The sequence below is a fragment of the Sphaeramia orbicularis genome, chromosome 13 (genome assembly GCF_902148855.1).
Source record: "Sphaeramia orbicularis chromosome 13, fSphaOr1.1, whole genome shotgun sequence".
NCBI lineage: Eukaryota > Metazoa > Chordata > Actinopteri > Kurtiformes > Apogonidae > Sphaeramia > Sphaeramia orbicularis.
This window is the reverse complement of record NC_043969.1, coordinates 852,287-924,375: the sequence shown is the minus strand read 5'-3', so window position 1 is coordinate 924,375 and position 72,089 is coordinate 852,287. Positions and strand designations below refer to the sequence as shown.

The following is a 72,089-nucleotide window of genomic DNA, read 5'->3' as shown; positions in this document are numbered from 1 at the left end:
TTCACAACCACAGTTTGTCTGTGATGGATTGTGATTGTCTCTGTCAACGCACCATATATCTTTTATTAGCAAGTTTTTTTTGTTTTTTTTTTATCAATTACGAGAAATTTCAGGCGACTCCATTTGAATTCCAGGCGACCCCATGGCTGAAAAACACTGGATTAATCATATATGAGCATAATCACATCACACTGCCTCACTGGAAAAAGGAATAGCAGTGAATATGGAGAGAGAGTGTAAGCGATGTATATGGCAGATTCTAATAAGGCAGTGTTTTTCAACCTTGGGGTCGGGACCCCATGTGGGGTCACCTGGAATTCAAATGGGGTCGCCTGAAATTTCTCGTAATTGATTAAAAAAAAAAAAAAAAAACTTATGGTGAGTTATAAGAGACAATCACAATCCATAACAGACATGACAAACTCTGAAACTGCAGCACTGTGGTTCTGTTTATCTGTCAAATGTTCACTGTGGCCAGTTTCAGATGCTGCAGCTCTTTCATAATTCATAGTTTCAGTTCTTGTTTGTTCAGTATTAATTGTCCTCCTTGTAAATCACAGCTGGACTGACTGGACAGATCCTGACCAAGGAAAATCAAATTCTCACTTTGTGCAGTAATCTACACCTGGATTTACTGCCTCTGTCCACAGTAATATACATTATATAGACTAAATGTTGTCTAAAATTCATGTTTATTTGCAACATAGCAGAGCAAACTATTACAGGATCAAAATCAAAGTAATTTTATTGATTAAAAAAAGTCTCCATTTTGAATTTCTGGGGTCGCCAAAAATTTGAGACGTTAAAATGGGGTCACGAGCGAAAAAAGGTTGGAACCACTGTAATAAGGTGAGTGTGGAAATGAGCATTTTTAAGTTTAGAGGAAAAAAAAAAGCCTCAAGTTTAAGGGGAAAAAAGCCGCTTAAATGTGAATAGGGGACTGGAAAGTTCTCAGTCAGTGTAGTTCAAGTCAGACCCCTACTGACAGTCCCAGCCTCAGCGTATGTGTGTGGTTACAAGAAATGAATGTGCCTGCAGTGTTGCATGTGTGCTTATGGTTACACATATTTATGTATAATGTGCTTTTGAATGTATTACAGTGGAGTGTGGTTTTGTTTATGCCTGCCTGTTAGCCTGTTTGTACACCTCTGTGAATATGTTTGCCCTGCCACAAACTCCAAGTAGCTCAAATGAATCTTGCTTTACTGCTATCAACGCAGGGCAACCTCATTCACAAGTCAAACACATGCTGTATATATACACACACGCACCACAATAATAATAAAAATAATAAATTGACACAGGTCTGAGATGGTGTCCAAGGAATCTCATCTCCCCATAAATTATAGTCGTAAACTTTTGCCGCCACACAGCCTAATTAATTCTCATGCCGTTACACAAAAGGAAATGTCGAGTGACAAATGGGCACAGGACTTGAAAGCTGCCAGGTCTGCAAAACATTTTCCACTCCAATTTATAAGCAATTTTACTGTAAATCATCAACCAGAACTGGCTACATTGGGAAACGGGACATGGTAAGTGAAGTGATGAGGGAGTGAAAAGAGAGACAGAGTGAGCAGAAAGTGACAGGACAAAAGACAGAGGAACGCAAATATTCAGTACCATGTTAAGCATATTTTAGTGAATTATGTTTCAGGAATATTATATATAATATGTAATATATAGGAAAAAGGATGTGTGATATTGTTATACTATTATTGTTATTGTTGTTGTTTTTATTATGATTATGATTATTATTCATACAAAATAATAACTGCTATATAATGATTATAAAGAAAAGAAATTGGGGGTAGGAGTACATAAGTGTTTACTTCTTCCTACTCCTTTTTGAGAATGTATAATTTCATTTGTTTTATTATTATTATTATTATTATTATTATTATTATTATTATTTACTATTACTATTATTATTTATTTATTATTTTTTTAAAATTTATTTATTCATTTATTTAGTTGTTTGTTTGCTTATCAATCATTTATGTACCAGTACTTATATTTCCTTGGTTGATTTTTGTTTTGATTTCACTGTCTACGTATTCGAAATAAAGAATTCATTCATTCATTCATTCATTTGTTTATGTTTATGTCTATGTTTATGTTTATGTTTATGCATTTGGCAGACGCTTTTTTCCAAAGCGACTTACAATGGAAAACCAATTAAATCACTCAAACAATCAAATTTATTTATATAGCGCCAGATCACAAAAAAGTTATCTCATGACACTATATATAGAGTTGGTCAAAACCAGACTCTAAGCCAAAATTACAGAAACCCAACAGAATCATTCAGTCATTCATTCATTAAATAACTGCTGCATGGGCCATAATATTTACCAGGTGTATGTGGTGACATAAATATGACTAGAGTGACTTTGTGAAGACAGGCACTGTTTCTTACATTCCTGACTGACGAATATAGTACATAATATGGTATAAAATATCAGTAAAATAGTTATATAGTATTGAATTGTGTGATGGTTAATGCAGAGTTAGAAAAATAACTGAAAGTGGAAAGAACTGAATCAAATATAAACCAGTATAATCCATTATGGTCTGTTGAAACAATAATCCAGGGAAAGGTCTGAATGCATCATCATTTCTAAATTAAAGGAACAATATGTGGAATTATAAGAGAAAAATGAATTTGATAGAGAAAAAGAAAAATATTCTTGATATAGAACAGCGGTAAAATTGCTGTTTTCTTGTCGTCAGTAGTGTGTGTGTCTGTTGCATGTGTTTACATTATGTCCCATTAGTTATACTGTATGCTCCCAGTTAAACTTCCACTGTTATAAGCACTGGTCTTTACTGGTGCCCAGAGTCAGGACTAAACACTGAAGGTGAAGCTGCGTTTCAGTTCTATGAGCTAAACTCTGACAGTGTTTCAGTCCAGGCTGAAAACGGTTCTGTTCATCTGCACAGAACCACTGACAGGGTTCTACCTGACCTCTGCTCTTTTACTTTATTTGAACCTTTTCATGCATGAATTATGAGAATGTTAATCAAGATTTTTTTCTTCATTCCTCTTTAGGCATTCAAAAAACAATGAGATTATTCATTTATTTTTTGAATGAAGCTATTTTTCATGGAGATGCAAAAATGTGCGTTTAATTTTTAAAGCAACGAAATGTGTATTTACTGATAAACTGTGTGAAAACTATGAAGTAAAAACATTTAATGCTGCTAATTTGATGTTTTCTCGCATTTTAACATACACTACAAATAAAAAGTTATGGATATTTAAAATTTTTGGGGCTATTCTTACAACGCTTTTTACTTTTTGTGTGTGAATTGAATTGAAACACATTTTTTTAATGACCAGACATAGATTTATTTACAAATGGCAAAAATGACAACAACAAAAAAAAGACCCCCAAAAAAAAGAAATATCCTTAACTTTTTGTTTGTAGTGAACTCCACTACTAGTCACTTCATGGAGATAATATGCCAAAAAAATAAACTTTTGTTGTGAATTACAGTCTAACGACAGTAACAAGGAATTGATTTACACTCAAACATGTTAGATCAGGTTTATGTTAGATCAGCCAAGTTACAGTAATGTTATCAGTTACAGTGTATAGTGTATTGTGTTGGCTGATATGAAACTAAAAGAACAAAATCCATGAATATACAAGAGAACATCAGTGGAATAACTGTCCACTGGAGTGACCACTATGCATGAAAGGGTTAATTGATTATTATGTATGTTTTACTGATAATGTTTTAATTGTAATTGTGTGTTTTTATTTAACCTTTCTCTTTTCTATTTTTGTAAAGCACTGTGAATTACCCTGTGTATGAATTATGCTATACTAATAAATCTGCCTTTACCTTTAACCTGGTGCTTTATTATGTGGATCAGTCAGTGCTTGGAAACTGTCTGTCTGTCAGTCTGTCTGTCTGTCAGTCTGTCTGTCTGTCAGTCTGTCTGTCTGTCTGTCTGTCTGTCTGTCTGTCAGTCTGTCAGTCTGTCTGTCTGTCAGTCTGTCTGTCTGTCTGTCTGTCTGTCTGTCTGTCAGTCTGTCTGTCAGTCTGTCTGTCAGTCTGTCTGTCAGTCTGTCAGTCTGTCTGTCTGTCAGTCTGTCTGTCAGTCTGTCAGTCTGTCTGTCTGTCTGTCTGTCAGTCTGTCAGTCTGTCAGTCTGTCTGTCTGTCAGTCTGTCTGTCTGTCTGTCAGTCTGTCTGTCAGTCTGTCTGTCAGTCTGTCAGTCTGTCTGTCTGTCAGTCTGTCTGTCTGTCAGTCTGTCAGTCTGTCTGTCTTTCTGTCTGTCTGTCAGTCTGTCTGTCTGTCTGTCAGTCTGTCAGTCTGTCAGTCTGTCTGTCTGTCAGTCTGTCTGTCAGTCTGTCAGTCTGTCTGTCAGTCTGTCAGTCTGTCTGTCTTTCTGTCTGTCTGTCAGTCTGTCAGTCTGTCTGTCTGTCTGTCAGTCTGTCAGTCTGTCAGTCTGTCTGTCAGTCTGTCAGTCTGTCAGTCTGTCTGTCTGTCAGTCTGTCTGTCTGTCTGTCTGTCTGTCAGTCTGTCTGTCAGTCTGTCTGTCAGTCTGTCTGTCTGTCTGTCTGTCTGTCAGTCTGTCTGTCTGTCTGTCTGTCTGGTTTAGGAGCTACATGTTAGATCTCTTTGCCTGCATAACTATTGTCTCCTGCATATGTCTATGTCCACACTACATGTACGATGTAAATGTGCCAGAGGAAGTACTGACTTCCAAAACATGAAATGAACTTGATGTGAATATATGAAATCAATTGTGTTATTAATCATATGCATTAATAGCATTAATATATGAAATTAATAGTGTTAGAAATAAATCCACAGAGGTGTGATTGCATCTTGTCAGTAATTAGTACTGATCAGTTATTGTTAAACTTAGAATACAAAACACATGTCATTTTATGAAGTATTTAAATGTTTATTAAGTATTTAAATTGGTATCAATGACAACAAGGTTATAATTGAGGTAAACTGACCATTTATGCACACATACTTTGCCCAGATAAAGTTAAATGTTCACTGCTGAATAGTATTGGAAAGTCATCGATTGTACTTAAAGGGCTCATATTTGTCTAAACCCACTTTTTTGAACCCTCCAGGTGCTGCAAAACTATCTTTATAATCATTTGGGCAAAAATCAAGTAGGTTTCTACTACTGTTTTAATTCCGTTTTGATTTGTTATGTCTATAATTAGTTACGTCACAACATTTGCACATATATTTCACTGAGTACGCCATAATTGTTTGTCGTCATCAGCGATTGTAGTCAAAGACTGAAAATATGTCCAAACTTGGAGCCCATGACCTAAAATATTCAGTTTTGGTTGAATGGGAAAGAGCAGCACCTGGAGGGGGCGGGGCCTGAAATGGCTCATTTGCATTTAACCCTTTCATGCATGAATTATGAGAACCTCAGTTGAGATTTTTGTGTTTTTTAGTGGTTTTATTCCTCTTAGGCATGAAAAAACCAATGCGATTAAGATTTTTCATAGAGTTACAAAAATGTCCAGTCAGCTGGACACCATGCGTTTAATTTTTAAAGCAAAGAACCATGTTTTTAAAACCATCATCAGAAAATGATATATACTGTGTGAAAACTATGCAATAAAAACATTTTTAATGCAGCTAATCTGATGTTTTCTCACATTTAACATACTCTAATACTAGTTATTACTCACTTCATGGAGATAATATGCAAAATAAATAAATAAATAAACTTTTTGTTTAGGAAAACTGTTAATTACAGTCTTTTAACAATTAGCAATTGATTTACATTCAAACATGTTAATGCAGATCAGGTTTATCAAGAACAGCACAGTTTCAGTAATGATATGAATTGAAACCCATGAATATACAAGAGAACAGCTGCAGAATAACTGTCCACTGTAGTGACCAGTGTGCATGAAAGGGTTAAAGGGCCAGCGCTCCAAACCACCTTTCTGGTGTCATTACACAGAAATAGGGTTGAAGATGGACCTGTGGAGTTGAATGAATGAAGAATTCAGAGCCAAGCAGAACATTTACAGTTTATGGAGACCACAAGGAAATGTGGGAAAAGGAAGAATTCCACTTAAAAAAGCAATATATCACTCCTTAAAAGTAAATGATAATTTTTTATCAATATAACAACGTTAGAAATTACATCTAAGGCAGGGCTGTCAAACTCATTTTAGTTCAGTTCCACATTCAGCCTAATCTGATCTAAAGTGGGCCGGACCAGTCAAATAATATAAATAATAGGATAAGAACTGATCAGTAATGTCAACTCCAAAGTTTTTTTCTCTGTTTTTGAGTGAAAAAAGTCAAATTCCGTAATGAAAATGTTTACATCTACGAACCGCACCTGAACATAACATTAACAAATATGAACCTGGAAATTCTTAAGAAAAATAAGCGCAATTTGAACAATATTACACCTTAGTTTATCATTTATACATATGCATTACAACTTACAGATCACAGTGGATCTACACATACACAAAACATTTAGTAACAGGCAGAATATTGGTACAATTCCACAGACTTCTCTTAAGAAATTTCAGGTTTTTCACATTTTTTGTAAAAGGCTTGTCTGTAAATGTAAATATTTTTGTGTAATATTCCTTTTTTTTTTACACAACAAAGAGAAAAATTTGTAGTTTTCATTATTATTTATAGGTTATTATGATAGTATTTTACTGCTCTGACTCACTTGAGACTGAATTGACCTAAAATGATTCTAACATCCTTAACTGTTAATATTGTCACAGTAATTTCTGCATTTCACAAATTCATCCCAGGGGCCAGATTGGACCCTTTGGCGGGCCAGTTTTGGCCCCTGGGCCGCATGTTTGACACCTGTGATCTAAGGACACATATTGAATGAAATTAATGTTGAAAAGAACCAAAGCTGCCAGAATGTAGGATGTGTTGTTGGAGTAAACACTGTAACCACAAGAAGAAGGTACACTGCATGTCTGGTATGTTGTGATAGGCTCTGGTTCCCATTAGGTTTAAAACACGGGCTTAAATGAACTGGCAACATGTCCAGGGTGTACCCCGCCTTCACCCAAAATGTAGGCTCCAGTGACCCCATGACCCTGTCAAGGATAAAGTAGTTCAGAAAATGAATGAATGATGGAAAATGTGGGTTTTTTTCATTTGAATGGTTGCCACATATTGTATCTGTATCTGGAAAAAATACATGCTTTGAAGAAAAGTCCACATATCTGGTCAGAAAGAAATACACATCTTGTTAAACATTACGGAAAAAGATATCGACTGGCTTTAGGATACGCATAAATATTGAAAACCTGGCCTGAGAGGGTGATGGAGGCAGTGGAAAACTTTGAAAAAAGTTTAATCAGAGTACATGTAAGGTTGAACAGGTGCAGGAACAGGTATTTTTGTAGCCATGTAAACCAGTTTATTCTTCTTCTTTGGAAAAAGGCCAAACCTGGAATATTTTGTGTTTGGAAATGGAACCAGTGATTGACAATTACAGCTGCGTCAAATATCCTCTTTGTGCCACCTTTTCAAATGGGTGCAGGCAGCCCTATCAATATGTGTTCTCGGCTAAAGCATTCCTTGGTTGTATGTTGGAGTGTGATGGAGAGCACCTCCTAATGCTGCGCGAAAGCTCACTTTGACTCCGCATTGATCAACACTCTGGGCTGATTGGGGCCAATGCAAATAACAAGGAAATGATGGACAGCGACTGGACTGCCTTAGCCTGGTTTGGAGGAATTAGCCTGCATTCCTCCAGCCACACAAAGACCCTTTATCAATGTCTGAGGACCACGGGCCAATTTGAATGTGACTGAGGCACTCAGTGGACATGACAGTGACGAAGGAGGCCCATTCCGAGCCATGGTTCAATGACTCATTATAGAGGAGGCTACAAGCCCTGTTTTCTGCATTTGATACAGACCAGGCCTTTAAAAGCACTAATTGGAGTGTAAATGTGTCCTTTCGCTTGCATCGGTTTTGTTTGCTCTTATCTTGTTACTGGAATGAGCTGGTGTCAGATCAGTCATTAATCTCAGGTTTACGCTTACAATATATATTCAGAAAATAACACAAGAAATGGGGTTAAATGGCAAACTGAGCTCAGTGTGTACAACAGCCTTTCTTTTCTTTTCTTTTATTTCTTCTTTCTTTGCAGGGCTTCAGAGGGGACTTCAACTCACAGGTTAAGAAAGCATGATGATGATGATGATGATGATGATGATGATGATGATGATGATGATTTAGTGACAAAAACATTTGGAAGGGACTCTTTAACTGTAACAGTTACATTTATATGAACACTAATTATACACAATTGTTTGAACATGTGATACTCTGAATTCAATCAATCAAACTGTATTTATAAAGCGCCACAGCAGAACAAAAATCATCCCATGACATTTTACATTTAGAGCTGGTCTGAACCAGACTAACAACTGACAACCCAGTTCAGAGGTTCTTGGAGGATACTATGGACCTTTTTCTCCACAGAGTATTTTCTGATTTAGACATATGAGATATGCTCTGATTATTCTGGTTTTACAAAGACTCTGACATGTCCAGTATGTTGTGCATTAGGAATATGCATCTCATTTGTTTTATTACAGTTGCTGTATTTACATGAATTAAAAATAATAACAAGTGAAAGTTTGATTTTAATGAAAATTTATTTTATGTGTGTTTTCATATTCTGGTTTGGAGAAAAGACACAATAAAAAATAATAATAATAATATCACCAGAAGGTGGCGCAACAAAGATAGATAGATAGATAGATAGATAGATAGATAGATAGATAGATAGATAGATAGATAGATAGATAGATAGATAGATAGATAGATAGATAGATAGATAGATAGATAGATAGATAGATAGATAGATAGATACTTTATTAATCCCGAGGGAAATTCAAGAGTTAAGTAATGTAATGTAATATATGTAATGTAATATAAGTTCAAGTTACATTACATATGACTGCGATAAACAGAGTAGAAGAAGTAGAGCCTCTGTTGATGTTTTTCCATCTAAGTGTCTGTGATGTCTGTTTCCATGGGTATAACAGTGTCTCCTCATCAGACCACATGACCTGTTAAACCAAACCTGTTTCCATGCTTTATCAGAATATGTACAGACACAAGAAACGCCAGTCAGTCAGCTGATCAGTCATTTGAGTTAAAAGATGTTTGTTTCATCATAATTTATTCTACAAACATGCTTCAGCTTCCATTATGTGCATTTACTTTTTTGAGCAAAATCGTTAAAAAACAAACCCTCCTCAGTCTCTTCAGTTCTCTTCTATTTTAAATCCTAGTGCACACAGTAGAACGTAAACAAAAACAAGAGTTGAATATTAACTCAATGTCGAATATTAAGTAATAAGCCATGTAAACAGGTTATTAGGAATTTTGTCTTATTTGGAAAAAGTGCAAAAAATGAATATTTTCTTGTATGTGAACATGAGCCAGTGGTACCATGGACACATGTAACTACATACTTTAAAGGTGCAGGAGACTTTCATCACCAGTTTTTCATCAGATCTGTCCATCCTCAGTCATATCCTCAGTATCATGAATCTGTTCGTCTGTCTGTCATTACTCAGCTGAATCTCTTGCATTATGCTGAACAGTTTCTTAGTTCCATCCACCAGAAACAAACCATGTGTTTACAACCAGAGCTGGGAGGGTACTCGGGCATCTGAGGAATTTTGTCATGACGTCCATTGTGGGAAACAGAGGTTTGCACAGTGACAAGAGCATGGAAACAGCAGGAGCTCCCTTCCCTCTATGCATATTCCTTCAGCCGTTTCCACATTTCAGCCGTTTCCGCATCGTGTTTGCTTCATCCATTTAATATCACACGGTTGCACTGCCGCTGCCGCTGTCAGGTGGCTTCGCAAACCTCCGTTTCCCACCATGCATGTCGCAACAAAATTCTTCAGATGCCCAGTTCCCTCCCGGCTCTGTTTGTAAACACATGGTTTGTTTCTGGTGGATGGAACTAAGAAACTGTTCACTGTAATTTAAGAGATTCAGCTGAGGAATGACAGACAGACTTACAGGTTCGTGATACTGAGGATATGACTGAGGTTTGACAGATCTGAGGAAAAACTGGTCACGAAAGTCTCCCGCACTTTTAAGGATGGGGTAGGAGATCCAGGAAAAATGGTTTGAGTAAGCTACATTCTGAAAATAGACAATTCAAAAGTCCTAACCCCTTTCCTCAGACTTCCCCCTGAAGCCACGCCTCCAGAGTACCGGAATGTGCAATGCTGGTTCCTGAGGGTTGACGAGCGCTGCCAGGATCAGTTCACTGTAATCTGTACAACAGCCCCAACTCACACCTATCTGGCTAACGTTAAATTAAGTCAAATCAAATCAAATTGTATTTATATAGCACCAAATCATAAAAGTTATCTCATGACACTTTACATATGGAGCTGATCGAAACCAGACTCTAAGCCAATTACATTACAAACGTTACATTTCCTAGTGTTTTATGTTAGTGAGTAAACAGCTTCCTGGTGAACTTTCCATCCTAATACAGCTAATACAGCCAAGCTCTGGCTCTGGCTTCGTTTCCTGAACAAGTGCTCCAAACCTCTGAGAACGGGGGGGGTGACAGATGGCAGTTGAGTTTGAGTTTCAATCATTTCGATGGGCCGGTTAAAATGATTGGAAGGTGTTTTTTTTTTTTTTTTTGTTAGAGCATTTAATTAATTGGTTGCAATCGTGGTGTGAAGGGGATTTTAAGTAACATAGTAAAAACTGCTCCAGGAAAACATCTACCCTTTCTTTAAATGACTGCAGTTCTTCAGTATCAGTTTGAGGCACTTTCTCTGTTACAACAAACATCAACTTTATCCCAGAGGAAAATGTTTGTATGTTAAATATTTGCACACTTTAGTTACTTTTCACATTGCACTTTTCATCCCTTTCTTGTCCAGTGAAAATCATGTTGATTTAGAATATTTGTGATATGAGTGAAGAGTTGGGCATTTTTGAGAACTCGTGGTTCTCAGAGGACAAGGATGATTTTACTGAATACAATGCAATGATACACACACAAAAAAATATTAATATAAACTTAACACCCCCCCCCCCAAAAAAAAAAAAAAAAAAAAAATCCAAAAACAAAAGAAAATCCATAGATTGACTACACTGTGATGTAGAGGATGAAGTGGAAATCTAGGAGCAGAGCCTGATCCAGACCATGATTACACTAGAGTGGTGCACTCCATGCATAATGGCTGTAATTGAAATAAACAGTGACCAAACACACTCCTGCCAAACAGCCTACTATCCTTCAATCAAATGGAATCTCATCTGGAGTGAAGTGTTTGCATTAGATTATTCATGTTCCGTCCTGAATGGGCAGGTGACCTCACGTGCTGTCGTCTTAACTTTAATATGTTGAATGGGTGCATTCGGTGTACAGGTGGGTTTCACATTGATGCCATCCTCATGTTGTAGCTGCACATTTTTTCCATAATTGCTACTGCAGGAGGACGACGCACGTGTGATCTCAGAGAGAATTGAACTGTCAACCATATCAATACATTCACTACCAGAACCCAAAAACATTTCTGTGCACGACCGAGGGACACTGAAGTGGAACAGTGACCATTTGTCTCCACGGCCTCCCCTCGCTTTTAATTTTAATGAATTATTTTCTGTGAAATTTCTGCAGCCTATCTACTCCATTATAAACTTTGGCAAGGGTAAAATAAGGGAATTGGCGTCTAATTAATTATTTCCAGCTTTTGTTTCTAATTAAATGCATGGTTAGTCTATTCTGCAAAGGTGGGTGTGTCGCCACAATGCTGTTTTACCAGGGCAGACACACTTGGTGAGCCCACTTCTGACTGTCACACCCACGCATCTACAAGAAACATGATGCTGAGCGGAAGAACAAAGGAAAGTTTGCAAAGTAGAGAAAGTTCTACTCAAGTGAAATCCACAGAAAAACACTACAGATATTTGTCGTTTAATAAAGTGTATCGAGCAGGAATGGGAGCCCAGTGTTTGCCAGCTAGTGCATGTTTACACGTCACAGTTTCCACGCAGCCTTCTCAGCTGAATGATATGAAATTTGTTTGTGCATATCATTGTTCCTGCAGAGCTTTGGACCTCGGGAACACAGCGGTAAACTTATATGAGACATACCATGAGCGGAGAAAAGGGACCCTAAACCATGTCCTATCTTCTAACTATGATTAATGACTGCCAACTGTCATGCATGCATCAAGAACAGAGCCATACATCATGCAATAACTACAGCTGGCAAATACTGACAAGTACACTGAAGCTGTGCCACACTGTAGACCTAGAGCTGCCTTCAGTGTTCAAGCTATTTTGATTTAATATTCAAGTACATGTGTTGAAAAAATATTCAATATGTACAGTTTTTGCAAAATCGTAATGTGTGCATGAACAAATGGACACACATATACACACACACACACACACACACACACCTCTATTCTTGTGTAATCCGTCATCTTGCCTATGGTTTTAATTCCTGTTAACTGCATGGTTGCATGCCGCTGCATCGTTCATTCTAATGGAATTGAATAACAGAGCTGCTTGGCTGCACTTGCACAGGCGTGTTTTAATTGGAATGAATGTTTTTTTTTTTTTAACTGAAAAATATTCAGGCCAATTTTTCTCTGTTTAAAGACAATGTGTGTCTGTAAAAAATAAAAAAATAGGCATATTGACAGCTTTGTATATTCAATATGAAGTGATGTATTCATCATCAAATAAGACATTGACTTGCCAACACTGTTTAAGGTGCTGGCATAATCTGATATTTATATAGTACCAGTAAGCTCATTAGTTAGTACATAATTCACTGTTAGTCACATGACTAAAGGTAAGAATGTCTTTTTTTAGCGCTGAGTTTTTGGGCAAAATACAGTTTTAGAAAAGCTTTTATTTCTGTGATTTCACAGGGTTTTTGTTTTAAATTTTGTTTTATTGGTGTTGAACTGTTTTATTTTACTGTAAGATATTTAATTTAAGAAAAGTGCTGGTTAAATAAGAATGATTATATGATTATATTACGCAGCACATACAGCAATTTTATTACTTGTGATATTTTAAAAAGTTGTGCAGTACAAAAAAATAACTAAAAAAGTCAATAGTTATGTTTCCTCACATGGGCTTGTAAACATCATTGCAAAGGAGAAATACAACTCCTTATCAAATAACACCAGAACAGAATATGTCATCTATCATTCAGACGATGATACTTTTAAACCACTTGAAATCAGAAAAGTTCAATACTTTATTGAAGAATCCTCAAGATCGATCCATAACTTTACTCCTCGTACTGAAACCCACGTGACAGTCTCTGTCCTTTTAGGACAAATATGTCTGTCAGTTCAGATTTGCTTTCTCTTGTATTGATCATATACTTTATTTGTGCTTTTCAGAATTTCCCTTTTTCTCTCATTAATCTTGCTAGACAGACAGACAGACAGTAAAAAATAAAATACAAAAATAAAAAATAAATACATGAACAAACACACTATATTTACCTAGAAAAGCACTCGGAAAGTGCAGACCTCCGCCAAGGTGGATCAGTCAGTCCCCCCCCCATCACCACCAAAATTTAATCATTTGTTCCCTGTGCCAGTATCAACAGTTCCTGAAAATTTCATAAAAATCCATCCATAACTTTTTGAGTTATCTTGCTAACAGACAGACAGACAGACAGACAGACAGACAGACAAACCCAGATGAAAACATAACCTCTGCCGTTACACTTGGCGGAGGTAATAAATTAGAACTAAGTCCAAACAGAACTGGGTGAGAAATCTGGATTATTTAACAATAAGGTGCAATAATAACCTGTAATGTACAAGTCAAATGTACCTTTCCAATAGGATGAAGGGGCATAAATAACAGTAAAATACATAATGAAAATGTGGTTTAAGACTGGGTTTAGACATCAGCCAGAGACTGATTGATTGATTGATTGATTGATTTTATTTTTCATTTTTTTATTAAACATTTATTTAACCAGGAGAAAAGATCTCATTGAGATTAAGAACCTGTTTTCTAAGGGAGTCCTGGCCAAGAGGCAGCATGAAATACAACATACAGTTACAACAAACAGTAATGTACAGCACAAGTCAGACTATGAAAAACACGTGCAAGTCACTGAGTTCGTCTGTAGCACTTTGAGTTTGGATTTACAAGCATTTAAGGAGATCAGTTCAGTCAGTTTCCAGTCTTTCTGGAACATATTCCATGTGCGAGGAGCAGAGTAGACAAATGCCCTTTGACCAGCTCTGTACGGCTGAATGACACAAAAACGAACAAATGCTCATTTGATTGCAGACAATAAGAATCTTGTTATTTAACTACACTGTAAAAAAAAAAAAATCTGTAATTTAACAGAATTTTCACTGTTTATTTGATAGATCTTTCCTGTATTTTTAAGAGACAGGATATATATCAATGAAATGACACAAACAGACTGTGATTTTACACATCAAATGTAAAATAACAAGAAAAAACTCTAACTGTGAATAACCATAAAATTTGCATTTTTTAAAAGAAAATTTTTCTTTTTCACAGAAAAATACAGTTAAAATACATTTGCAAGTGTATCATAATTTCACAAATAGCTATTTTCTATTTATGAGATTAAACTCTTAATTTAAAGTTTAATACTGTAAAAAAATAAATAAATAAAAAAATAAAATGAGATAAAATTACAAACAATTAACGGTAACAGAAGTATTAGTTCTGTCAGTTTAACCAGACTTGTTTGTTAATTGACAAATATGTTGTGTAATTACAGGAGGTTTCACAACAAAAATGTTGAATAAATGTATTTTTGTGAATGTATAACATGTATAAGCACTGATAAACTGTCCAAATACAGTTTTTATCAGTGGTTTGGAAAACTGAGTCTCACTGAAAATTATATCTATCTATCTATCTATCTATCTATCTATCTATCTATCTATCTATCTATCTATCTATCTATCTATCTCTATATAGATAGACAGATACATAGATAGATAGATAGATAGATAGATAGATAGATAGATATAGGCAATTGGATTGTTTCAATACATGAAAATATTCTGTATTAAACATTAAAAAGTCAAAAAAAATATGCAAAATCTCATGTAAAGTTAGGGCAAAAAACTATTTTAATTATGGAAAATTACCATACTTTTATGAGATGGTTATTTTCCGTTATTTGACAGTATTTTTTCAGCACCCCTGCTGCCGGAATATTACCGTTTTTTTTTTTTTTTTTTTTTTTAACAGTGTACAGATATAAGAAGGTAATAGTCCAAATATGAGAAGAGTTTATGAGTTTATTGCAAAGACAAATTCTAAGCTAAGCTTTAACAGTTAAGCTATTGTATCTTTCTAAACACTATTCTATCTCCAAACTGCTTTGATCACTGCTGTCAGGTGGACCTAGTCTGAATATAACATGTGGCGTATAAATGATAATCATTAACATTTAGGGAATTTTCTTTTGATCTGCAGCAGATGTCAGATAAATACAACCAAATACAACAAAAGGATAGACGTTAACAACAAAGCGCTTCATTAAAACATCAAATTTAGGACAATTCAGAACAAAATAAATACAAATTTAAAAAATAAAATGCAAGGATTTATTGACCAGACATGTACTTTTACTAACTGTATTTTGCGATTACACAATGACGTAAAATTCACACTCATGCCTTTGTTCATTCTTATCTAAAACTTAACACAAATAACAGCTTGTGAAAACATCAGCCTCCATAAAGAGTACACTTTCATATGGTAAGTAACAAACCATGTTGAAGTTTACTAGAACAGAAGGAGATGATCTTACACACACACATACATACATATGACAGTAAATTAAAAGATTAGGCATAAACGAATAAGTAAATGTCTAGTTTTACCTCTTACCTCTAAGAAATAACCTCAGTGTTCATTCTTTAGTCCAGTGTTTTTCAACGTTAGGGTCGGGACCCCACATGGGGTCGCTTGGAATTCAAATGGGGTCGCCTGAAATTTCTCGTAATTGATAAAAATATCCATCCATTCTCTTCCGCTTATCCAGGGCCGGGTCGCGGGGGTAACAGTCTAAGCAGGGATGCCCAGACTTCTCTCTCCCCAGACTCCTCCTCCAGCTCTTCCGGGGGGATCCCGAGGCGTTCCCAGGCCAGCCGAGAGACATAGTCTCTCCAGCGTGTCCCTGGGTCTTCCCCGAGGTCTCCTCCCGGTGGGACATGCCCGGAACACCTCCCCAGGGAGGCGTCCAGGAGGCATCCGAAACAGATGCCCGAGCCACCTCAGCTGGCCCCTCTCGACGCGGAGGAGCAGCGGCTCTACTCCGAGCTCCTCCCTGGTGACTGAGCTCCTCCCCCTATCCCTAAGGGTGCACCCAGCCACCCGACGGAGGAAACTCATTTCGACCGCTTGTATCCGGGATCTTGTCCTTTCGGTCATGGCCCAAAGCTCATGACCATAGGTGAGGGTAGGAACGTAGATTGACCGGTAAATCGAGAGCTTCGCCTCTCGGCTCAGCTCCTTCTGAACCACAACCGACCGGTACAGCGACTGCGTCACTGCAGACGCTGCACCGATCCGTCTGTCAATCTCACGCTCCATCCTTCCCTCACTCGTGAACAAGACCCCGAGATACTTAAACTCCTCCACTTGGGGCAAAGACTCCCCACCGACCCGGAGAGGGCAAACCACCTTTTTCCGGTCGAGAACCATGGCCTCGGATTTGGACGTGCTGATCCTCATCCCGCTCGCTTCACACTCGGCTGCAAACCGCCCCAGTGCACGCTGAAGGTCCAGGTTCGATGAGGCCAACAGGACAACATCATCTGCAAAAAGCAGAGATGAAATCCTGTGGTCCCCAAACCGGACCCCCTCCGGCCCCTGGCTGCGCCTAGAAATTCTGTCCATAAAAATTATGAACAGAACCGGTGCCAAAGGGCAGCCCTGCCGGAGTCCAACATGCACCTGGAACAGGTCTGACTTACTGCCGGCAATGCGAACCAGGCTCCTGCTTCGGTCATACAAGGACCGGACTGCCCCTTAGCAAAGGGCCCCGGACCCCATACTCTCGAAGCACCCCCCACAAGATACCACGAGGGACACGGTCGAACACCTTCTCCAGATCCACAAAACACATGTGGACTGGTTGGGCGAACTCCCATGAACCCTCGAGCACCCGATGGAGAGTATAGAGCTGGTCCAGCGTTCCACGACCAGGACGAAAACCGCATTGTTCCTCCTGGATCCGAGGTTCGACTATCGGTCGGATCCTCCTCTCCAGTACCCTGGAATAGACTTTCCCCGGGAGGCTGAGGAGTGTGATCCCCCTATAGTTGGAGCACATCCTCCGGTCCCCTTTCTTAAAAAGGGGAACCACCACCCCGGTCTGCCAATCCAGAGGTACTGTCCCCGATTGCCATGCGATGTTACAGAGACGTGTCAACCAAGACAGTCCCTGCACATCCAGAGACTTAAGGTACTCAGGGTGAATCTCATCCACCCCCGGTGCCCTGCCACCGAGGAGTTTGCCAACCACCTCGGTGACTTCAGCTTGGGTGATGGACGAGTCCACCTCTGAGACCTCAGCCTCTGCTTCTTCTATGGAAGATGTGGCAGTGGGATTGAGGAGATCCTCAAAGTATTCCTTCCACCGCCCGACAACATCCCCAGTCGAGGTCAGCAGCTCCCCACTTCCACTGTAAACAGTGTTGGTGGCGCACTGCTTTCTACTCCTGAGGCGCCGGATGGTTTGCCAGAATTTCCTCGAGGCCGACCGATAGTCCTCCTCCATGGCCTCCCCAAACTCCACCCAGACCCGAGTTTTTGCCTCCACAACCGCCTGGGCTGCAGCACGCTTGGCCTTCCGGTACCCATCAGCTGCCTCGGGAGTCCCGCGGGCCAACAAGGCCCGATAAGACTCCTTCTTCAGCTTGATGGCATCCCTTACTTCCGGGGTCCACCACCGGGTTCGGGGATTGCCGCCACGACAGGCACCGGAGACCTTGCGACCACAGCTCCGAGCAGCCGCTTCGACAATGGAGGTGGAGAAAAATGGTCCACTCGGACTCAATGTCCCCAGCGCCTCCCCCGGGATCTGGAAGAAGCTCTCCCGGAGGTGGGAGTTGAAGACCACACTGACATCGGGTTCTGCCAGACGTTCCCAACAGACCCTCACAACACGTTTGGGCCTGCCGAGTCGGTCCGGTTTCCTCCTTCGCCAGCGGATCCAACTCACCACCAGGTGGTGATCGGTTGACAGCTCTGCCCCTCTCTTCACCCGAGTGTCCAAAACACGCGGCCGGAGGTCTGATGATACGACAATGAAGTCGATCATCGACCTCCGGCCTAGGGTGTCCTGGTGCCAAGTGCATTTATGGACATCCCTGTGTTGGAACATGGTGTTTGTTATGGACAAACTGTGACTAGCACAGAAGTCCAATAACAGAACACCACTCGGGTTGAGATCAGGGAGGCCGTTCCTCCCCATCACCCCCCTCCAGGTCTCACTGTCATTGCCCACGTGGGCATTGAAGTCACCCAGGAGAACAATGGAGTCCCCAGTTGGAGCACCATCCAGCACCCCTCCCAGAGACTCCAAGAAGGCCGGGTACTCTGCACTGCCGTTCGGCCCGTAGGCCGAAACAACAGTGAGGCACCTGTCCCTGACCCGAAGGCGTAGGGACGCGACCCTCTTGTTCACTGGGGTGAACTCCAACACATGGCGGCTGAGCTGAGGGGCTATGAGTAAGCCCACACCAGCCCGCCGCCTCTCACCGCGGGCAACGCCAGAGAAGTGGAGAGTCCAGCCCCTTTCGAGGGGTTGGGTTCCAGAGCCCAAGCTATGTGTGGAGGTGAGTCCGACTATATCTAGACGGTATCTCTCAACCTCCCTCACAAGCTCTGGCTCCTTCCCCCCCAGCGAAGTGACATTCCATGTCCCAAGAGCTAGACTCCGTGTCCGGGGATCGGGTTGTCGGGCTCCCTGCCTTCGACTGTCACCCAATCCACACTGCACCTGGATAAAAATTTGAAAATTGATTGAAAAAAAATTGATAAAAATAAATAAATAAATAAATAAATAAATAAATAAAATAAAAACTTACTAATGAAAAATCTATGGTGAGTTGAGAAAGACAATCCCAGTCCATAACAGACAAACTGTGGCTGTGAAACTGCAGCTCTGTAGTTCTGTTTCTGTGTCACATGTTCACTGTGGTCAGTTTCAGATGCTGCAGCTCTTTCATAATTCATAGTTTCAGTTCTTGTTTGTTCAGTATTAATTGTCCTCCTTGTAAATCACAGCTGGACTGACTGGACAGATCCTGACCCTTTGTGCAGTAATCTACACCTGGATTTACTGCCTCTGTCCATAATAATAGACATTATATAGACTAAATGATCCTCTACAATTAATGTTTATTTGCAACATAGTATAGTATCAAAATCAAATTAATTTTAGCAAAAAAAAAAAAGTCTCCATTTTAATGTCTGGGGTCGGCAAAAATTTGTGATGTTAAAATGGAGTCATGAGCCAAAAAAGGCTGAAAACCACTGATATTGTAAATGTTTTATATTTTCTATCTTTTTTATTTTTCTATTGTGTTTGAGGCATATTGTCTTGTGTTGCTATATATTTGAATTCCCCCCTCAATAAAAGGATCAATAAAGTATATCTTATCTTATGTATGAGTTTTTAACTGATTTTATTTTCTTAAAATTATTCCTAAGCACATTTGAACCATGTTTTCTATTTTTGCAGGAAGAAAGTTCTTGTAGTTTAAGCTATCTGTTAAAAAGTACATTTAAAACGGAAGAAAATACATTTATAATGAAGCAACGTTTTTTTTTTTTTTTTTGTTTGTTTTTTTTATAACCTCTTGGAGACCCAGCAATGCATTTTTGTCCTCTGTAGTGGACAAGAGTTTCACAGCTTTACTTGAAAAAAGCAATGTCCAATGAAAAGGATATTCTATTAAAAAAAGAATTAAAATAACAAATGTTTCTGAAAAAAAACTGTTGCATCATATTGTTTCAAATTAAGACAATTATTCAATGTAAAATGGTGAAAATGTTGACTTACTGGGTCTCAAGAGGATAATAATGTTTTGTTTTTGAAAATTACAAGTTGATTAATCAGCTGTAAATATTATTGGTCAGTAGTTAATTAGATTTCTGTCAAGTACATACATCCCAATATATATAGACAGTTTGTGAGAACATATAATTTCTAGTCCTTCATATATTTCTTATTTAAGTCCTTCTATGAAACTGGGTTCATTTTGGTATCTGGTAATTTTCAAGCTTTTTAGACCCAATAATAAAAGAGAAATTTAGACAGATTTCCCCCCAGGATGGACCTAATGATGACCTCAGATAAATGCAAAAAAGTTATACTCTTGCTCTGAGCCATCCTATAATTAATGAATTTATAATAAAATATTGGGTCCAGAAATAGGACCCAAATATGGACATTAAATCTCCCTTGGTGTCAGGGCATTAGATGTGAAAACATGTGTAAATGCTCTTCTATAGACTCTAAATACAGACACTGTGTTCAATGTGTGGATCCTAGTGGTTTTTCTAATCCACACATGTGGGTTTGGCATCAATCTCAGTCTCATTCCAGGTTTTGTATGTAACCCATTGTGTCCACTCGTGTTACATGCAGAACCTGCCCAGTTAAACACATACAAATTGCAAATGATTTTTCAACAGCAGCCATTTTTGTGAAACACTCTGCCTTGAATACTTAGTTCAATTCACAAAATATACAGTACCTGTGAGAGAATAAAGACATATTAAAAAAATAAATAAATAATAGTAGTGCGTAATTTTCGTGTCCTTTTTACTGTTACATGCAGATTTTTGTATTAAGTATAATGTAAAATATTATAAAAATGTGTTTTATCTGAAAAATAGTTTCTCTTTTATCTCTTTTATTTTTAAAACAGACCCAAAGTGCTTCCAAACTTGCTTCATAACATTTGTCTACATCTGGTTTGAATTTTCCGCCCCGTGTCCTGTTTTTAGGACCAGTTTTACAGAAACACCCATGTGATTTTATGTACAGCTAACTAAACTGTTGACCCAAAAGTACAATATTTCCCTCTTCAGCGGTGTAAAGAGTGGCATGAAATAGAGTCCCAATAAAAGATTAAATAAATAGTCCATGTGCTGTTTGAGCTCCAACAGGATGACAGACACTGGAGTAGTACCAGTTTGTACTTAAGTACAGTTGTATAGTTAATAGTAATAGGCTGGATGTCCAACAGAATGTCATTACACTGTACACGCTGCTCGGCCTTCACAACTGTCATGTAAGTGATGTAAAGCCATTAGTCTGCTTCTGAAAATGGAAACATTTGTTTATTCTTTTCCTGTGGATGACGCTCGCCCGTTCTCATCCCTGTGTATGTACACAGCGCACTCAATACTCATCAGTACACAAAGTGACAACTTAGGGGCCAGATTAGTGCATGTGCAATATCCACCCTCAACCCAAGTAAATTAATTGTCTAATAGCTTTAAATTGATTAGGCATGTCTCAGGTTTGAGTTGCAAATCTCTCTCTAATCCAGGTATTTCCCTCTCAGGATAAGCATGGGATTGCTTTAATTAGCAACGCGGCCATGTGTGTTGGGTACAGTAACATGGCAGCGAACACCTGGAGCTGAAGTTACAATGTGTTCGGGTGATAAGGGCTTTCTACTGTGCTGCATTCAGCCACTTTCCCCAAACACGCAGATAATGCCACACTAGAAAATGCTAAGCAGGCATTAAAAAAAAAAGAACATAAATGTATTTGGCCAGGAGGTGCCATAAGCAGCAAACGGATCTAAAAACCAGTGTGTGTTTCCTCATTCTAATACGACTTTGTTGCGTTCCATGAAGTCACAGGCTGAAGAGTTGTTGGTAGTCTTTTTTATACTTTATACTTTGGTTTGCAAACTATTCAAAGGAGTAAGTTAAAAGTTTCATGGATATTCAAATCATCTTCTACGAGAATATTTACAAAAACATGGGTCTGTCCGCTTAAAGGATTTGACAATATCTGTGGTCACTGTTACATGCAGGGATAAGGAACTGGTAGACATGAAAACAATAACCCCACACTAAAGGAGTGCAGTAGAGTCAAATCATGGGCCACTGGTCTACAAGTAAAATGCTTCCAGAATAAAAGTAGTGAAAGTTTATCATGTGTGAGTCACTGAGAAAGAAAAATCCAGTCTAAAGTGTTGGTTGGCTGAAGTTTCACAGGTACAGTCTTGGGTCAAAATATGAAATTCCAGAATTAACAAAAGAATGGGTTTAACTCCAAAGGAATATTAGTGTCAGAGCTACCAGATCCACTTCAGAACACTGGTTTACAGTGTTTACAGGTTCTATAGTGCACTGGTTCCAACCGTTTTGGACTCATGACCCCATTTTAACATTACAGATTTCTGGCGACCCCAGACATTCAAATGGAGACTTTTTTAAATTTATTTTTTTGCTAAAATTAATTTGTTTTTGATCATGTAATAGTTTACTATACTATGTTGCAAATAAATGTTAATTTTAGACACATTTAGTCTATATAATGTCTATTATTATGGACAGAGGCAGTAAATCCAGGTGTAGATTACTGCACAAAGGGAGAATGTTATTTTCCTTGGTCAGGATCTGTCCAGTCAGTCCAGCTGTGATTTACAAGGAGGACAATTAATACTGAACAAACAAGAACTGAAACTATGAATTATGAAAGAGCTGCAGCATCTGAAACTGACCACAATGAACGTTTGACAGATAAACAGAACCACAGTGCTGCAGTTTCAGACTCAGTTTGTCATGTCTGTCATGGATTGGGATTGTCTGTCAACTCACCAGATATGTTTCTGTTAGTAATTAAAAAAAAAAAAAAAAAAAAAAAAAATCAATTACTAGAAATTTCAGGCAAACCCATTTAAAATTCAGGTGACCCCATATGGGGTCTCGACCCTAAGGTTGAAAAACACTGATCTAGTGGAAGATTTATAAATTTATTGAATAAATGTACATAAACCAATAATAACACTTTAACATATACCTTGAAAACATCAGCAAACCAGCACTTTTGTCATTTGTTTTCCAGTTAATCTTATTAAAATACGTAACGTTTAACTCATTTAATCTCTGAAGCAATTTTTTTTTTTTTTTTTAATTGTAGACCAGTCTTATCATCAGATAAGTCAGTCTTTGTCTTTTGGTGACAATGAATAACTAGAAGCACTCGGAGAGCGCAGACCTCCGCCAAGGCTGATCAGTGGCCCCCCCCGTGGGCCCCCCCCCCCCGATCACCACCAAAATTTAATCATTTCTTCCTTATCCCATTTCCAACAAACCCTGAAAATTTCATCCAAATCTGTCCATAACTTTTTGAGTTATGTTGCACACTAACGGACAGACAGACAAACAAACAAACAAACAAACAAACAGACAAACAAACAAACCCTGGCAAAAACATAACCTCCTTGGCGGAGGTAATGAGAGTGAAAACATTCATTTTATATTTCACACTCATTCGTGTTGTGATGTCAGTGCTATCAAATATTTCATAGTTATACACTTTGTTGTGTTTCTGGTGAAGGACGTCTGGACATAAAATAAAAATACAGAAAAAGATCAGTTGTTCAGCAACATAGAGGCGATCTCTAAAAAGGAAAATCAGACAAAGTGGTGAGGGCCTGGTCTTATGACCCCCGAGAACAGGGGTGTCAAACTCATGTTAGTTCTGGTTCCACATTCAGCCCAATGGGATCGCAAGTGGGCGGGACCAGTAAAATAATAACATAATAACCTATAAATAATGAGAAGTGCAAAATGTTCTCTTTGTTTAAGTGCAAAAAAGTAAAATTCAATTATGAAAGTTTTTACATTTATAAACTATTATTTTACAAAAAAATGAAAAACCTGAAATTTTTTATGAAACATAAGTGCAATTTTAACAATATTACGCTTCAACTTATCATGTGTACATGTGCATTATATGTAGATCACAGTGGATCTACAGAGGAACAAAACCTTTAGTAACAGGAAGAATATTTTTGGAATGTGAAGTTTGGAACCAAAATGAGTTTGACACTTGACTATTAAAATCTTCAGTATAATGTAAAGCACTTCGGGTGTCTAGAAAAGCGCTACATAAATCCAATCCATTATTATTATTATTATTATTATTATTTATTTTCACAATCATCCTTTGGGCCAGGTTGGAACCGTTGGCGGCCCGGTTTTGGCCCAGGGGCCATATGTTTAACACCCCTGCCTTAGAAAGTTCTAAAGAATCTTAACATAACTCTCACAGTTCAGATTTCTGCTGATATTGTATTCTTTTGTTGTTTACAAAAAGTAACTCGCTAAAGACAACTGAAATCAATACTACACCCAAAAAGAAAAGAACCAAACAATAAAAGGTGACAGACTGGCCAATATCAACAAAGGAAGGAAATAACCTCAGTCTGCATGGGGCCATGGGACCTCCCCTGCCCATACAAGAATAAGAAACTTACCCCAAGACAAACACAGAATCGAAAAAGACGACCGGACCCATCACCACAAAATGAAAGAGCAATTACTCAAAATGTCTAAGGAGCTGTAGGTACAGTCGACGCTGAGCCCGGCCCTGCTCCCCTTATGTAGGCGAAGCTCCAACCAGGATGTTGCAGATTTCATGCTGACTTATGCTGCGTTCCAGTCCACCTGTAACTCGTGTTTTTCCATCCTTCTACCGATGAAAATGCAGTGGAATGTCAGTCAAACCTATGACTTCCACCCGTGAACTCGTATGAGATCCATGTTCTCCCAGTTCCGAGTTCTGACGTCATGTAGCAATGGTGTCGCCTCATGGATGTGGTGTTTATGCAAATTCTTTATTAAAACAAGATATTGCTCTGACATAATTTATCTGCAAATGTTCTGCATAATCAGCAGCTACTCTAGCGTTAGCTAGTTTTCAGTCCAATGAGTGACAGAATAAATTAATACCAAATACGAATCCAAATATACAAATAACAGAACATCAAAGGTAGAACAGCTTCTCTTGCCTTATGCACCGGTTTTCCTCCTCTGTTTCCCTCAAATAAGCAAAGAGCAAACACCTTTGGCGATAGAAATGACTGTAAATGAACATGAAGTATGGTCCACCATGCTGGTTTGTTTACATCTAGCTCCCATAATTCCTTGCACTCAGGCAGTTTGGCGTGACTTGCTTGGAACGCTACAAAGTTGTGAGTCGTGGTTTGAAGTTGTGACTTACGGGTTCAAAAAACGGCCTGGAACGCAGCATCATATCCTTAGCCTCATACCGAACTGACTAAGTCATATTTTGGGCCAAACTTTGATATCTGCACAAAATGAAGCAGCAGTGTTTGCAGAGTGAAGTTATGCAGATATCAGAATTTGGCACAAAAAAATGCTACTATGCTATGAGGCTAACGACATGTTTGAATGCGTCCATAGGACTTCTTTAAGTTGTGTCAAAACTGTTGAATGACGAACATGACGGCAGAGAAACTTGTCTCTACAGGACCCCACTTAGATGGTGACATCTTTGGTAACATGACTAATAACAGATATTTCCCTTCTGGTAAAAGTCAGCAATTGATTGAGAGATGATGTATAGGCTCCAGTGATTAAGAAACAACAGAAACTGAGATCAGCTGCTGGGTACAGGAAGTAACAGCATGTGGAAGGATAAGGAGATATAATTAAAAACATAATCAAAACTACAGTTTGAAAAAAAAAAAAAAACACCGCTGCTGCTAAATACACAGCCTGTCAACTAATATAAAGATACATGAACCAACACAGTTTCATGCTGATATTTGAAAATGAAGCTAAAAATGGCGCAGAAATGGAGCTATAATATTGCTCTGATTGTTCATTACTACTGTCAACTACAGGGGTTGGACAAAATAATGGAAACACCTTAAAAAATCAACACAATATAATTTAATATGGTGTAGGTCCGCCTTTTGCGGCAATTACAGCCTCAATTCTCCGAGGTATTGATTCATACAACTTGTGAATTGTTTCCAAAGGAATTTTAAGCCATTCTTCAGTTAGAATACCCTCCAACTCTTTTAGAGATGATGGCGGTGGAAATCGACATCTTACTTGAATCTCTAAAACTGACCATAAATGCTCAATAATGTTGAGGTCTGGGGACTGTGCCGGCCATACGAGATGTTCAACTTCATTAGAATGTTCCTCATGCCATTCTGTAACAATTCTAGCTGTATGGATTGGGGCATTATCATCTTGAGGTGAAGGTGTTTCCATTATTTTGTCCAACCCCTGTAGAAGAGCACTCAGAGAGCACAGACCTCCGACAAGGCAGATCAGCCGCCCCCCCCCCCCAAAAAAAAAAATTTAATCATTTGTTCCAAACAGACAGACAGACGAACCCCGATGAAAACATAACCTCTGCCGTTACACTTGGCAGAGGTAATAAATTAGAAGTACGTCCAAACAGAACTGGGTAAGAAATCTGGATAATTTAACAATAAGGTGCAATAATAACCTGTAATGTACAAGTCAAATGTACCTTTCCAATAGGATGAAGGGGCATAAATAACAGTAAAATACATAATGTAAATGCGGTTTAAGACTGGGTTTAGACATCAGCCAGAGATATTTATTTATTTATTTATTTATTTATTTATTTATTTATTTACTTACTTACTTACTTATTTATTTAACCAGGAAAAAAGATGTCATTGAGATTAAGACCCTCTTTTCCAAGGGAGTCCTGACCAAGAGGCAGCATGAAATACAACACAGTTACAACATACAAGAATGTACAGGACAAGTCAGACTATGAAAACAAGTACAAGTCACTGAGTTACTCTCCTGTCCATAACTTTTGGAGTTATCTTGCTAACAGACAGACTGACAGACAGACAAACCCAGATGAAAACATAACCTCTGCTGTTACACTCAGCGGAGGTAATGATCTCCTCCTCTCTGAAAATACCTGTGATTGGCTGAAGTCTTCTACCGTGAGCCTCCAGGAGGTGCAGAAGGACAGTCTGGTTCGCTGGAGGTACAGCAGGTCATCCAATAACCAGAGGGTTGATTGTTCCAGTCCTGTGCCGTTGTGTTCTGGGGTAAGACACTTTACCCACCTGGCCTCCAGTGTCACCCACAGTGGTGCATGAATGGGAATGAACGCTCGGTGGTGCTCAGATAGGCTGTGGGTGTGGAATGGCAGCTACATGTGCATCAGTCTGCCCCAGGACAGCTGTGGCTCCAGATGCAGAGAATGAATAATGTATTCAGTGTAAGCACTTTGAGTGACTAGAAAAGAAAAGGGTTCTATAAATACAGTCCATTATTACCTCCGCCAAGGGGGTTATGTTTTTGCCAGGGTTTGTTTGTCTGTCTGTCTGTTTGTCTGTCCATTAGTGTGCAACATAACTCAAAAAGTTATGGACAGATTTGGATGAAATTTTCAGGGTTTGTTGGAAATGGGATAAGGAAGAAATGATTAAATTTTGGTGGTGATCGGGGGTAGGGGGGCCCATTTCCAACAAACCCTGAAAATTTCATCAAAATCTGTCCACAACTTTTTGAGTTATGTTGCACACTAACGGACAGACAAACAGACAGACAGACAAACAAACAAACCCTGGCAAAAACATAACCTCCTTGGCATGGGGGGGCCCACGGGGGGGGGGGGGGGGGGGCACTGATCAGCCTTGGCGGAGGTCTGCGCTCTCCGAGTGCTTCTAGTTTATTTTGTATTTCTTTATTTTTTTAATCTTACACTGTACATATAGGTGCACATATAGTGACAGTGTAGGGTGACAATTAAATTACACTGGTCAACAACAAATTTATTACCTCCGCCAAGGAGGTTATGTTTTTGCCAGGGTTTGTTTGTCTGTATGTTTGTTTGTCTGTCCGTTAGTGTGCAACATAACTCAAAAAGTTATGGACAGATTTGGATAAAATTTTCAGGGTTTGTTGGAAATGGGATAAGGAAGAAATGATTAACTTTTGGGGGTGATCCGGAAGAAATCCTGGATTCTGGATCACTTTGAAATTTTCGTTAACATTGTGGTAAATGGGGCCAAATTTTCGTTTCCCAATATCTGCCTTAATTATTGACCAAAACTCATGAAATTTAACTCAGGAATTGACAATGGGGTCCTCTATCACATTTCAAAGGCTGATCCGGATCTGATCCAGAAGGCGGATTTTATTTTAAAAAATAAATGTAGGATTTGTATCACCGATTATGTGGGGAATTTTTGCGCTTGGCGGAGGTCTGCGCTCTCCGAGTGCTTTTCTAGTTATTATTATTATTGTTATTATTTCTTCTTGGATCACTTACTATATGCTGACATGCTGTAAAGCTTTAATTTCCAATTTAAAAAGTTTTAAAGGTTCACTATGCACCTTTTTGTGCACTTATCAAGGTTATAATAGTTTTGGATTTTTCATTATAGTTTAGTTTTATTTAGTTCTGACTTTTTTTCCCTCTAATTCAGTTAGTTTTAATTTGTTTTTAGAGTAGGTTTGCTAGTTTTTATTAGTTTTAGTTTTTTTTTTTTATGCTTAGTTTTAGTTTAGTTTTAGTGTTAATTTTAGTTTTTTCATCTCTTTTCTCTTCTTTGCCGTCGTATTCACATTAATCCCAGACAGGACTCTGTTTTCTTCCAACTTTAGTCTCCATGTTGGTGGTAGAGTGGGGATGAGAAGACGACTGGAAACGACAAGTGAACACAAGTGACGGACCGCAAAGTACTGTATGGTGCTGCAAGCTAAAATTGCTAGAGCAAAATAAATTGCTTTCGTATCAATCATTGACAAAGACGAAAACGAAAGGAATTTTATCCATAATTTTTATACGTTTTAGTTTTTTAAGCACACAATGCAGTTTCAGTTAGTTATCGTTTTTTTTCCTTTTAATTATAGTTTTTATTTATTTCAGTTAACGAAAATGTTTTTTCAATTCTAGTTTTCATCATTTTGTTAGTTTTCGTTAACCATAATAACCTTGGCACTTAGAGGAAGTTTATATTAGAGTCTTTATATTGAGCCAGTCTTTTGTTGACATTTGGTGATTCCACTACTAAACTAAGTCTCAGTCTCAGTTGCCTGTATCCATAGTAACAGCCTGTATATGCTAATTTCTTGACTTGACCTGAAATTGCTATTGCTCGCTCAAAAGTTTCTTCACTGATGTTTCTGCTCCTCCATCACTGCAAAGGTCTGTAACACCAGACGCTGTCTCTTTCCCGGCACACAGACTCCAACACAAATTTCATGTACACACACAAGTACATGCAGATTTTACAAACAGTGAGTATAAAAAGAAGGTGTCTTTTATATCAGATGGCAAAACTTTTTTCCCCCAAAGAAATCCTTTCAGTACATTTTAGAGTAGCCCTGTAAGAGTCTCCAGAGTGTGTACGTATGTGTCCATATGCCTTCTGTTTGAGTTAACAACATGGTGATATGAACGTTAGGATGCTACCTAGATGGTGTGGCTGCAGAAGGAAGGGACAGGCTTTGATGTCGAATCCTCAGTGGTGTCTACGACAGACGATACCCCAACTTTATTTTCATCAGTCCTTAGTTTATCTTCACAGTCATTATTTTCAAGTGCATACCTTCTAAATGTTGCACTAATGTGTCATTTAAGACAGTTAGCGTCGAATGTTTTGGACATCTTTATGTGGGCTTTGGATCATTCTGCTAAGCTCCCACAGTGGCTGTCAACAGGCCCTTTTTCAGCCTGCATCATCTTGTCAACAGAAGTGGTGCTGTTCTCCAGCAGTTCTGACTGACAAAGACGAGGTAGCAACTGGTTAGCAAACTTTTACAAACTGTTCCCAGTATCAACAGGTCTGGTTGTTGCGTATACGGTTGTATGAATCGCTATTCCACCAGAGGATTACAGTTTTATAGGATTCCGACAGGATCACGACCATTTCCAAGCAACCGGTGGTGTCTGTGTCTGCAGGCGATTAAAGGTGTGGACTGGAATGAGGACAGAATCCAAAATGCTGGCGTCTGCAGCGCCCACTTTATATCAGGTAAGGTTATCTATCTACTCTGTCATTTTATGCGAAAGCCTTGTTTACATTAGTGAACTGTTATCTACAAACCAACAACACCAAACTATAGGATACTTACCCCACCAAACAGGTGCGATTCGCTGTGAGGACGTAGTTTTCTGGTTGGTTGATTCTAACCCAAGCTTCATACGTGGTTGCCTTGTGTCCTTGTCTTTGACTAGAGAGAACTTCCAATTTCAAAACACAAAAGTCCGAGTCTATGTCATGGTATTTGACGTTGTGTACATGAGCACAGACAACGGATTCAGAAGCATCCAGGGACTTCTACACTCACAGTGTCTTTGTGGTGTACATGCTCGGTTTCTCAACTAAATATGTAGATTTGTCCACTTGGTAACATCTTCAACATGGATCTGGCAGTTGGACACCATTTGTCAAAGTCAACTTGTTCAGGTAACATTTGCGATCTTCAGTCGATAATCCCCTTGAATAGCTTGACAAGCTGTTTATCTCCGCTATACTTTCATTGCCAAAATGCGTGCGCATACGTTCTACGTCATCATTGTGTACAAACAGAAAAAGGGTCTGTTGAAACATAGAATAAGGTAGAATAGGAAAAATAACCACTACAAAGACTTGGCTTCCTGTAGTTCTAAACCATGTGACCACTGTGATATTAGCATATTAGGTACAGTCAACAACCGATTGTTGAAGATATAGATAAATGCAATACACTTTAACTCAAATAAAGCATCATATTGAGGAGCAGAAAAACTCTAACTCCTTAACCAGCTTGTATGAATGGTAAACAGATTTTGCAGTGAAGCCTGTATTCCATGTTACATCACGATGGGAAATTACTAGTGCAATCATACACAAACAACTCATTGAGAAACCCCTTGCCCTGAGCTAAAAACACAGCAGTTGGTCTCCAATATGTGAATGACAAATGAATATCACTCAGTGGGTCAGATGGTGTAGACACACTCCATGCTCTGTGCTAATCAGGCCAACCTACAGACCTCACATACCATCAGGACATCCTCCAGGGGGAAATTAGTATGTTCCACTTTGCTAAACGAGTATACTTTCCTCCCTGGGTGAATGCATTGTTTGTTCCATGGGCAATTTCTTTATGTAAATTTTACTACAATGGGTTACATACCAATTATAAGTAAAACATTCAGTTTTATACTGATTCTAAACAGCAAATTATAGCTACGTGTATACACAATTTCTCAGGAGCAAGCTACTTTAAAAGCAGGAGAGAACTCTGTACGCAATTTAGCATGATTTACTCGTCAATTAAACCAAAACATTCCAGAAATTGTTTTTTTTTTCTGAGTACAGTTAGCAATACAGCAATCTTTGACAGCAAAGAAGAAAGATTTTGGGTCTTCATTGACCAGCCAGGCAATGAGTAGATGAGAACATGTAGATGAGAACATGTGTGGGTTCTCTGGGTCCTCTGGCTTCCTTCCACCGTCCAAATACATGCACCTTAATAGGTTAAACAGTCAGTCGAACTCAGCCATAGGTGTGAATGTGAGAGTGAAGGGTTGTTCTTTGTATTTGTCAGTCCTACCATGAACTAGCGACACATCCAGGGGGTTATCCAGGGTGTACTCATTTGCCAAGGGGATAGGCTCTGACATCCCTGAGACCCTCTCAAGAATTAAGCAAATTGGAAAATGAATGAATGAACAAACTTTGTCGTCCAAAAATTGGCTTTATTTTACCAAAAACAAGTTGGAAAAAATTTTAATTCCAACTACCAACCAAGCATCACAATGTATTTCTGCAGACTCGTTCCTGAGCAGCAGCTCAATCAGGTCCAGTTTCATCAAAAGTAAAAGTATTTTGTCTGCACAGATTATATTTGGTGGCATGGACCTGTTTTTGGAGCTTTTTGCTGATCGTGGTGTAGACATATGAACCCATGAAGACCCAAACATCCACCATCGACCAAAACCATCTACTGAGCTAAACTGTTTAATACCTGTTGATCCACTAATTCTATCGATACATGTAAATAATTGGTGTAAAAAAACAGTTCTTCATCTTTTCATGGTCATCAGATATGACCCATTTAGATGTTCAGGGGCTCCGTAGTTACCGTGGAAACACCGTCATCTTCTACAACATTGATTCACCAGTAAAACCCATGGAGTTGGATCACTGACAGTGGATGGACACACTGGGTTTATGTTCAGTTAATGATCAATTTCACTAAAAAAGCCGCTTTTTCTTCAGTTTTCTCTGTTTCTGATATAATAACCCTCAACTTTAATCTGACCGTTATGAACATCTACATGGTCAGTAAATTAAATATAGAAAAATATCTGGTTTTCACTGGGAAAAAAATTAAATACAGAGGATAATACTGCAATAAATGATGATAAATCGCTCAAGAAAGGTTAAATAGAGAAAAAAAAAAATCATTTGGGACCTGACACAAACGTAGCACTGGGTCTTTATGGGTTACTGCAGTGGTTTCCAACCTTTTTTGGCTCATGACTCCATTTTAACATCACAAATTTCTGGCGACCCCAGACATTCAAAATGGAGATATTTTTCTGCTAAAATTAAATTTTTTTTGATCATGTAATAGTTTGCTGTACTATGTTGCAAATAAACGTTAACTTTAGACAACATTTAGGCTATATAATCCTGCTATATAATGCACGTGGTCTGTTAGGGACCAAGCAGCAAGATGACCAGGAGACAGGACTAAAGATTCACAAGTGGGTTTTTATTTACCCAAAGTTATTCAAAAAAAAAAAAAATTACAAACGATAATTTTAACAAGTACATATATAAAAGAAGTCAACATAACACAACTGTGCTCAAAAATAATAGCAACTAAGGCTGAGAACACAAACTGACAAAACCTGACCTAACAAAATGAGACAAAGGGGAACATATATAGTGGTTTGGCCAAACCATGAAATAAACAGGGGAAAACAAAATGAACACTAACTACAACTAAATACAACTGAAACCCTAATAACACTAAATCCCCCCCCCTGCCACCACAGCCCATGAGGCCAATGAGGTGGCTGCAGTATAGAGGTCCGCTCCACCCTTAGCCCCGCCTTTTTCACATCCGGATGGTGCCAGGACACGCCACACGGTAACTCAAACAACAGAACTAAAGACAACAAACAAACAAACAAACAAACAAACAAAGACAACAAATAACACTGGATTACAAAAAAATGTTTTTTGCAAGTTAAGTTGTCTAGGTTTTTTCAGCTGAATTCGGACCATTTTGCAGCGCTAAATCCAAAAATGACATCTGTTTTTCTCAATCAGGTCAGGTTTTTTTTTTGCTAATTTGATTTTGAAAAATTTGATCTTCTCACTAAATTGATTACATTTTTGTGACTTTATCAGTTGATTTTTTTTATATAGTTCTCACCCAAAATAGGTTTTAAGAGAAAAAAAATCATTTGATCACTTGATTCCTGTTAGGTACAATGGTGTATTCAGCGCAGATGTAGCAGAATACGTCAGGCTTATTTATGCAAGATCTTCTAGTCGAAGCCATTTCATTCACCTGTAATATTAAAAAAAACATTAATTATGAATTGGCAAAAGTACAATCTTCAGAACTCGTTTACTGCAAGAAATATGAAAGAATTTTGTATCATATGATGTGAAAATGCCCATAAATGTAAGCAAAAATGTTCAAAAGCCAAAATGTAGCATAATTCAGAAAGTTGACCTGATTGAGCAAAATTAATGTGATTTTTGGATTCAGCACCAAAATTATGCTAAATCAGCTCAAAAAACTGAAACAATAAATTTGTTGTTGACCAGTGTTATTTAATTGTCACCCTACGCTGTCACTATATGTGCACCTATATCTACAGTGTAAGATTAAAAAAATAAAGAAATACAAAATAAACTAAACCGTGTATGATAAATGACTGACTGCACATGAAAACCATGTGCTGCTAACCAAACTCATAAAAAATAATATGATATGAAACTAATATGATGATGGTGTGTTTGTGAAGACATTACCCTTGTGTGGCTGTGTCCACCACATGGTCCGTCCAGCGTCTGGTGTCTGATCGATGTTGCAGCACGGGAGGGTGTTTTAGCCACGGGTACAATGCCACTAGTGTATATAATGCACCTTTTTAGTGTCTGCTTCTCAGTTTCTCTTAGATGTCTTAGCGGGGCCAGGTGGGTGAAGAAATCTTTCCGTTCTCTGTTCGGTCTGGTTTTCTGACTGCGACTGTGTCCGGGCAGGTTGAAGCGTAGTAACGCATGTGGTCACATGATCAGGTTAATAAAGATATGGCCTCTCAGTTATTGTTTCCTGCATTTTATTTGAACTTGATTTTTATTATTAAAAGTGTGTGGTGTTTTAATTATAATGAAATATATGTTGAATCATTCAAAAATATTTTTATTTATTTATTTTTTTTTAATCAATTACTATAAATTTCAGGCGACCCCACGTGGAGTCACAACCCCAGGGTTGAAAAACAGTGTGTTAATGTCAGGCAGGATGTTCACACCTTCCTGCTCTCTTATGAGCGTACATGGAAGTCAAGTAAAGGAAGGCAGCAACACAACCCCCTATAGCAGGGCTGTCAAACTCATTTTAGTTCAGTCCCACATTCAGCTAAATTTGATCTGCAGTGGGCTGAACCAGTCAAATAACAGAATACTATATAAATAATATCAACTACAAATAGTTCTCTATGTTTAAGAGCAAAAAAAGTAAATTTACATTATGATAAGGTTTACATCTACAAACTGTCCTTTGAAAAGATGTGAATAACATGAACAAACTGAAAAAATAAGTGTAACTTTAACAATATTATGCTTCAGTTTATCATTTACACATGTACTTTATATATAACTTACAGATCACAGTGGGTCTACAAATGCACAAAACTTTTAGTAACAGGCAGAATATTGTTAAAATTGTACTTATTTCTCTTAAGACATTTCAGGTTGTTCATATTTGTTCAGGTTATTCACTTTTTTTTTTTTTTTTTTTTTTGCAAAATTTAGTGTAATTACATGAAAATATTTACATTTACAATGAGAAACATTTGGAGTCGTCATTATTCATATGTTATTATGATAGTATTTGACTGGTCCTGTCCACTGCAGATTGAATTGGTCTGAATGTGGAACCTTTTGTTAATATCTTAGTGTAATTTTTGCATTTCACAAATTCATCCTGCAGGGCCGGACTGGACCCTTTGGTGGGCCGGATTTGGCCCCCGGGCCGTATGTTTGACACCCGTGCCCTATAGGGAATAGGACAGAGCAGGCATCAACAGATGACACCGATTAAGTCAGACACAGAATGAAAAGATGCATTTGAGGTAGAGAAGGGTCATGAAGAACAGCAACGATAGCAGCAAACTGAGGCAGATAAGCATTTTAAAGATGGCACCCTGCGTGGGATTAACCAATAGGATGCACCGAAGTGAACCAGCTGATGTGGGCTAGCACTGAGATCAGCTGCTGTTAGTCATGCATGGTGTTCTGGACTCGACTTTATGGTCGACTTGAACAAACGCAACGTTCGGTTTACATTCAAGATATTTTTGTGAGGTTACAACAACTTTGTCTTTTAACCTTTGAACACCAACATCAGTTCAACCTTGAGTTCAAGTGATTGTTTATCCATGACAGAAATCTGCTCATGTTTCAGTGTTCATTTGACCAAAACTACGATACGTCTCTCTGAAACGGGTCTCTCAAACTTGCGGCCCGGGGGCCATTTGAGGCCTGTGGGGTGATATTTTGTGGCCCCCTACTTGACATCAAAGTGTAGTGTTAGTGCAGCGTAGTGCATACGTAGTTCTCAAACGCACCTTTTTGCTGAGTCTGGCCACGCTTTTATTTTATTTATTTTTATCACTTATGGGCTACCATAGATAGTCTCTGACAGCTTCCAGTGGCATTTGTTGTCAACAGTTGTCAAGCTAGCCAACTGCAAAGTACCAGGGGAAGTATGAATGTTAGTCACGTAGTTGAAACATATTCCGGAGTGACACCAAGTGGACCGACAATATCTGCCATCCCCCTTTTCATGTTTCTAAAAATGTGCCATGAAGAGAAAGGTTGGTTACAAGCTCAGCAAGGTTCTAATAGTTTTGGATTTTTCATTATAGTTTAGTTTTATTTAGTTTAGACTTTTTTTTTTTGCCTCAAATTCAGTTCGTTTTAATTAGTTTTTAGAGCAGGTTTGCTAGTTTTTATTAGTTTTCATTATTTTCTAAATGCTTAGTTCTAATATTAGTTTTAGTTTTTTTCATATCTTTTCTCTTCTTCTCTGTCGTCATATTCAAATCAATCCCAGACAGGACTCTGCTGCTTTAGTCTCCATGTTTCCAGGTAGAGTGGGGACCAGAAGACGACTGGAAACCACAAGTGAACACAAGTGACGAATGATGCTGCTAGCTAAAATTGCCTGAGCAAAATAAATCGATTTCATATCAATCCAACATTGACAAAGACGAAAATGAAGGGAATTTTATCCATAATTTTTATCTGTTTTAGTTAGTTTTGTAAACACACAATACAGTTTCAGTTAGTTATTGTTTTTTTCTTTTAATTATAGTTTTCATTTATTTCAGTTAACGAAAATGTTTTTTCAATTCTAGTTTTCATCATTTCGTTAGTTTTCTGTAACGATAATAACCTTGGAGCACAGGCAATTTCAGGAAAAGTGGCAGATGGAATATTTTTTTGTGGCGCACAGGGACACTGCTACATGTCACATATGCACAGAGAACGTTGTGAGTAGGGATGCAACAATATGAAAATTTCATATCATGGTTATTGTGACCAAAATTATCACGGTTATCATTATTATCGTGGTATTGCTGAAATTGTGCTCAAAATGTTCAAAAAGTACTGATACACACACTGAAATAATTTAACCAAGTTGTATTTTGAAAAAAACAACAACAAAAAACCCAAAACAAATAAAATAATAGTCACAATGTCCCTTCTGCTGCAGAAACATTCAAATATTAACCCTTAGTGGTCTGAGCCTATTTTGTCCGTTTATCAGTCCTTTTGATTTGGCCTTTATATACTATAGAAACAAATGTTTACTATCCCCATGTTTGGGATCTGTTTTTCAGCACAACTTCATCTATCTCATCTGTCTATTATTTTTTCACTTTAATCTACTGTATCAACACAGAAGGCTAGAAAACACAAAAAAATATAAGATCCAATTTGAAAAATGTATATACTTTATTGCATAAATAACACACAGATGTTTAATGAACCTTTTCAAAGACTTTAAAAGTGAATTCTGGTTCCAAATATTAGGTAGGAACAATTAAAATTGTAATAAATTAAAACTATACTCAAGTATTTGACATAAAAGCAGATATTTACATAGGGTTTTTTCCCTAAAAGTACGATAGTCAAACACAGTTATCATGATAATTAGAATTTAAACGGTAATACTAACCATCTGCAATTTTACCATGGTTCATCGTTTTACTGGTAATCATTACATCCCTAGTTGTGATGTATAAGGAATACAACGTCTGACATCATTACTCAACCAGACATGCTGAAGAGTTTACAAAATACCAGGGAGATGAGAGAAAGAACCAAGTCACCAATCTGAAAAAATGTCTATTGAGCAACAAGATTTATTCAAGGAAGTAAACAGAGAGAATGAAATTAGCAGTTGAAGCGAGCTACGTGGTGAGTCCGATGATTTCTAGGGCCGGAATGTCATTCAAAGAAGTTGAGTTAATCAAAAAGTGCATGTTACAAGCTGTGAGTAAAGTAAAGAAACCCTTTTTTTGTGGAATACTCAGTGCGGCCCAGGCTCTACCACCAGCAGCCCCCAGGTGAGTTGAGTTTGAGGCCCCGCTGTAAAGAATAAACACCAAATTTTGTGATTCAAGTGGCCGTCTGAGCAGCTAAAGTTTACCACGATCAAATTAAAACCCCTCACATTGCACTTTTGCCCTGACTTTGCAGACCCAGAGTCACAGTCACAGAAACGACTGTGGGTTAAAGCAGCAGCTCTAATACTCAGACCAAGACACTGGGGTCAAAGGTCACAGAGGGCAAAATATGCTAATATGAAGTTTGATTTATTCATATTCTATTTAGCAATCAGTGTAATTGTGTGTGTGTGTGTGTGTGTGTGTGTGTGTGTGTGTGTGTGTGTCAAACCAAACATAAACATTAGGAAATAAACCTTTAAGGAAGTGAATTAAATGTGTTAAGTGTGTTACTTTTTGTAGGTGTGTATTTATAGGAAAAAGAGATTTTTAATGTCAGTGAGCTTTTTTTTCTGGTTAAGTAAAGGTTAGATATATTTAATCTGTCTAACGAATGCTTCTTTCTAATTTTTTAATCGTGTGATATTTTATCTATTTACATGTGATAATACATCTCATTTTATTTTTTAATTTTTAACTTTTCACAGTAGCCTACCCTACATTGTTTGTTTTTGTAATGATCATCTTCCACCCATTATCAGACAGACACTGCATGACACATTTTCAGAAGTTTTTCCACAGTTGTACAAAGAGTGTTTCTTTGCGATCGCACATTTCACACATTAGTTTCTTTTTGAATTGAATTTTGACTGAGGCAGGTTCTACATCTGCTGTCCACAGATCTGGTGTGTCCCGTCCAGAGCAGGTTGGGCTGGTTGGCAGGTGGTGGAAAACAAAACCAGAGGCTATTACCCCTGTCTTTCCTCTGTTTCCTTTCTTTCAATAAATCTGTATAAAACATGAAAACACACACACACACACACACACACACACACACACTTGTAATTAAAGTGGGAATGTCTGGTTCACAGATAGCTGTGTTCTATGGAGAATCTGAAGTAACCAATCAGATCTTCATTGGTTATCAAAGGTCTAAAAATCTGGATTATTATAATATATAATAATAGTAGTATTATGATATAATAATCTATATCATAATACTGGAACGGCTCAGTGTGTGTGTGTGTGTGTGTGTGTGTGTGTTTTTTTTCATGTTTTCTGCACAGTTCTGAAAAATTTGGCATGTTTGTAACTGGCCAATCTGGTACCTACAGTTGAGGAATAGTCTCATCTCCACATTAAATATCTTGCCAAGTTGATCGGACCAATATTTTGGCAGATATTAGTCATTTTGAATTCAACAGCCTTATAATCACATTGCTCAGTTGACCAGAAGTGCAGTACCACGCTGCATGATGGGAAATGAAGTTAAAAACAGGATTTACTAACTTCAGTCCCTAGATATGAGGGCCGTTCAATAAGTTCATGGCCTCACCCAGAAATACTGGTTGTTATAATACAGGATGTTACATTCTTTCGTGATGGGATAGTGATGCTTGAACATCGATGGACCAAGTGCATTGCAGTAAATGGAGATTATGTTGAAAAATAAAATATAAATTATCAGTCTGTGTTGTTCTGTTCTGGGTGAGGCCATGAACTTACTGAACGGCCCTCGTATCTGTATTAATATGACCTGTGGTTCCCCATGGGTCAACGCACTAGTATATTATATTATATTATATTAAAATGCTTTCTCAAAGTACAGTCAAGACGTGTATGCATTCAGCCAAGAATGCATTAAATTCAAGTTCCTTTCTGACCAGTACGTACTGACACGACGACCAGGACAAACAGGCTTAAAAAGTTTTGTTTGTAATAATTAATATACATCTAACATAATGTTCTTTATTTTTTATTTGTAACAGTGATAGTCCTTTAAAATCATGGAAATGACACATTGATGTGTTAATAATATGACTGATGTTAGCATTCATTACAATATTTACTTCATGAAACATGAATGCACATTTCTAAATAGCTTTTCAGTCCAAAACACATACAGATCATACTCTACTTGAACTTCCTATTCACTTACCACTCAGAAACCCTGTAGTAATGATGATACACCGCAGTGATATCACCAAAAGAGCTATGTGCATTCTCACTATAACGTCACTTCACATCATGAATAGAAGTTCTTATTTTCAAGTGCACACAATTTAATCTCTTTTTAATAACATGTTTTTCTGATGGAAAACTCACTCCTCATTGGATTTACACTTAATCAGACTTTACTGGAGGCACACAAAGCAGCATTTCTGTTTGAAATGTATAGTTTTTAATCACCTACATGGAAGAATGTTTATATTCTGCTTTTAACAACAAAGAGAAATTCACATTTTTATTGCTCGATTTAATTTGTCCAATCAGTGCATTAATATATATGACCATTTGAGTTTTTACACCGATAGCGTATTAATGAATCTGTCTTTACCGTGATAATCCTTTGCAGTAATTTTGATTTGATTTAAGGGTGTATCATTAGAATTGGAATTCAAATATTTCTAAATTCCTGGTTGCCAACAAAGTCATACAATAATTTTCTCTATAAAGTGTTCATAAAATAATTCATATGGCATCCTTAATGAAGACAAAAATGGAGAACAAAAGTGATAGCTGTCTAATTTTATTATTATTGTATGTTCTGTAATATTAAGAAAAAGATAAATAATGTTTTAAATTTTATATTCTCCTTCAAATCTCTGCACTGCAACTCTTACTTTAATATGTGTGTGTTTTGGTTTTATGTGTTGTTTTCTTACTTGCTATTTTTTAATCACCTTTTACATGTTTCTTTTATAATGTTTCAAATGTGTTTCTTTTTCCCTTGTTGTTGTGTTTCAATGTCCTGTGTGAAGCACCTTGAATTGCCTTGTTGCTGAAATGTGCCTTGCCTAATGTAATTTTTTTTTCTTCTTGCTTCCTTTTTGCACTGTTATTCCATATTCCATATCATATACAACTTAACTGAGGGATTTGTCTTTCAGTGTTGCTGTTGTGGTTTAATTCTGTCTTTGCCTCTTTTTTTTTTTTTTCTTTAAATATTGAACTTAGGGATGTGACCATTACCGGTATAACAATAAACCGTGGTAAAATTCCCGACGGTTAGTATTACCATGTAAATTCTAATTATCATGATAACCATGTTTGATTACCGCACTTTGAAAGAGAAAGAGAGAGAGAGAAACTATTTATCTATGAAAAAGAAACTAAAACAGCTCAAACTTGATCTGGAAAATGGTCAAACAGTGTCCATGAGGTTCCATCTTTAATGCACATGTGTATGTTTGATGTTTACATGTTAATATTTGAATGTTTCTGATACAGAAAGTACATTGTGCCGATTATTTTGTTGTTGTTGTTTTTTTTTAAATACAACTTGGTTAAATTATTTCAGTGTGTGTCTTAGTAGTTTTTGAACATTTTGGCACAATTCAATAATACTGCGATAATAATGATAACCGTGATCATTTTGGTCACAATAACAGTGATATGAAATTTTCATATCGTTACATCCCTAATTAGACTTTTTCTTTTCTTAATATGTTTGGTCAATGCTTTTTTTTTTTTTGCCTTACGAGTCTCATCCTCTTTTGTTTGTTCAAGAAAAACAAAGCTGCAAAATCCCTACCTCTGCAACATAGGAGTATATTCCTGCTGTCAGGTTCCTTGTGCAGAGCAGTAAAAGTTGGCGGTTTAACGAAGTAGCTGCGGTTGAATCATTCTTGCGTTATGCCACCCATTGCTACACCCGGAGGAAATCAGATGTATTTGCAGGAACTGCCACAGATTATTACTTAAATAGTAAAGAAAAGGACAAGTTAAACATGTCGTTCCACCTTTATTCTATGAGAGCAGGAGGAGGTGTAAAGCGCAGTGAGGTGGTAAAACAAACAGCTCATCAGCAGAGGTCAGCTTATCAGGCTGCTACATGACTGTGGATCACCCACTCACTGAGTATCGAGCCAGGGAAATGTGGCTCAGCCATCAACCGGCCTGCTCCATTGATTAACAGCGTTTTCTCATTCCTGGCCAAGAAATTGGCTTCCCCCGAAACATGTGTCGTTTGTTTGAGGAGAAACGAGGAGCGGTGCCATGTGTTTGTGTGCTTACGCTACGTTCGCACTGAGGAGAGGGTACACTTCCAGCTGAGCCACTCTGCATTTTGAAACCAGCAGCCAAATGCTTCTCATATGGAGAGGGACTCGAAAAAACCCCTCTCAGTTTGAATGCAAGTATCTCAGTGTTCGCCTGCTGGGCCTGATCTTCCTATTGGCTCAATATTTTGGCCCCCGTTGTACCCCAAAGTAAACCATTTTGTAGTTCCCCCACCTCCCCCTCCCCTCTCTAAGCATTTATCCCCCATCACCCCTCCTTATCACACACACATGCAAATGCAGTACACTTATTTTGGATCCCAGTGGGTGTGTGGGCTATTCAAATGTCCTGACTCAGAGATTTAAAATGTCATCTAAAACCCATTCAGTGCTGTTAAGGCTTGTTTTATTTTTCCAGCGTTAAACTACAAGGTCAGTTTGCAACAACAGCTGATGAGCGATCAATAGGAGATTTGAATTTAAAGAGCCGTGGCCCCGGGGACGGTCAGTCGGCGGTGCACGGTGTTACCACAGGCGGGTCTAAGCCCTGGGGCTCAACAGAGACCTATATCCTTCCACAGCTCCCACCAAGACCCTCCAACCCCCACCTCCCCAAGCTTGGTTAACTCTCAAGACCATGATTAATTCATGGTGGATTACAGTCTGGAGGCAAGGGAGAAAACTGGGATTGCATACGGTCCTAACTGCACATGGGGGGTTAGGGAGATAAAGGTTCCCCTGGATTCATGCCACAATCCCGCTGCCCGACTCGTTTCCCTATAACTATGAATAATTTTTTTATCCTCTCCAGAAAAAGATCACGCCTCAGTGTTTGGCTGCTTGATTATTATTATGGCTGTGTTCTGCAAAATAAGTTAGGAAAAGTCCCTCCCAGTCGTCAGACCGAACCGCAAGAGCAGTAAGCTGCAGGGAATAATAATGTAGGAGCTGGCTAATAAAAGCATAACAAGCAGGAGAGCTGCGGTCAAGGTAATTTCATCATTGTCCTTCACAGTTGCACAGCTAACTGCTTATGATAAGTCGACAACCTCGCGTAAGTGAACGTCAGAGTCTGAGGTTGGAGCCAAAGTAGTTGGGGAAAGAAATGGCATCAGCATAAGTTGGGATTTCACTCCCCCTTGCGTTGGCTGCAGTGAGTCATACCGCTGCTTCCAACCAAATCAGCAGAAAAGTTTTTTGTTGTGTAAACCCTTGTTCTGTTTGTCTATGAATTGTTCTCAGAGCCATCAAGATGTGGTGCACTGCTGCGGCAAAGGGAGAAAAAAGAAAACTGTTACAGGATCGGTATCACAAAACTAATCCTGCATGAATCTAAAGCATGTTTATGAAAAAGCTTCCAAGTTCTCCTTCACACTCCTTCTGCCGTTTGGTGTCTTTTCATCACTTTCCAGCGACTGCCGTTTCAATTTCAGCCAATGTTTTTGAATCCCATTAATCAGAATTAACAAATGTTTACCTGTCACCATGTCTGCAAAGGCCAATTATTTCACACTCCGAGTGAAAGGAAAATTAGACATGTAGACAAAAAACCTTCATTATGAAATGAGTGACACTGGCCTGATAAGTACCGTAAAGAGAGCCCTGTGATGTACGGCTCCGCTGATGCTCTGAGATACAGAATACACTGAAATGGACGAGTATGCTGTAAAGTAGCTGCTCCAAAGAAAATATGTTAAATTCATACATATATTTTCTAGTTTTATTAGAAACACATTTCTGTCAACATGTTGTATTTATACAGTGAATGGTCTAATATGCACTGGAGGTCACATAAGCTTAGGTTTATTGGAACAATAAAAGACATACCATGAGGGCTTGATATTCAAAGAGATGTAGCAGTTACTAGCTGCATATTTGACCATCAATTTTTAATAGTTTGGATTTTTCTCCTTTGAAGACACAAAAATAAAACCTGTCTAAGTATGTTATATTAACAATTTTATGAATGTATCGTCAGCAGACTAAAAAATTAAGAAGTCAATTACTCCTTTTAAACACTTACATTATTTTTCAACACGTTCTGCAGATGATGGTGCAAAGCACTTTAACAGTATTTGTGCTATTCTTTTTTTTTTTCTTTTTTAAATTTGGCAACTGTCTACTTATGTTTTTATTGTTTTTTCAAACTTTTTTGTAAACAACATCTTGTACAAACTAGCACAGTGAACCACAACCTCAGCAAATGTGTTTTATCTCCATACAATATAAATGAAATCAATACAAAAGTTTGGTTGGTTGCTTGGAACATTTTTATGTGGATCAAGAGGTTCTAAAACATGGTTTTCGAGACTTCTGGACTCCTGAATTAAATAGATTACGTAAACAGTTGACTGTTCTAAGTCCCATTTAGAACCCCGGTAGAAGTTTTTTAGAAGGTAGACTTCATTTCAACATTTCAAGTTCACTTCCATTTTAAATAAAGGGATTGCAATCCATAGAGGGCTTTTACTGTGTTGCCTTTTGAAGGCGGTCGTCTTCGGATTTGGTGGAAATTCTGACACCAAGGAAAAAAAGAAAAGAAAGAAATAGTCCAGGAGGAGAAAGAATTTTCATTTCCTCTGGCCTCAGAAACATACATATAGTGTCAAAAATGTTAAGTGTCAATATGGCAAAGCCTTGAGAGGCAAAGAGGTCTGAGGAGCTTCTGAATAAATACAAGGGAAACAACTAGTGCCTCGAACACAGTCTGAACGCTGCTCAGCCTTCTTACAGTGCCAGGTCAGCACACACCCAACCCTCTGCCCCTTTATTCTCTCTGTAAAGCTATTGAAGTCTTTGACAGTAGCTAATGATGTTTTTGTGTTTGGAACATACTTCAGGAGATTTGGAAAGGGTTGTTTTTACCCCAGTGGTGAGTGTTAGGGGTTTGGTCACTACGCTTGGGCCACTGACAGGAGTCAGGAGAGGTGACAGGGTCCCCCAGGGGCCCAAAAAAAAGGGGGGGGGGGGGGGGTCATAGAAGGGGCAGTTCAGCAGTCTCGCCTAGTTACTTTTTTCACGTAAGTCCAGTTTTGGATTCAGGTCGGGCAGCAAAAGAAGCACTTGAAACACCAAAACACAATACTGAAGAAAATGTTCAGAGCATACTGTTTATGCCAGACACATTTCCCCATGAAAAACAAAACAAATCAAATGGAAAAAATAAATAAATAAATAGTAAAAACAAAATAAAGATTCTATCGTGTTGCCCTAACCCTGTCAATATCCATGTCCCTGTTGTTGACCCCAGCCCCCAACACCACCAAACATCACCACCCTCTGTTACCGAATCTCTTGCCAGTAGAGTCCACACTCTCAAAAAGCTACCACACAGTACCCTCGTTCATTTCTGAGGGCGGGTGGGACAGGTGGTTGCTGTATCCACTGCCGTTCAGCGAAAGTGAGGTAAAGGGTGGGCTGGGGCCGAACACTTCAGAGGAGATGCTATGCAGGGGCCCCGGGATGCCGGGCTCCGGGCTGGGGGAGTCCCCTGGGTGGTGGGACATGATATCGGAGAAGCGCTGCACTTCGCTGGAGGGGTGGTGGCCCGGCAGAGGGTGGTCCATACCTCCCAGAGGGGTCCCCGTGGGCCCCGAAGAGGGCACGAAGGGGAGATCGACCGGGGTCTGGGCCTGCGACGACGGAGGCCCCTGAGGGAAGAAGTCATAGTTCCCTCCTGGGCCGTAGTACTCGCTTTGATAATCTGCAGATCCAAGAGAAGAAGAAGAAGAAAAAAACCTGCGTTAGGTCTGAGAACAATGGGGGTGCAGAAATAATTCCACAGACTTTGAGGAATTCATTGAATATACATAGCTTGATTTGTATTAGAGAGAGAGGGAGAGAGAGAGAGACCCTCGCCGTGCTACATTAGTCACAGAGCACGTTACACTTAAATCAAAACTGCAGTTGGGTGGGGAGAACAACGTGGCCACAAAATTAATTAAAATGGGGGGCCATTTCATCAGCCATTCTACCTACTGAGACCGTTTTTTTTTTTTTCCAATTCAGCAGAATTTTGTAAGAGTTTTTGCTTCAGCGGAAAGGACAAAGGGCCCAGCACAAATGAAATTTCTCTGAAAATTATCAGATATTTCACAGCATTTCAAGAAGAGTGTGATATCAAATCACTGAAATGTAAACTAACTTTATTTTAACTTAAGTCACTACCCAGTGATTTCTAAAAGGCTGTGAAGGGGTCAGAAAAAGTATGTGTGTGTGTGTGTGTGTGTGTGAGTGTGTGTGTGTATATATATATATACATATATATATATATATATATATATATATATATATATATATATATATATATATATATATATATGTGTATGTATGTATATTTGTTCTTTAAATAATAACCTTAAATACTTAATACACTAACGATGTGAAACAACAGCAGAAAAATCTGTGCACGGCTTGAATCACAATATGGATTATATTACATAGATTATATGGATATTCATCTTTTACACATATGTGAAATAAGTGAATAAGTAAAAAAAAAGATAAAATGAATTAAGCAAGTATTTTAAGGGTGATTACTGCTTAGTAGTTTAGGTTACAAATACAGCATGAAGCAGATAATATTTAAAAATCAGTGAAATAAAATAGGAATGACTAAATTGAAAGGATAAACAAAAAAATTGTAGAAAATAAAAATCATACCAAACATGCTTTTCATTCACAAAAAAAAAAAAAAAAAAAACTGTTAAAAAATAATATTACTACAAAATAAGCAGAGTGGTCCTCACCTCCATAGTAGGAGAAGGGCCCGTTCGGGATGAGCTCCCCAGGCTCCAGCCGGTCCACCAGAGTCCTCATCCGCCTCGGGCTCCGGAAAAACGCGTGTCTCCGGGCGCCCAGCGCGCTCAACTGCTTCATGCGCCTTTCTTTGGAACGACGGTTCTGGAACCAGACCTGGAAACACACAGACAACAAACACACACTCGTCACTTCATGTCACCGTGCAAAAAAAAAAAAAAAAAACCGCAATGGGCTGCACAACGTGACGCCATTTTGATTGCAGTCAATATTCTGTGCGGGAGACGGAGAGGATGGAAAAATGGAGATGATGGAGAAGCAGACGGGCCGGTGGGATGCTGAGGGAGGAATTTTAGGATTTTTTTTCTCCCTTTTTTTTCTTTCTGGATTGCAGAAATGTGACGTGACAAGAGTAAATATGTAAACAAACATTTTTTTTTGAATATGCTAATTAAGCTCATTGTGTAAATGCACCTCCCATCATAGAGAAAGTGTAATTAGGTGTCATATTTACCTTGGCACCTGCACCGCCTTGGCTCTTATTAGAGTAAATACGCGCCTAGGATGCGTGTGTTTGGATGTTTTGCGGTGGGCCTGATGAGCCGGTGCGTTAAATCCGCAAAGGCTCTGCGGTGGAAAAAAAAAAAAAAAAAAAAAAAAGGGGGACTGCGCCCAATTATGGTTACAGGAGCGAGAGTCCCATCTAACCTCCTTAATGATCTTTAAACCCTCCATTTACTCCGACTGAAGGCTACAGCAGCGGGGGCTTAAAATCTCAAATTAATACTTAATAGGAGGGTTGTTACCGATATATTACCGGGCTCCTGGAGGTTATCATTTCCTAATCTATAGGCCGGCTTCCTTTAATTACGCTCTTCCTTTCCTTCATGCTCATACATATTAGATACTCCTACTCCGCCACTTTCTCTTTATCGCCATTAATCTGCTATGCTAACCCTTTTACCTGTGATCTGCCCAGCGGCCTAATCCCCATTATCAAGAGGTTTTTTTTTTTTTTTAGAAGAAATGTGTGAAAATGCAGAAAAGCCACTGTCCAATCATAGAACCTATGAAAACACACTGGAAATAATAATAATAATAATAATAATAATAATAATAATAATAATAATAATAATAGCAAGGCCTTCCCTTCAAAATAGCAGGCCTACTATTGTGTCTGATGTGTAATAATGTCTTCTGTTTGTTCCATTATTCCATCATTTACAATACGCACCAACGTTGGTGCGTAAAGGCACAGGGTTGGTATTTTATGACCGTTTTAGCAGGTATTAAAAAAATTACCGAATCACACATCATCAAGATAATAATAATAATAATAATAATAATAATAATAATAATAATAATAATAATGCTTTTTCGTGCGTGCTCCTTGTTTAACTTTGCGCGGCCCTGCTGTAATTCAGAGTTGTGGGAGACAGTCTGAAGACCCTTGAAACAGATTTGTGCCTTTCCACTTGGCTGGAAATGCTCTCAGCATGGCTAAATGTGGTCGCAAAACGTGATGGCAGCGCGATGCCAGGACTCCCAGCGCTCCCAGAGCTCCCAGCGTACCCGGCGCCAGTTGGCGACTTTGCCCCTACGCGCGCGCCAAGAATCCAAAATACCCATATAAATTACCCGTTTCCAAATCAACCTGGTCCGTGGGCCAATCTGCGGCTTAATGAATGCAATGTGAGCGCGCAGTTTGAGGGGAAGAGGCCTCCTTTAAAGAGGAGTGAAGGATGTGAAAGGTGAGGGGGGGGGGGGGGGTGTTAGGGGGGTGGAGCCTCTCTGATGGGATGAGGCCTTAACGGTCAGGGCAGTGGCAGCTTGGTGGGGACATTTTCCATAAAGTAGAAGCTGTTCCATCACACCTCTGGAACGGGTGCGGAACCGCCGGTAAAAGTGAAAGGGCGCGCGCATCCACCTCCTCAACCCGCGTGCCTCCCGCTATTTGGGTTTCATAATATTTTCAGACCAGATCAGAGGCGCAGATGATCCACTTCATGTTGTAAATGGATTATTAGGGAATGCTGTTCGTGTCTACAGCAGGTTTAGTCTGGAGCCAGGTGAAGCAGAGCAGGTCCAGGTTCGACTACATGTGCGGACATGCGCACTTCTGCTCGGAGCGCTTACGCCGTGCGTAACTCCTGGAGCTGTTGGCTGCTGTTTACCTGGATGACCCTCATGTTGAGGCCGGTCTCCTGGGCCAGCTGTTCCCTGATGTGTCTTGTGGGTTTGGGGGTGGCAGCGAACGCCGCCTTCAGCGTCTCCAGCTGCTTGGCCTTGATGGTGGTCCTGGGGCCGCGCCTCTTGCCGCCCAGGTTCTGGTCGTCGTTCTCGTTGTTCACCGTCTCCTTGTCGGACAGAGCCGCGATCTCCGTGTCCTTTAGGACCACGTCGTCCTGTAGCTGGTCTTGCGAGTCCGGTGATAAACTCGGATCGCTGCATGCCGTTACTGGAGAAAGTACAGCAGGATTAGGTGGGGATTTTTGAGGTGGAAATACAGTTTTGAATCATTAACTGATTAAAAAAAAAAAAAAAAAATCCACCAAATCTGCAAAATACATTTATCTGTGTTTGTGCCTGACCTCAAGGCGGTGATGACAGAATCACATGCAGGAATTAAATAAACACATATTTGCAAAGATGAAGATTAAATATATATTTAGGAGATTTCGGTGTGACCAAACACAATATTAACATAATAAATAGGCCATAAAATATTTGTTAGTGTTTTTTAGAATGTGAATCTGTGGGTATAAGCTTAGAAACAAAGAAACGACACTTAAGTGCCTCATTAACCCTTTCATGCACACTGGTCACTACAGTCTGCAGCTGTTCTCTGCTATATTTATAGATTTTATTGTTTCAGTTCCATATCAGCCAACACAGTGGACACTTATGCACCATCCCACAATAATACACTGACACTCAGACCATTACTGTAAATTTGCTGGTTTTGATAAACCAGATCTGCACTAACATGTTTGAGTGCAAATCAGTTGCTTGTTATTGATATTAGACTGTAATTAACAGGGTTTTTTTTAACAAAAGTTTGTTTGTTTGTTTGGTTTTTTTTTGCATCTTATTTCCATAAAGTGAGTAAAAACTAATATTAGAGTATGTTCAAATGTGACAAAACATCAGATTAGCTGTATTAAAAAAATGTGTCTCATAGTTCTCACACAGTATATCAGTGAATTCATGTTTCTTTGTTTCATAAATTAAACGCATGGTGTCCAGCTGAGTGGATATTTTTGTAACTCCAATAAAAAATAGGCTCATTAAAAAAAAAAAGAAAAAAAGAAAAAAAATCAATCGCATTGCTTTTTTTCATGCCTAAAGAGGAATACAAACACACAGGAAAAAAAAAATCTTGATTAAGGTTCTCATAATTCATGCATGAAAGGGTTAAAATACTTAATCAAACACTATTAGAACGGGACAAAGTCATTTAGCAGGTTTCAATTCCAGGCCCGTGGAAGGTCAAGTGTTCCTATTGGTCAGACAGATCAGAAAAGTGGAGCAGCAAATGGAACCATGGAACCATGGGAACATGGAACCAGAAGGACCAGTGCACTGGGTCTGGCTTGGACTGGACTCTCTCGGTGCCGTCTAAACCCTGCTCATGGAAATGATGAAGCCACTGCGGGGCTGAACACATCACATCCATCACAATTTAGCCCGCCTTGTGCTCACACACACACACACACACACACACACACACACACACACACACACACACACACACACACACACACACTGCCGTGGCTCCATTCGTACCTGAGAGCAGGTTGGTATCTTTTACACTGGCGTTGTTTAGGTAATCGTCTTTGCAAACGAATTTATTCTCGTCTATGATGTAGAGCTCCTCTCCGGTGGACAGCTGCTTGTTGCACATCATGCAGGTGAAGCAGTTGAGGTGGAACACTTTGCTCCGGGCCCTCCGGACCAGGTCGTTCGGAGAGATGCCCTGCGAACAACCGCCACACTTTGTGCCGAACCGCCTGTAAAAGGAAAAAAAACAACAAAAAATATAAGTGACAGTTAACCAGGATTATTTATAAGAGCTGCATTTTACACACAGCAATGATGGGACCTGACAAATTATTTATAAAGTACATTCAAGACTGATGGTGTTACGGAGAGGACTGAAGGATGAGCCGAGTTCAGTAGAAACCACTCAGAACAGATAAAAACGCATGTGCATCTGCTCCCTAATAATAATAATAATAATAATAATAATAATAATAATAATAATAATAATGGGCTAATCTTTTTCATATAAAGACACAGAAAAACTAAAAAGTTCTTAAATAAATTTAATAATCCACCCAATAAAAGAAATGTTGGCGCAAAAGGTTTTCAAAGGTAATGACAGAGTAATTCATAATATGAAAAACACAGAAAAAACCTACAAATACAACGAGGCATTTGGACAAAAATATCACTATTAAATTTTCATTTATTCGTCTATTTTTTACTTAACTTCTAAAAAACAAAGGCACGAAATTTTTAATTTCACTTGTAAAATAAAATGTAGTGATTTTATGTAATAATAATAATAATAATAATAATAATAATAATAATAATAATAATAATACCTGAATTAAATCTTCCTTTCCTTACATTTTTATATTTTGTCTAACACTGATGTTTTTTTTTAATCTCCCTTTTTCCGTGCAGGGGTGGAGGTGGTGTTAGCCTAAATCTCTAACACAGAATGCTGCTTTGGAAGTTGAAATGACCGCCGTGCCTTTGACTTCAGCGTTAAACAATGTGTATTGAGTGGTGCATGTGCACCGCTTGTTGACTGCTCGTCTGTGATTGCTTTGTCTGCGGACTTGATCTTTTCAACTAGTTTACTATTCAAATCCACTTATCACGTCCTCCTCAGTCGGACTGAGCAAACACACTGGGGCAGCCGCTGCTGTGGCCGGGGGTTTGATCCTGAGCACTGCCCCGGCTGTTGTTAAAAAAAAAAAAAAAAGAAAAAAAAGAAGAAACAGAAACAGCCAGCCTAAGTGTGATTTCCTGGGTGTCCTGCCTAACTCTGCGCCTCTCTCCCGCTGAGAGCCAGCACACGCGTGTTTAATGTTACAGCCCTGTTTTTGTTCCTTGTTTTGCATAAGAATCCAAATTAACAAGCTTTTAATTACTGTGTCCTAATCAAAGCTTCTGGTCTCGCAGTCGTCATTCACGCCTTCAGGCATGGACAGGTCAGTTTATCCATTTATTTTAAGAAAACAGGAAGAAAAGTCCAGCTTTCTACCGTGCAGTCAACACAAGTGCAGCTGCGTCTGTTCAATTACTTTTATATCATATAATTTTATTTATAATACTAGTTTATATATTTTTTTTTAAAATCTCATTTAAAATTGTTTTATTTTCCCAAGTCTGAAATAACAAGAATTAAGTGACTTTTTAAAATGTAGTATCCATATAGCCTAATATATTAGACCACACATTTTCTGGTAATTAATAGTAAAATATAACAGCCAACAGTGTAGCATATACAAACTTTTTTTTTTTTCAATAAATCTGCAACAGATTTATTGCAATATTTTGCAGTTACAAGTGTTATAATGGTTGAAAACATTAGTGTTAAATATGTGTTTTATAAGCCATTGTGTTTGCTCCTATCTTTGCCATAAATGTCTTCATGTGCTGCTGTGCAGGCCTGTGTCTGCTGCTTCTTCAGTCCACTTCACTGACCTAAAACCAGCTCTATGACCAAACCACTGCTCAGTTCTTTTTTTGTCACCTTCCCCGTTGCTTACCTAAAGAAATCATTTTTGCAGTACAGTCTTCCCTCTCGAGAAAAACATTTCTCTGTCAAATTACATTTGCACTCGCAGCACTGCACGCACTTGACGTGCCAGGCTCTGTCCAGCACGTTGAGCAGAAAGCGGTCCAGGATAGGCCTCTCGCAGCCGGCGCAGTGGACCATGGCTTTGGCTGGGCTACAACCCCACACTGGAGCACACACACACAAACTAAATCAACAGTACAGGCCGAGCATTGACTGCCTTCGTCCCGAGTATTTGCTTTCCACCCCCTCCTGCTTCGCCTGGAGCTCCCGGGTCAATGTGCGCGGAGAAGCCAGTCGATCAGGTGTCAACACGGATTTCTCCCTGCATGCGTAAAAAGGCTCAGCGTCCAAAAAACAGACGAGAAGGGATGGCGACCGCGTCCTCTTCCCACTCTCTCAGGTGCAAAAAACAAAAAACAAAACAAACGCAAAAGAAGAGTTAAAAAAATAATCAGTCCTTTGATGGATCCGGAGGAAAAAAAACAGTAATTCAACCAAAAATGTAGATTTCAGCGAAGTGGGTTCAGAGTGGAGGACCGGAGCCAGTCTGGTTGTCCCGGCTCTCTTGGAGGTGACGCATCGGCCGAGAGGAACGTCGTGTGCCAGTCAGTTCTGGAAGAGGCGTCTAATAAAAAGCTTTTAGGGCAGAGCTGTCACACAACAAGACACGCACGCCTATAAATAATGCACTGTACTTTGACATGGCAGCGAATCCACTGGACAAAAACCCGGAGAGAAACCAAATCACACACCCACAAGAGGATGACAAAAAAACGGAAAAGACTTTTCCCCTTCTCGTTGTGGCGGATGATCCTGTGGGTTCGGTCGGAGGCAGGGGATGCAGGGATGCAGGGATGCAGGATGCGCTGGCGGCTCCGGCAGTAGTCAGTGTGTATGCTGGGATGCCCTCAGTCTCCAGTACCGTGTGTATGCTGGGATGCGCTGGCTCTCCAGTACACTGTCTTGCTCCTAAAGCTCCAGCCCAGCCTTATTCCCAGCCTCCTGACGTCAGGCCTCGGCCAGACCAATCAGCGCCGTGCCATGCCAGCTACCATCAAGCCGCCCCATCATAACCCAGCGAGGGCTCTGCCTGCTATTTATGCCACACACTCAAGACACCAATTGTCAAGAATTTCCCTGCAAACTGTCATATGTTAGTGAATGTGTTTGGAGGAAGCGGACGCGGCGGAGGGCGAGCAGCGGCGGAGGGAGAGACGCCACTTTTCAGCTGCTGAGCAAATTGTCTTCTGGGAATGAGGGGGACATGAAGGAGGAATCTGTGCAGGTAGATATAGTGGCGTCTTCAGGATCCAGAAGCTAGAGGCGCATAGTGCATGGTGGCTCCCTCTTTATTCAGAATGCCAAGTTAGTTTTGCGCAAAAGTTGGGTGTGTTTCTGTTATGCTTCAAGACTATTTGGAATTTTTTTTTTTTTGGTCATCAATAAAGCAGCTTTGAGTTTAAAAAAAAAAAAGTCAACAGTCTTCTTTGCACCTGAACGCATCATCCATAGTTTCATGTTTGATTCCACAGCAGGAGGCTGGGCTGTGGTGATGGCTGAAGGGCTTTGGCGGCTAGGGTCCCTTTATTCTCCTGCTTTATTTACTTTTAGAATGTCCCCGCGTCTGAGAAGTGGCACACTTTTTTTTTTTTTTTTTTTTTTAACTTTGGTGTGATTGGGAAGTGTAAGACAAAAAGGCTCTAAAGTTGACGGGAGGCAGAGCTGAGCTTGGGCCCAGACACCTCGGACGATTCATTAGGGAAGTCCAATCCACTTCAAGTCCACCTTAAGTAAATGACACCGGGAGCCTTAACAGACTGCTGGATTATTAGTGGTTTCCCCCCATCAAAGAGAACAGTGGAGGCTTTTGTTTGGCTTTTTTTTTTTTTTTTTTTTTTTTCTTACATGATTGACTGATTTAAGACTCCGATGCGTATTAGGCTTATTTTCTGTGCTGCTCAGTGGAAGCAGGTTAGAGAGAAAGGCGGAAAAGTTTGCATGCTTGACGAATAAAATCGTTTTGTTCCACTAGTTATCTAAGATTAACCAGGAAATGTGTTAATTCAACAATAACTCTTCTATGGTGGTCTCTAAGATTGGAGTTAAATGGAATTTTCGGGAAGCATTAGAGGTTATTTTTGTGATTAAAAAAAAAAAAAAAAAAAATCAGAAATTGAGAGTGTGCTTGCTCCTTTGCTTGCCTGTAAAGCAGACTGAAGCTCAGTACTTAAAGCACTTTAATGTAGAAAAAGCGACCCGGGGACACGCATGTGTTTGTGCTTTCGCCCCCCAGCCCCTCTTGCATATGTGCTCCTTCTCATGCAGGACGCCCGCCCGCCCGTTCCCGTCCGCCCGTTCCCGTCCAGCTGCCTCCCGGCGCCGGGGGAGCGCCTTTTCAACAAGACATGTGTTAGTGGCTGGAAGAAAAACAGATAAGGCTGAAAACATACACGCCTGTTTCCCTCAGCCTCTCTCCTACTCCTCATCCTGCTTCTTCTTCTTCTTCTTTTTTTTTTTGGTCGTTTCCCTCCTTTTTTTTAACCCCTGTGTGTTTGCGGACGGTGCGTCTGCGCGCATTCTGCTGAGCATCTGGTTACGTTTCCATCAGTGAGAGCGGAGGGGTCATTGAGCTCCATGACAACTGGGCGGTCCATATAGTGGTGCATATACACGGACAATCAGCAGCGGAATTACCGCCTTTATTTTGGACCACAAAACCATCACTTTTCTTTTCTCTCTCTCTCTCTTTCTGCGCTGCAAAACCTCCAGAGGAGTCAGAAAAAAAAAAAAAAACCTAGAAATGCTGGAGCGCGCTGGCCTGTCTCCGCCACCACACAAACTTGTAAATGCGGCATGTAAACAACAAAAGTTGTTGTTATTTCCATGTGTAGAAGATGCCTTGATAGTCTGTCAGTGGGGATAATCTCTGCCTGATTTAGAATAAGCCAGAGAAAAAAAGACAGCTCACAGGAGCAGATTAATCCACGAATAGAAGGAAACCAAAATATAGGCTATAGGCTTAAAAATATCTCAACTCCCCTCCAGGCAAAAAAACACTATTAAATGCAAAAATGGTTTTAACCTTACCACTGTAATCCTTTACTCGCAATAGATTTTATTCTCACTCACATTTTCATTCTGATACAGCCAGAAGTTGTAAATTGGAATTTGTGGCTCCGCGTCTATCTGTTCTAAACAAAACTTATTTTCTAATCTTTTTGTAGGAGTGTAATCTTAATCTTGGGTGCAGATTTAATGGCATAAGGCCTTTCACTATAGGCCCGTTACAGGAAACCACAAAAATATAAATAAAAACCCACAAGAAAAGCGATAATTCATCTGGAAAGTATATTTTACAGGCCTGCCACTAGAAGAATGCTTTATTTTTATGAATGTGCTGGTTAGATGTTCCTCCTCCTGGACACTGCAGACCCTGTGAATCCAGTGGAGGGGATATTCCTGTATCAGGGCCACAGTGCTGTAAAGCAGCCCAGGAGATTTGGGGTTTATGAAGTGCAGACAAGTGAACTGGTACACTGCGAGATAATTAATCTGAGATAATGAATGAGGCTGTGAAGATGCATGCAATCATTAATTCTAATCATGACACGTTTATTTGTCTCCCCTCTCTCCTCCAGGCTCAGATTAGAGACACAATGTCACCACAACAATGCATGAGGGGCACGGCTGGAGGAAGGAGAGCTGCTCCGGAATAAAGACTAAATACTGAATCAAGCAGGTGATTAGACAGGTTAGGAGAGAGAGAGAGAGAGAGAGAGAGAGAGAGAGAGAGAGAGAGAGAGAGAGAGAGAGAGAGAGAGAGCGCTTTCAAATATGCTCAAATGATGCTTAAAGCTGTTCCTCGTCGTCGGTGTGCGCCCCCGCGGTGGCCGAGGCTATGAAAGCCGGTCTGTGTGACCTTAAACCGGGGCCAGTGAGGCCGGGCAGCCGGGGGGACGAACCGCGACTCCGGTAATACAGAGAGAAATACCACCCCCCCACCCCCCCAACTGGAGCTGTGATCAACGGAGTGTACCGGAACCGGAGAGGAGGAGGAGGGGGGGGGTGTGTATGTGATGATGTGGAGGATGGGGGGTTAACCTACTGGTCCACTGCTCTGGCTGTTTGCAGTCTCTGCGCAGGACTGTGTTTTTTATTTTTTATTTTTTATTTTTTTAATTTGCAGTATTACAAACAGGCGCGCGCATTCATAATTAATAACAAGGCGCATTGATCATTCTGCCTTCAACACGTTTATTTTAGAAATAAACAGTCCCATTTATGCTGAACTGGCTCAGTTAATATCATTTGTATAATTTTTCATCTGTATTCTAACTTGGAAAACTTCACCGCATTAAACAGGCCAACAGGACCAAACAGTATTTCAGGTGCAGTTGCGCCACAATGTGAAGGGTTCGGAAAAATGAAAAGGAAAAACCACCGAGATTTTATTATTATTATTATTATTATTATTATTATTATTATTATTATTATTATTATTATGCTGTTTTAGTAATTTGATCTGTGAAAAAGCGCACTTTTTCCCCCCAATAAATCATTAAAAGTGGGGGATTTAAGTGAGAATTAAGTAAAATCATATTCTTGAAAAAATAAAAATAAACACAGTGCATTCTCCTTGTGTTCACAAACACAAAGCTACTTTAACACGTGTCATTTACAATACGTGTGGCTTTAGTTATTAAATTTTTTTGTCTTAGTGTAACCTGAAATTTGCGCATTTTCCGCGTCAAGTTAGTGAGTGTATGTGAAGGGGGGGGGGGCTGTGTCGTCCATGTCCAGCCCAGTGGGCCAATCATTCTGCCGCATTATCCAACACCGAGAACCAAAACCAGATCCTCCCTCCCTCCAACCAACCAGGCCGTCGTCCGTGCGTGCCCACCCATGCTCATCCATCCCTGCGCTCCCCCCCCCCCCCCCAGCTCATCCGTCCCTGCGCCCCCCCCCCCCCCCCCCCCCCCCAGCTCATCCGTCCCTGCTAACGGAGCAGAAAAGGCCCCGCTGAAACATTTGTGAAATGCAAAGTGCAATAGTGTGACATACGTGACTGTGAGGTTGCAGCAGGCGACACCGACGACTCCAGGAATTGACTGGCTGAAATGCACCCCCCCCCCCCCCCCCCCCCCCCCCCCCTCCTGTGGATCAACAGCCAAACATATGCCGACGTGAACTAAACGTGGATTATTGAGCCAACAGCAACTCTACGCAAACATTTTCCAGACTTTCCAACTCAGGTCTCGGCCTGTGCTGAGAGAAATCCAATGGGATTTATAGATCATCTCCCTACAGCTGTCCCTTCTCAGTCAGTCAACCCCTCACGCACTGCCCCCCCGCCCCCCCAACATGCACACATACAACCCGATATTAAGAGGTTACAACCACCACTGTCCTTTGTGGTGTTTTCTCAAGGAGATCACGTGATGCGGCGATTTTGGTGGGCTCTGGAGTCCACAGTGGACCTGCTTGACATTCCGGGGGGGGGGGGGGGGGGGCATCCAGAGAACAGGCAGCCCAAACACCAGCAGAGTGCCGCTCACTCCTCTAGGGGGCGAATTCAATCCGGGAAAGAGAGGCTTAGGCTATGATATACTATTTGTATTATTACTCTTATATTATTATGCCCTTAATTCCATTTTATTGCAGGCGTTCTGTCAGGCTAAAGCTGGAGGAGGCAATGCACAAACCCATTTAAAGCTTTAGTCCGCTGATATTTGGCAATAAAGCTATACTGGTTAAAGGATTAATCACTAATGAACAGTATAGTATATAGAGTGTTTTATTTATTTACTCTCTGTCACGGTTGACATGTGAGATTTTATTAAAGAAAATATTGTAGGATTAATCAATTCAGATTTCTTCACATTTGATCTTCTGTGACAGGGATTCTACAGGCCCCAAACCAAAGTGCCCCCAAAATACTGATTATTATGAACTAGACTTTCTGCGGAACCAGCAGAACGGATTCTGTATTTTTCCCATCACATCAAGATCACAACACATTTTCCTTGATTATATATCAAAATAAAAGAATAAAAAAAACTACTTTTTCATGTGAAAATGCTCCAAACAGAGGGGGTTTGACTGAGAAATGAGCATACGCATGGACCGGGCCTGGGAAGCAGCCTGCAAAGCCGTTCCCTAGTTTAGATTAATGGTAGTCCGCGTTTATTCTGCAGTCGGGGTGAAAGGGCTAGGATCACTAATGATTAGAATATAATGTGTGGCGATAACCACTCCCTTTGAGATATTATCGCCCGCTGGCCAATGCTCAGGGGAGCGGCTGCATGGCTGCAGAGCGGCAGATAGCTGCTGCTGCTGCTGCTGCTGCACACACCGCAGCCCATTTCTGCGCTGCGAAAAAAAAGCCCGCAAGCGTGGAGAGAGGCAGAGCTGTCCGCTGCTGATACCTGCATGAAAACAGAGCAGAGGCCTGTGGATGCAGCTCAAACCCAGCCCACACTCTGCTGCTGCTGCTGCTTATTCTGGGCTAAGATGATGAAAACGTGCAGGGCGTGTTTATTTTGGAGCATCCTGCAAATATTCAGGTTCTGGTGCAAGATCGGACTAAAGAAAAATCCATTATCCTTCCTTTTAATGGCAACAATTTTAAGTGATTTAATTGGTGTTACCTGGGAACATTTAGTGCCTTCTAAAACGACTTTAATTCAGCACCGAAGAGGCTCAGTGGGAAACCTTTTTTAAGGGTTTCTTAACAACATCATGAATAACAAAGACGAAGAAAATTTCAGGTTATTTCAGTGGAGAAGCAGCTGTGCACAAACCTCCAGTTATTAGGATGGTCAGGAATCAAAGAAGTGGAGTAAAAACACATCACAAGACGAAAACTGCAATTTCATCAACACTTTTTGATAATCGGAAGATGGTTAAGAGGTTCCACATGATTTGTACAGTTTGGATATTTTTTATTTCCCCTCGTTCAGAGACGATGCATTTATTGTATTGTTGGTGGGAAAGTCAGAAAACCTACCGATATAAGAAAAAACACTGTTTAATATTCACATTTGCCTTCAAAAATATACAATGTGATATCACAATCTACATATACCTGGGTTCTCTCATGTTAAAAGGAGGAAAAATAACACTGCAATCTGAAAAAAAAAAACAATCAAGAAGCCTCTGATTATTCTGTAATGTGAAAGCACACAACTTTCCCAAAGCCGATTAGGCTGGAAATCCCTGCATAGCCTAATTATGGACATTCACTGATCAATAACAAACAGCCAGTCCTCAACAGCGCCCGAGTTAAAGGACAAAAAAAAAAGAAGAAAAAAAAAAGGCTTTGAGAGGAGGAAGGAGATGAGGAGAGGGAGGAAGAAGTGGAGTGAGTGATGCCTGTGTGCTGGACGCACCGCAGCCAATCCCGCACCATCCATCTTCATTGGGCTTTTGTGTGCGCAAAAAGCAAAGGCGCACATAAGGTAAAGCCCGCATCAAAGCCGTGGCTTTATTTTTATATCCAATAGATCAGCAGGCAGACAAAGCTTTATTTTCGCCAGGAGAGAGATATTTTACCTCTGCCTTACGGTTTTATGTTGGAGAGGTGTCAGCCGGGGGAAATGGATGGCTAATGCATAGGCAAAGCGCTGCTCGCCTCGGCATGCCGCACGTCGTGGTGGGGTGGGGGGTGGGGGGGCGCAGGGAAGAGCAGCGGGGATTTAAGGCCCCTGGGGGCCCAACACGGGAGACTGAGCACAGGGGGTACTGAAGCATCCGCCACCACTCACACTGTAGCTCATATCACAGTTGAACACAGAAGCACACACACCTTATTTAGACTAATACTGAAGTTTACAAGGGATGACCTGCTTTTTTCAGACTAGTCCAGGGCCGGCCCTACGGTTTGTGGGACCCTGTGCAGAGTCCCCACCCTTTTTTTTTTTTTTGCCATCCACACACAGCTGAATGAAATGGATGCCATTGGATTTTGCCAATGGTGTGTATAATTTTATTGTTTCTGAATCAAAAACAGCTTTCATCATCTTCTACACTCGCTTTTTAATGTTGTCTCACAAATTTTGTTCATTTGTAACTACTTAACAATTCTGATTTCAAGGCATGCAAGGAAAACATGCCTGCGACATATACAGGCTACAAAGCTTTGATTAAAAACAAAAGATCCTAAATATTTAAACCAAACTCTGACCTTTTTTCAGCCCTATATTGCTATGAAAAATGTGTGGTATTGGAAAATTAGCCTCAGATATAAATGGTTTGGTCTGTGTAAAAGCCAATGCTACACACTTGTCCCTATACAAACCAAACTGAAGAAGTAAAAGAATGCACAGACATGGGATTGCACACTCTGACATATATCCAGCATTCACCAAAGCCACCTCTTGCACATTGAGAAAAGGTGAAAAGCAGCTGATGCATCAGTAACAAATTGCATTGAGATCACACATATTCAGGGTTTCTTTTTTTTTTTTTAATTATTATTATTTATTTTATTTTATTCCTGCAATATGGTTCTAAGGAAGGGAGGTAAGAAAAGAATCACAGCAGAACAAAAATAACACAAACATAATCCCCAGGTTGACATAACCTAAATAATAATAAGGATAATAAAAAGTTAATTAAAAATCAGAAAATCAAGATCAGCAAAATAAAGCTGCGTTAATAGTTTTTATCTCAGAAAAATATTCAAAGTATTTAAATAAACACATAAATCAAAGTTAAAAAAAATATCAACAGTATTTTCCAGTTTGCTCTCATGCGCCTCTAAAGCAGCTGCAGTTTTCTGTGTGCAGAGGCTGGCTGCAATTCACGACCAGAATCCATCAGCCAAATCTAACATGGCATTTGCTTCATACATTTATGTACAATAATATACTGGTGTGTTTTGATGTATCTCTACAAAGTGGCTCTATATAAAAAGACTGAAAATGACTGTTAATGAATGAACATAGGGAGGTGGGGGTATTAACAGAGCCTCAGCAGAAGGATTTTCATTTGGTTTCACATGAGTGTCCCATGACAGCCTAACTCATTTTCACGGATGTTTCCAGTTCATGTGTTTGCAGGGTGTTTTGTCTTTGTAAATACTCAAACGTAAAGAAATTCCAAAATGTAAGCTGCATCATAGAAACCAATCTGCCGGAATCTGCCGTAAAATGTTCACATTAAGTGCATTTTAGACCCCTCCAACACATCCCCGTACAGGACTATTAGCTAGTTGTTAAAATCTTATGCTCTGCTCACTCCCTGACATGAATGCAGATTTCTGGCTATATGCTGCAAAGAGTTAACGAGATTTACAATGCTGTTCAAAACACAGAGCTTCCCTGTCATATTTCCCCCTCATGCTAAATAGAAATCTTAAGAAGTAATTGGAATTTACTGCATACCTGAATAACTGCATATAAATAAGCACACATTTCATTGGGGGGTTCACTGACACTGTTTGGTCGCATAAAAAACTGCTGCATACATTATAATTCACAGCAAATAATCTTATTTTGCCGGAGCCTTTGCTACATGCTTGGGATTCCGTCCAAATTACCGAGGATTCAAACAAGCGTTTTCAATTTATTAAACCTATATGGGCAACATTTCATTTTAATGGGACAATTTATTTCTGGGAAAGGATTATCAGGGGTTGGTTGAAACCATGGCAGTGTGTAAATCTGACAGTGTTCATCTCATTTAAAGGCAGGCAGCCTGTCTGTGCTCAGGCCTGTTTCAGTGGACGGAGGATTCAAGCAAAGGCTGCAACCCCCCCACCCCCCACCACACCACACCACACCACCCTTGTCCTCTTTCGGTAGGAGGAAAGGTAAAACTAGCTCGTTGACTTTGGCCATGTCTCCCAGACAAAATTCCTCAATTCTCAATTCTCAACACCTTTATGAGCCTGCATGCGCTTACTGAATTTGGTGGAGGAGGACACAAATCCTCCGGATGGGATTGGCAGTCATGCCCCCAGTCTCTCGGCCCGACACGCTCGGGATGTAAAGTGGCCATCGGCGGCGCGACCCCCCGGTCGAGAGGGCTCAGCGGATTTGGAGATAATGACATTGCCGCCTCTATTAAGATTCACATTAACCATTTCACCACACGACCCCGTTTCCCTTTGTCCTAGCTCCGGTGTCAAAAGCCTCCCAGTGTTCCTGCGCCTGTGGTAATATTCAGAGCTGGCCAAACAACCCCGGCTGCCTGCATGTGCACAACCTCTATTCCTGAGAAGGACAAAAAAGAGAGGCTGTCTATATGCAAAGAATACAGTGGAAATAGATCCCACTTGTTGAAAGCAAACCTCCCTTAACATTCATGGAACCAACTTGGCTGTAAATCCCCCATGACTGTCTCTGACATTTACCATATTCTTCAACAGAACTATGACTTGTTTTGTCTTTTTTACTGACTGAAAGATACCTCCACCCAGTGACCTCTCATTGTATGTCTCTGTAACACACATACACCCACACACCAACCCCTAGTTGCTTCCCCTGCTGACTCCCAGAGCTGTGACTGTGGGAGGGAGGCCAAATTGTTTGTCTCTCCCTGTGTCAGAGCTCTACAGCGAGGATGAGACCATGAGAACAACTGCTCCCTGTCTGGCTTCTGGCTGATGGCTCGATCAGGTCGGAGCAACGGGGAGTCTGACGCCGAATGAGGCTGAATGAGTGTGTGTGAGGAAGTGTGAGTATATGTGTTTGGAGAGAGGAGACTCCAGGAGTCAAGAGTGATGCTCAGCGAGCAGCTGAAAGAGCCACAGTGCAAATAAAGTACAAAAGAAGTCCATTACAATTAGGGATGCACCGATTCCGATACGGGTATTGGGCATCGGCTCCAATACTCAGTGTGTGTACTCGTATTCGTACTTGTAAAAGTAATCCGATACAAATGCACCGATACCACTTACAGCCGTGTGCCATTCCCAGTTCAGTGCAGCAGGTACGAGGAGGAGGAAGAATGTGTGTGAGTGTGAAGAGTGTGGAGATGGAACCAAAGAGATGAGGCTGATCACAGTAAGGCTGACTGACAGTACCGTTCAGACACAGACAGATACAGACGCAGCCTTCTGTCTGTAATCTGAGTACATTCATCTGTTTTCCAGCTGATGGAGGATGAGTACCCAGACAGAGAATACCAGCAGGAGTACGGAGCGGTGCGGACCGCCGCCAGTGGAAGTGAAAACCAAACCTGTCACTCATTTGTCTTTTCTCTTCCTGCTGAAGCTAAACTTTTAAACCTTAGCAGAGAAAACACTGCAACATTAGTATCACAGTAGTGTTCCTCTGTCGTCTACAGGTTTGTTATTACTGACTTTCTTCTTCTTTATTAAACTTTCCTCTTCTTCGTGGTATTTGTCCAGTATGGTTAATTCAGAGCGGCGCCCCCTGGTGGATTAACTGACAAACACTCATTCCAACACATTAAACGTCTTTGTTCCAGTCAGACTAATGACAACGACAATAAAGCACATTTACAAAAGGAACTAAGAACTGGAATGGGATTATTAAGGACTAGTATCTGTACACGGGATCAGCAAGTACTCACATGTAAGTACTCGTACTCGGTCTGGAAAAAAGTGGTATCGGTGCATCCCTAATTACAATATACAGAGAACCAAGCATTTCTAACATGAACGTGAACATTTAGGCACACTACCACCAGAGTATTAACATCAGGTCTGTGCATCTGTTGGTTCATGTCTGTAATTCTGTCTTTAAGTCAAATCTTCATTCATTCATTCATTCATTCATTCATCCATTCTGTGAACTGCTCAGTCCTTCAGAGGGGTGCTGGAGCCTATCCCAGCTACCAAAGGGTGACAGTGGGGTTCAAAAGCTACATGTGAACTGTAGAAGTTTTCAGAGGATTCTCCACCTCTAGGGGACTGGGCACTTTCAGATGTTTTTGTCGTTTTCTCAGAATTGAACGCAGCTTTCGCTCTGATAACTATCTATCAGCAGGGTCAGTTACTCCCTGATCCATAAGATGATCACAAACTGAGAGCATATCTAAATCCACCATATCTGATGGGGATTCATCTGACTTGTGACCATAATTCATTCATTACCTGTGAGCAGTAAACCGAATTTAGACACTTGTCATTTCCCATAAAAAATGACATCTGTAGAATGGAAAGATGGTAAATTTAGTATCCACAAATTGTGACACAATGCATTATAGGATTGTTCCGAGAAGCAGTGTTGGTGCTGTGGCTAATACTTTTCATGAGGTATTCTGGAATATAGGGTATCAGAATTGTACCTGTACAGACGTACAGCACTGCAAAAGGCCAAATTCAGAATATAGTGAAACACAGCCTCAGTCTGAAAGCAGCTGTCACACTACTGACACTGAAATCAGATCCACTGTATCACAAGAAACATAGAAACAATGCTCCAAACATTAGACCAAATCCTGACGTATGTTTTAAAATTCAAATAATTACAATATTTAGATGGACTGCTTTAGCTTTGCTTGCATTAGTTTAGATTACATTAGATTACATGACATTAGAATACAATAGATAGAACTTTACTGATCCCTTAGACATAGACCTCAGGAAATTAAGGTTCCAGTAGCAGCACAACACTGAATATACACATATAAGAATAAGAACAATTACAAGACAAAAAGGAAAAGAAATTGTAATAACAATAACTAAGATGAAATAAATAAATAATTAAGTAGTAATAACAATACATGTAACAAGAATATATATAATAATGTTGTAATAAGCGTACTATATTACTATATATTATAATATGCATTTGATACACACACACACACATATGTAGATATATATATATATATATATATATATATATATATATATATATATATATATATATATATATATGTATATATATATATATTAGGGCTGTCAAAATTAATGAGTTAACACAGATTAATCCATCATCATGATTAATCTGATTAATAATGTATATATATTCCCTTATTTCTTGAGTCTGTTTGCTCATGCAAAATGAAACATGCTTAATATAGATTAACAATGAATGATATTTAATTGTGATTAATTGAAATTAATCCACAGCAACCATGCGATTAATCTCCTTAAAAAGTTTTAATCATTTGACAGCACTAATAGATGTATAAAATGCATATTATAATATATATAATAAATAAAAATTATAATGGGGAGTGTACAGGGAGGACCCAAATGCAACACACTGGGTAAAAGTCACAACAGTTTTAATAGATCTTGGTCGATGGCATCACGGATGTTTGACAGAGCTTGGTGAAGCCAGGGCCGGCAAGAACCACACCATCAGAGGTAGACGAAAGACAGGACAAACCAAGACAGACGTCATAAACAAGGATGGAAGGCTGACCGGGGCAGAGATGAAGAAACATGAATGGAACCTGACTGGGTCAGAACTGAGAAGACAGGCAAGAACAGAGTGCTGGAGAGTCAGACATGAAGCTAGAACAATGTGACAAAGAGTAGCTGAACCAGAGGTTTTATAGACTGGCCAGATGATTAGGCACACCTGGGAGCAACAGGTGGACCTGAGGTTCCTGATGAGGTGTGGTCAGGTGAGGGAGAGGACAGCAGCGACGCAAACTGGGACGAATACTAACAATTATTATAAAGTGAGAATAGTAAGAGTAGTTGTAATACGTAACATACGTAAGTAAGAAGAAGAAGAAGAAGAAGAAGAAGAACAACAACAACAACAACAACAACAACAACAACAAATGAACATCAACCACAAACATTACACACTGAATATGATAAACAACATTACACCACAGAAACTCCACTGTCCCACTGGTGGACCACTGGACATTCTGTTCTGAAGTGTAATCATATGCTAAACACTGCTCCCACTGCATTTGTATGTATGATACAAGAGAAAAGTTCAAACTTCAGAAAGCTATCAGTTATATCATGTGACAGTCCCACAGGCTACAACCAATTTTGCTTTGAGTAACACTGCACCATGATGCAGTGTTATTCATTTGCTTCACCAGTGCAGTGCTGTACCTGCTAGTCCTCCAGTATCCCCTGAATCTGTTTTACTGAACACTACTGTAAGTCAGAACATAGTTGGAATTGCTGATAAAGTCCATTTTTTGTGCAAACTTCAGAGTATGTCACATGTGCATATAGGGTAGGGAATGTCACATCGTTCTGTTTTTTTTTTTTTTTTCATCTAACCTGTTTAAACTTGTATCTCTTGTCCCCATATTTTCTTGTTCTGTATTTTCTGTGTGAGAATAAACACAAACCTTCAGTGCCTACAGCAAATTTGTGTGTGTCCACCTTCCTTTGACTTTGTGTGCAACTGTAGTGAAAGTTTGGACTGACAGATGGTGTGACAGATGTGCTGTTGGGATTACACTTGGTAAAGGTGAGGAAGAAGGTCAGCTTTATACTTATCAAAGACCAAATACTTAGGCAAACATTAAAAGAATCATAGTACGAAAGGTTCAATGAAACTATGATATGGACCCTAACCAGCAGCAAACCATACACATTATTACCCCTCCCCCCCAAAAAAGGGCAGGCAAGGGGTGTGGTTTTTGGTTCAGTTTGTTTGTTTGTTTGTTAACACTCTAGCAGCAAAACTATTGGTTCAATTCATACCAAATTGGGTTTAACAGAATGCCAGTGGCCCAGAATAGATCTGATTATATTTTGGGAAAAGTAGGTCAAAGTTAAAATTTTTTCAGAATTTTTAAAATCTTTTTTTTTTCATTTACTTATAACAGGCAAAATTTCACATGTCTATAGCAGCAAAACTATTGGTTGAATTCATACCAAACAGAGTTTCTAGATTGCCAATAACCCAGAAAAGACGTGATTACATTTTGGGAATAGTAGATCAAAGTTCCGTTTTTTAAATGCATTTTTAAACTCTTTTTTTTCCCCATTTATTGATAATGGGCGAAATTTCAAATGTCAATAAAAACATCAATTTTGTTTCAATTTACTTCAAACTTGGCACATATATAGAGGCAGTTGATATGCTGACATCAGCACACGCATAGACATGATGACATCAGCTGGATCGATGCCAAAATAAGGTACAATAGGGGCGGGGTTTGTTTTGCCTGGCACCACTTGTTTGTTTATCTAATAGGGGAAATATATTTTATGAGCCTTTGTGGATCAGTATATAGAACACAAGGTGCCAGATTTGAGCAAAATCAATAATTTTCATCTGTGGAGGTGTGGCCAGGAACAATAGCAAGTGTTACATGTGCCGTCATAGCTGAAAACAGCTGTGTTTCTGTGAAATATCAAAGGAATTTGGAACAAACTTGAAAACTAACAAAAAAAGAAGTGAAAAATGATGTGAGTACAATAGTTTGGAGCAGATAAAGTAAGCTGCCTAACGTTGTCAAAAGAGGCTGCTATAGAGTAGAAGAAGCAGTGCATTTGGTTGATGTTTTCCATAAAAATGGCTGATAAAAATGATCAGATATAAGATGATCTGCCCATCAGTCCACATGACCAGTAGTAAGAGACATGTTTTAGGAAAACTCATCAATTCCATGGGTTAAATGTTAATTATTTTCATTACAACTTTATGCACATTAACCTTTTTATGGAAAAAGTAATACTATCACACACAGGCGATAACACATCTGATGTATGCATAAAAACACTGTACATATACTGTACACTGCCTGGTCCAAAAGAGACACTAATGAAGTCTTTGCTTTGATTATGGGCACAGTCCCTGAGACAAACAGTAGTGGATGCCACAAAATAAATAAATAAATAAAAATAAAAATTATGCAATGTTATGATAAATGTCAGCTACGTTTATTTCAAACCAGTCATACTAAGTTTTGAGAATGATTATGGGAGAGCTGTGCTGCTGTGTCCTCTCCAGCACATCCCACAGACTCAGTGGGTTCAGGTCTGGACCCCTCTGAGGTGTCCAGTCCATGTGTGAAAATGACGTCTCCTGCTCCTTGAACCACTCGTTCACAGTTAGAGCCACATGAATCCTGGTGTTGACATCTTGGAATATGCCTACGTCCACATCTACTGATGTTCAAACCTGGTGTTTTAATATAAATCCAGACTGAACCAGTTTATACAAGGACGGTCCAGACTCATCAGACCACATAAGCTTTTTCCTTTGAAACACAATCTTTATGTTCTCCATCAATATCGAACTGATGGTTGTTTAATAAATAAAAAAGAAGCTACCCACTGCGTCAGTTATGGTTAAAACACTTCTTGCACCAGAAATATAACAATCACTGCAGTAATTATCCAATGGAGGGATCTGAACTATTTGCTGAGTTAAATCCAGGTGGATTTTTATTTTATTTTTCATTTTTTGGCTTGGCAGTGTATATATGTAGACAAAGTTAAAGTGATGTCATAGAAAAGCTAAAACACAGCAGCTTGTTCAAACAGGTGTTACAGAGTTCTCTTTACTTTGGACTTCCATTTACTCATGCTCCTTTGTATTATTTGTGCATTATATTCCACAATAAAGGCCACCGCAGCAGTGCTGTGGCTTTGACATGACCTTAACAACCCTGAAATTAATGTTTTCAAGGCAGGTTTGTCAAGCATCATGAATTATGCTGTTCACAAATAAGAAACATACACAGTACATGTGAGGAGGCTTCAGGAGGTTCATGGAAAAAGAACATAGCTTTGACATGGTTTAAATCTATCTATCTATCTATCTATCTATCTATCTATCTATCTATCTATCTATCTATCTATCTATCTATCTATCTATCTATCTATCTATCTATCTATCTATCTATCTATCTATCTATCTATCTATCTATCTATCTATCTAATGTTGTATCATAGCATATGTTTAAAAACAATCATCATAACTTAACCCTTTACCAGGCAAGTGACTATTTTTGGTAATTTCAGGACACATTACAAGACAGTGACAGCAACAAATACAGTGAGTCAACAATCTCAGGTCCAATGTGGTCTAGAGGGTCTGCAAGGTCCAATGTGGTCTCCAGGGTCTGTAAGGTCCAATGTGGTCTACAGGGTCTGTAAGGTCCAATGTGGTCTACAGGGTCTGTAAGGTCCAATGTGGTCTACAGGGTCTGTAAGGTCCAATGTGGTCTAGAGGGTCTGTAAGGTCCCCCTCTGCATGAACAGTGAGTGGACCTGCTTTGTTCAGTACCATGAAGTAATGGTACTAACGTAAGGAATGCTGTTCAAAGGGATCATGTGGATGTGGACAGGGGTCTGGACCAGCACTTATGTTGGTCTAATGTTCTAAAAATGATGTTCCAATGTTTTAAAATACATGTTCCTTTCACATTACATGTATTTTTCTTGTTTTCTTCATACTTTTTTTGTTTGGCAATGCTTACTGCCACAGTACTGTGGCACAAAACATCAGTTTGTCTATTGCCACAGACCAATCAAATGTTTGCATTTGTACTAGAGCCAATCACAGATACTGTTCCCTGAACTCATTCTCCTCTTGTTGCCACAGTGCTGTGGTGATATATGGTGTATACTTCAGTTTGTTCTTTTGCGCATTTTGCTACCACAGTACTGTGGCAACTGGTGGAAGAAATGACAAATTAGTGATAGTATATAGTATAGAATAGGAATTATTGTTCTAATTACTCTTTGCTCTGGAGCTACATGTTAGTTTGCTGTGTGACTTCTCAGTTCTGTGTCGGTTCAGTGCTGTGGTCCTGTGGAATTCTGCACTCAGTGGCTGATTTATATTAGTGTTAGATTTACCTACCGACACCCTACCGCATGCCACCCCCCCCGCCCCCCCCGAAAATCTTTTAGAAAAAAAACAAAACCAAAAAAAGCTAAGCTGACGAGGTGTTGAACTCGAGTCTTCCAAGTTGAAGTCTGATACATTACCCACTGAGCTAAATGTCCACTGTGTCACGTCGACCTATTCGCTATCTGATTGCGTTGGTACTTTTTTGGAATGAAAGTTATCAGTCTAGATATATGACATAATGAGGGTGCTGATTGGCTCTGTGGTAATAGACAAACTCATATTTCGTGCCACAGTACTGTGTCATTAGCCACTTCAATTTTGTTTTGCCACTTACGGGCATGGAACCAAATATGGTAACTTCATTGACCTTGATTTTCTACATGACAATAAAAATTTTTGAAATATTTCACAAAAGCAATGAAGTCCTCCAATAACACACTTTGAATTTCCAAGTACTTCTATGAGTACTCTACAAAGCAGGGCTGTCAAACTCATTTTCTTTCAGGTTCCATATTCAGCCCAGTTTGATCTCCAGTGGGCCGAACCAGTCAAATAATCGCATAATAGCCTATAAATAATGACAACTCCAACTTTTTTAGTGCAAAAAATAACATTGAATGATGAAACTATTTCTATCCAAAACAAAAAGCATGTGAATAACTGGAAAAAACTGAAATTTCTGAAGAAAAACAAGTACAGTTTGATCAATATTCTGCCTCAACTTATGATTTCTACATGTGCATTACAGATCAGATCGACCAAGACACAAAACAGGCAAAATATTGTTAAAACTGCACTTATTTTTCTTTAGACATTCCAGGTTGTTCATATTTGTTCAGGTTATTGATATTTTATTGTTAAAGGAGATCAGAATTTAATGTTCTTTGCAGTAAATCAAAGAGAAAAAATGGGTGTTGTCATTATTTATAGGCATGATGTCATATTATTTTTCTCACATTAAACCAAGAAGAACATTTGGAGTCATTATTTCTAGGTTATTATGCTGTTATTTTTGAGTTTGATGCCCTTGACTGTTCATATCTTCAGGGTAATTTTTGCATTTTTGCACTTTGTAAATTCATCCCGTGGGCTGGATTGGACCCTTTGGTGGTCCGGTTTTGGCCCCCAGGTCGCATGTTTGACACCTGTGCTATAAAGGGTTAAACAGTTTTATTTCCAACTGTCCTTTCTCCATGAACTTTGTGAATCTCCCTCTTATATACAGGGCTGAACTGAGTGTTACAGGAACAAGGTGACTACTACAAGTCATCATCTATGCATTGGCATTTCCTGTTCATTGGTTTTGTACAGCACACTGCAGTCAGTCATCGGAGAGTATTTAGTCATGTTTCCATCCCTGAAGTCTCTTTCCATTCATTTTATTTCCTGATCTTTCCCTTGCGATAATATGGAGAAGGTAGTTATGCTGCTGCATGAAGAACCATCCTCCTCTCCTGACTCGCTATGCCTGCAGATGAGTTGAAAGGGTGAGGAGGTCGCAACCTTCCTGGGGGATGTTTTACGATGACACGGCCGGGAAGGTCTGATTTGTCTCCACTGGAGCGTGCTGCTGGCATCTTCACACCCAGCAAGAGGGAGAGAGAGATAAACAGAGAGAGGGCTGAGAGAAAGCCAGAGTGTGTACATAGTGGGAGAGTGTCAGGGAGGGGTGAGGGTGAGGGTGAGGGTGAGGGTGGGGGGGCGTTTGTCAGAGGTTGGACATCACAGGGTGGTGGAGGGTGGGCTGTAAATTAGCCGGCTTTGGCAGACTGATGGTCAGCC

General features: G+C 39.5%; 1 protein-coding gene across 1 annotated transcript; it reads right to left on the bottom strand.

The window, feature by feature from the left end:
* Window positions 1-43,719: 43,719 nt before the first annotated feature.
* lhx1a (LIM homeobox 1a) lies at window positions 43,720-53,549 on the bottom strand. The gene is made up of 5 exons (XM_030153069.1): window positions 52,568-53,549; window positions 50,571-50,794; window positions 48,959-49,242; window positions 46,775-46,940; window positions 43,720-45,729 (listed from the first exon to the last, which is right to left on the bottom strand). The coding sequence occupies exons 1-5, from the start codon at window positions 52,735-52,737 to the stop codon at window positions 45,350-45,352; spliced, it is 1,224 nt and encodes a 407-aa protein (XP_030008929.1). The 5' UTR covers window positions 52,738-53,549; the 3' UTR covers window positions 43,720-45,349.
* Window positions 53,550-72,089: the final 18,540 nt, after the last annotated feature.

Excerpts from the sequence above, each read along its gene's own strand:
- lhx1a (XM_030153069.1), bottom strand. The coding sequence starts at position 52,737 with ATGGTCCACTGCGCCGGCTGCGAGAGGCCTATCCTGGACCGCTTTCTG. Across the intron at positions 50,795-52,567 it reads TGCAAAAATGATTTCTTTAG|GCGGTTCGGCACAAAGTGTG; the intron begins GTAAGCAACGGG and ends TTCCTTTTACAG. Across the intron at positions 49,243-50,570 it reads AGATACCAACCTGCTCTCAG|TAACGGCATGCAGCGATCCG; the intron begins GTACGAATGGAG and ends TACTTTCTCCAG.